General features: G+C 35.7%; 1 protein-coding gene across 25 annotated transcripts; it reads left to right on the plus strand.

The window, feature by feature from the left end:
• Positions 1–7347: 7347 nt before the first annotated feature.
• On the plus strand, positions 7348–57840 carry LOC137041098 (uncharacterized). 25 transcript variants are annotated; one of them, XR_010898044.1, is made up of 36 exons: positions 7373–7773; positions 8232–8451; positions 8848–8969; positions 9295–9442; positions 9687–15540; positions 15999–16103; positions 16218–16378; positions 16476–16516; positions 16604–16701; positions 16889–16980; positions 17170–17257; positions 17447–17536; positions 17727–17816; positions 18006–18095; positions 18286–18375; positions 18562–18651; positions 18842–18929; positions 19111–19200; positions 19391–19478; positions 19672–19761; positions 52070–52161; positions 52351–52438; positions 52628–52717; positions 52908–52997; positions 53187–53276; positions 53467–53556; positions 53743–53832; positions 54023–54110; positions 54292–54381; positions 54572–54659; positions 54853–54942; positions 55135–55224; positions 55381–55467; positions 57023–57103; positions 57204–57296; positions 57397–57840. XR_010898044.1 is itself a non-coding variant. In XM_067417046.1 (3 exons), the coding sequence occupies exons 1-2, from the start codon at positions 7647–7649 to the stop codon at positions 9742–9744; spliced, it is 1854 nt and encodes a 617-aa protein (XP_067273147.1). In that variant the 5' UTR covers positions 7348–7646; the 3' UTR covers positions 9745–9770; positions 10059–10155. The 25 variants fall into 25 exon arrangements, 2 of the variants coding, with proteins under 2 accessions (XP_067273147.1, XP_067273149.1); XR_010898038.1 differs by having other exon boundaries at positions 7369–8451; positions 8848–15540; XR_010898040.1 differs by having other exon boundaries at positions 8232–15540.
• The last annotated feature ends 14249 nt before the right edge of the window (positions 57841–72089 follow it).

The raw sequence follows: 72089 nt of genomic DNA on the forward strand, positions 1-72089 counted from the left end.
AGACACCAGGATTATGATTTTCTGACAAAGCGTTCAGAAGTTATGGGCAAAAATAGCCTTTTTTCATATCTCATGACCCCTAGGTGGCGCTGTTCCCAACTTTGGCATGGACCCTCAGATCATGGGTCTGATGAAGCATACCAATTTTCATTTCGATTGATCAAAGTTTGGCCGAGATACAGCCTCTGAACCAAATTTGGGTCGACCTTGTTAAGTTCATAACATCATAACTTTTGAACAAAGATGAATAAAAAAAATCTGTTTTGTCATTTCTATTTGGATCAGTCCAAAGATCATATCATTCAAATTTGAACAAAATTGGACAAACTTTGAAGGAGGAGTAGAGGAAAAACTAAATACTGTACTTTTCAAAATGGCCGTTACTGTAATGGGCGGAGCCTTAATGTAAGACATAGACTGAGATCAATATAATGAGAGGATTCTATTGTACTAAGTTTCATTTTCCTACTACAAAGGGTTCAAAAGTTATAAGAGTTTCAATGTTGTATTTTTGAACTGGTGGTGGCGCTATGGAGTTGGTTGTAGATACTCCAAATTTGGTCCAATTATTTTTAATGAGCATCTTTACAAGTGTGCTAATTTTCATCATTTTCCTACTTATGGTTCATAGGGCTGCCATAGGAACCCAGTGGGGAGGAAGAATAATAATAATAATAAATATAGCTGCAAGCAGCGATTACGGGGCCAAGCCTAAGATGCGGCAGTAGCCCAATGCAGAGCCAGAAGGAAAAAAATGGCAGAAATAGAATGTACTTGAGTAACAGATAGGTTCAGAAGTATAGTTAGGATGAACTAAAAATGAACAGAAGTTCAGATGAACAAAATGAACAAAAATGCACTTATTTCTAATCCAAGAGGAAGAAAGATAAGTACAACACTTACTCTGATAATAAAGGAATCGAATAAAATTGCCCTCCACGGGATTCGAACCCTATGTCTCTGGGTTCAGAGCCTGTCGCTTATCCTGTTGCGCCACTGGGGAGACACTCTTTAACAAACCTGCCGAAGTTCCTTAGATCAACTGATAATCAACATAAAAATAAGATTTTGCAGTTAAATGCGCTGCATGCTATATTTATCAGCTTCAGATGAGATCATTCTCAATGCCTGGACCAGATGCAACTTGTGCATCACGTCCTGCCACAGTACCTCTTGCGGTCTGGGCATGTGTCACACTGAGTAGAGAACCCATGACGCGATGCATCAGAGTCGTTGGCGTAACACATTGAGCTAATCTCTCAGGCACATTCAACAAGCTGCAGAGGAGAGGTTTCAGTGTGAGAGTGAGGAGACAAAATCATAAGTTAGCATTTTAACTAGATTAGCATGCTAAGCCAATGTAACTTATGGTTAACCTGATAGCTGAAGAGCCACATTAGAAAGAATGGCAACTGGATAGCATGCTCACCAATAAGCATGCTAAGCTAACTAGCATAAAGACAAAAACTCAGGCAAGGTCAACTTCATAGACAACAGTAACAAATAATAAACAAAATTATATTTGTATATAAAATGTAAAGAGTTTTGCATTTAATAGTTTTAGAGGAGATAATTAATATTGTTGCATCACTAAAAAAAAAGTTATGGTACCCCAAAATGCATACAAATTTAACAGAATAGTGAATGGAGTTATGTTTTTTTTTTAAATATATTTCTCTTCATAACATTATTAAACCTTATAACTGGAAAGTACATCTATAACAAGTTTTAGCAGCAGTATAATAAATAAAACAGTTTTGAAAAGGTGCAACATTTTTTTTTATTATTTATTTAAAGTACAACTTAACTTGAACAACTTAAAACACAATACGTGTTGTCATAATTAGTACACTGAATAAAACAAATCTTAAGTATATGCACAAATAAATATTCTGGGGCTAACAAATGAAAAATAAACAACTTAGAAAATACTATGGTTAACTGAAGGTGAAAATAAAATTATATTTGGGGAGATGGGGCATTGTGGGTGGGAGATGGGGCATCGTGGGTGGGAGATGGGGCATCGTGGGTGGGAGATGAGGCAGGTGGTGTGCTTTTGTTTTTGGGGTCAGTGCCGCTGGGAGTGTCATTAAGGAAAAAATCTAGTTCTTCAAAATCATTAGGTGCCAGGGAATCTGATTGGGTATGTGGGGAGAATGATATAAGTGTAGTGGCATGGGGATGGGATTCTGGGAAGGTGAGTTTGGTGATGTAGCTGTTGTGAATTGTGAAGTGCATTGTGGGGAGGTCTAAAAGAGAATCCATAATTGTGTCTGTTGTGGCGGTTTGTGGAATGTCTACTGTTGATCTAATGATATTGTTTTCGATGTGTAGTGTTATGATGTCTTCTGATTGTGTTTTTACTGTAAGTTTGGCAAATGTATGAAGGGAAATTGCATCTGATCTGTAAAACATGTCGCACTTATTGCATAATACCCGGTTTGAAGATAACGGCATGTCTTTCAGTAAATGTTTGAGTGGGCAGATGTAAATGGCAGTGACTTTGGCTCCAATGATGTTTGCTGTAATGTTTTCTGATGCGGTGGGGTCTATGGGAAATGTGATGTCGGTGCAAGGGATTGGTGAAAATGTGGTGTCTTTTGTTGTGGTTAAAAATCCTTTTCCTTGGAAGGTTCGACGAGATAAATTTGTTATATTGTACCATGACTCAATTTTAGGGTCATGTTGGAGTCCCCATACAGTGAGTTCCACCCCCCCAGTGGTATCTGCTATGGTGTAGACCCTTTTTTCCAGGAACGTTCCATCCTGAAGAATGTTGTGGCCTTCACTCTCAAGCTGAATAAATTTTGCCCTGACAGTCACCTGCAGAACAAACAAAGCATTAATTTCATATCGTGTCTTCTATGATCAATTTTGGTTGTGCTACTTTGATAGTCCAGTTTTACAGTCTAGTAACTAAGTAACTTTGGAAGTAGAAAGATCTAGACTGTTAAGTTAGGGTTAGTGTTCATAGAACAGGTTGACCTGTACTTGCAAACTTGTTTGTAGCATGTCAGTTGAAGGATTATTTCAGTAAAGTATTAGCAGATATTGAGCTGATGGTCTACTAATACTATGACAGGTAGCTGATATTAGAATGTTTTATGGTTAGTGGATTTTCAGAAAGATGTGTAAAGATACTAGTCAATATGGATTTTGTATTGTTAACCAATCTACCAAAATTGTCTTTAAATCTTTAGTATGTAGTCAAATATTTTAAAGTTCATCAGTAATAGTACTTACCCTCTGGTATTCCATCTCCATTGCCAGAATTTGGGCAATTGTCATTTCTGGATTGGTTGGTGTAATTGAAGTGTTGTATTTGTAATCCAGAGATGCAAGGCATGACCATTTTGATGTGTGTGTGTACATTATGTCCTTGTCCCCCTCTTTCCGTGATGGCTGTAAAACTACATTTTGGAATTGCACAGGACATCTAAAGCATGAAAAAATATATATGAATACAATAGATAAATTAAAATATAAAATCTTCAGTTTAATTTGACATTTTTTGTTTGCAAACTTTAGAGTATCTAATACATGAAAGTGTTAGTCTGAAAACAATATTAGTCTTTCTACCTTAAATTAAAATTTAGTTGTATGTTACATGATATTGATTTATCAAATGTGCTAGAAAAAGGAACAATCGTTTTGAAAAAAATCTTTAGTACAGGTTCAAAAACATAATACTACAGATTATGAATTAGTAAGAAACAAGTTTAAGATTTTACCTGTCTTTTTCAATGGTAAGAAATTTAGAATGGAGATCCGCTTTGAATACCATCAGTTTAGATATTTTGTGCCGCTGCTGTAGAGTGCCTTCAAAGTATGGACGTTTTAGTCCATGGCGTAAAGGGGTGACATTGTGTAGGTAACCCATCACAGACTGACTAAGATTTTCTTTAGATGTACTTGCCATTTCTACTGAAAAAGATATTATATATAAATATATATATTAGTCCAACTTAACAGTTCTTTTGTACCTTAATAACATATTTTACAAAGAAACTAATTACATGTTTACCGTTTGGTTTTCCTTTTCCTTTTCCTTCAATGGACTTTCCAATTGATTTTTTTTGCACAACATGGATAGGTTTAACCCATGTAAAGTAGCATATTTAAATACTTATCTTAATTGTGGCACTTAATTGTGTTGTAATTTAATTGTTAACAGACTCGTTAGGTTATTGTGTTCAGATGAGTCTGTATATGACTTGTTTATAGCCTTTTATATAGTTATTTTTTAAATGTTTTAATCCTTCCTTTTCAGTAGATTGCTTAGTGATTCATGATTAATAATAAAACAATTAGATAAATAAAACAATATGTAAAATGTAAAAGAAGAGCATGAAATTGAGTGTGAAACAATAATTAATTTCATTTTTATGTAATAAGAAACAGACACCTTTGTTGATTTAATAAATTTCTAAGAAAACAAACATATTTCTGCATCAGTATAGTAAATCATATAGATGTTGGTTGTGAGACAATTCAGAATAAATATTAACATATCAAATATAACAGAAATATAATCATGAAAATTATAGATGTCTTTAATTAATTGTGAAGACTTCATTAATTGTTAAGGTTCAAAGCTGATGATGTTAATAGCGAAGAATTAGATTGATTATTTAGTTTAGTAATTTGTTAAGTAAATAATCAGCACCTGAAATTCATTTTCTGTATATAAGGGAGAGGAAATGGTTGTTCTGCTTCCTGCTTTCTGTCTTCCTGTTACAGGTAAGATTGTGTCTAAGCAGGTTGTACATTGTCTGGTGCATAGTTTCTTTACTTTTTTTCAGTGTAATTGGATGATTCACTATAGCAGTAAGATAAATGTATATGTTGCCAAAGAGTTTGAAACATCTACACTGTAGTGTAAAAGTTTTAGATTGGTACAACATTTCATGTGTATAAGCTGTGTGCTTACCAAGGCTGTAAAAGAGTTAACCTGTTTTTTTATTTGAATACATTTCAAAATTTTATTTATTTCTGTGAATTTTCTGCACCACTCCTCCAGTGTTCCAGTGTCACATGTTTCTTCAGAAATCATTCTAATATGACTTGCTGTTCAAGAAACATTTATCATCACTGTTGAAAATGGTTGTCATGAATGTTTTTAGAGCAGCAAATGATCACATTATAATTTATGAAAGATCACTGGACACTGAAGATTGGAGGAGTGGTGCAGAAAAATTTAATTGATAATTGAAAGTTTAGTAATGCTAGTGGATTGATTGTGTAATGTATATTGTTTATATAATGTATCCATCTCTCTCTATCTCTCTCAATCTTAAATGAAGGTTTATATTAGGTGATATAAATAGGCAAATGGTAATGTATACCTAAACATTCTTTTTTCTTGATTGTGATGGTGAATTTGTAAAAGTTCTAGGTGAGGTAAGTTAATGTTACTTTTGAATATGTTGAAACTGTGGTATGTTGAAAGAAACTGTATGATTTCCTAAAATGTCATATCATTGCTCAATTGGTGTTTGAATCAAGTAAAGTTTAATGGTGTAAATAGGTTTAGCACTATTGAAAGGGTTTGTTTTTGTCTTAGTTACTTGTATATTTTAAGCATTACTGATGTTTACAAGCTTAACTAATAATTAATAATTAAATGTAGAATTAGCTAAGACAAAGACACTTTCAATATAATGTATAAAGTATTAATAGATATGACAAGTTTATAAATACAGCTATAAATGTTTTATTTATTTATAACCATAAATGTGCATATAAAACTTTAAAATTTGTATTTTATGTAACACTTTATAAATGCATGCTATGAATCATTAGTTACGCATTAGTGAATAGTTACTTCACAATTTATAAAGAATTTGTGTACATGTCTTTACATTCTAACATTTTTAAATATACCTGCATGTAATTACATCTGTAATTAAATTCTGAGGTTACATTTGTAATTACACTGTTGACACTTCCCTTACACATAACCCTAGCTTTAAACTTACCCTTATCACCACACCTGTCCCTAAATTGACACATATCGCACTTCAATATCAGCAAAATTGTTTTGCAAAACAATATGAACACAAAAAAGTACATTGTACTTATCTTTATTGGTAACACTTTATTTTATGGTTCAGTTATTAACTATTAACTAGTTGCTTAGTTGCATGCATATTACTAGGATATTGGCTGTTTATTAAAACTAATAAAGCAGATAGTAATGCTTTATTCTTCATGACCTTATTCTACATATCTTAATTCTACCCAATACCTAAACTTAAATGCTACAAAAACTACCATGCTAACTATTAATAAACAGTAAATTAGGGGTTTATAGAGTCATAGTTAATAGTGTATGTGTTCCCCATACTAAAGTGTTACCTTTTTATTCCTATGATGAAAGTACATAGTTAAGACCATCTAATATAAAGTGGTGCCATAAGCAATTTATAGAAAACTGCTTTAAATGATTTATAGGCATATATATAAATGTGTTTAATAATTGTATTTTATGTGTATGCCTCATAAAGCTTTTAAAAAGGAGATTTAAAGGATGAGTTCTTCTAAACACTAAAGGGAAACAAAAAACAACACAGAGTAATACAGAACAGTCAACTTTATTTTAAAATGCAAATTAATTAAACTGTAAAATATACAAAAACATAACTGTATATTAAAACTATAAAATACATAAAGTGCAATGATAAATACATTTCTGTAAAGTGTAACCATTGCTGAATACAAATTTATTAGTGAATTGCACTGGATTACAGGAGTGCCAATATACAACAAATACAAGTTGTATAAAACAATAATATAACAAAATATTTTATAGTATAAAATGTACCTCCATACTAAAACATTACATAACCGAAAAGAAAACTGAGCATTTAAATCTCAGTTGCAAAAGCTTTGAAATAATATATCTAACATATATATCTAAATATGTATAAATGTACATTTAGATAAAGTATTATTTACTTACACTTTCTAAATACTCTTATGAACAACTGTTAACCACTGACAAATTAACTGGTTTGTAAATAATTTAATACTTAATATAGAAATGATAAATTGATCATTAATAAAGTATGAAAATAAAATTATTAAACACATAGATGTGCATATAAATCAAGAATAAAGCATTTATAGTTATATTTATAAACTGCTAATTAATGTTGATTTATGCTTTATAAGCTATGAATGAACTATTTACTAATGTTTTAAACTGTGTTTATTATAAAGTGTTACAAGACATGGTTATCTTGATTTTACATGCTATTTAAATTGATTTTAAATGTACAGTTTTCTTCTTTTTTGTTTCGTGGTGATTTGGTAAAAGAGTGCAAGTTGAGGTAAGTTTATTTATTTATTTATTTTGTAGTGTGTATACTGATTAAATGTTTAAAATTGAAATTTAACCAACAATGGCATGTGTGCTGGTATTTTGGTAAAAGTGTTGAGGTAATTAGTATGTTGTTATAATTATAAAGTACTGAATTCAAGTTAATATTGGGGGTGACTAATATATATTTTTTGACATCAGTATGAGATTACAAATGATAATTTCAAATGATAGTGTTTGAATGCCAAATGCTATCTACTTGTGTTGACTGAAGGTAAAACACAGAAATGTTCTTATATTTATATGTAATGGTGTTTTTGTACAGATGCCCCGACCCAAGAAAAGGTCTACAATAGCGAAGAGGTTATATGCACTGCGATGTGCAACAGAGGCTGCACCGCTTCCTCTTAAAAGAAGTCAAGCAGAGGCTGCACCGCTTCCTCTTAAAATAAGTAAGGCCGAGGTATCGCCACTTCCTCGTAAAACAAAGGTAGACTTGCCAGTGATTTCTGTCAAGTGTCATTGTGCAAAAATCCAGCAGTTTCCACTCCGTCCTGCTATAAAACGGGTAGAGGCTGCACCGCTTCCTCTTAAAACAAGTGAAGCAGAGGTTCCGCCGTATCCTCTTAAAAAACTGGCAGACAATGAACGCCTGTGTTCATTGTCCGAACATTCAAGGTTTTCCAAGGTTTCAAAAAGTTCACTGTCTGTACCAAAAAGTTCACCATCAGTTTCAAAAAGTTCACAATCAGTTTCAAAAAGTTTACCATCAGTTTCTATACAATCTGTGGTCAAAACCTCTCAACTATCTGTCAAAAGTTCCAGAGAATCTGCAGAAAGGTTTGTGATCCCAACAAAATTGAACGAGAATATTTTGAACACTATAACTGTTCATTCTGACTTTCCCCAGAAATCAGTGCTGAAAGGCTCCTTTCATCAAGGTGATGCCCGCTTTGGAGATTTACGCAACAGACAGTGTGGTGCCATCAGTCTGACTGCAGTGTTGACAAGCAAGATGAAGAATGTGCTGTCCTGGACAACACAAGATCTTGATGGTGTCTTGGTGGCAGGAACAAACCTTTATGAATCTCTAAGGAACCAGGGTAACATAAATGACCAGGAAGTCATGGGTAGGCATTACATTGCAGTCCATGAATTACCAAGGAGACATGTACTGGGTAATACTAAATTTTCCATAGAGTATGCAGAGTCTCTTACTGGATTTGTTAATGTTAGTGAGTATGATGAAGCCTTAAGTGGTGTAGTCATGCCACTTGATGTAGCTCTTCAGCAAGCTCTACTGAGTGCTAATGCTTTCCTTTTAACTATTTGTGCTAACACATGTGCAGTTATTAAGGAGGGCTCATGGTATGCATTCGTTGATTCTCATGCTAACAAAACAGATACAAGTTGTGTTGCTTATCATAGCACCATAGAATCGTTGTACAACTATATTAATGAGATTGCACAGTCATTTGGGGAACATGAGCCACAATTTGAGATAACTGGACTGTTGGTTCATGCAGATGCTGAAGTTTCCCACTCACTGGAGGCAGGCTGCAGCAGTTTTCCATGTTCTTCCAGTAAACCACTTTACAGCAAAGTCTTAAAATGCACACCCAAAGTATGCAAATCGGTAACAACTGAGGTAAGGTCATTTGAATTTGAAGTAACTGAAGTTGCAAATACAAGCACTAACCTTCCAATGCTGCAGCCAGTGTGTAATGTGTTGCCAAGTAAAGGAAAAAGGGGAAGAAGAAAAAAGCTGGATGAACAGGTCTCTGGGAAACTGGTAAAAACTTGTCATGTTGAAAATGTTCTAGCAGATGACATAATTATTACTGATGTTTCCATTCCAGAAGTATTTTTTTCTCCTTTGACTCTTAAAGATCAGCAAGCTTTATGTGAAGTTGTGCTTCTGACAAATGATAACAGTGTCTGTGATGTGATAACACACTTTGGTCCCATTGCAGGTCCGTGTCAGACAAAGAGTATCAAAAAAGATGGTAACTGCTTTTTCAGATGTCTGGCATATGCAGTATGTCGAAGTGAGGACAAGCATTTGAAGATTCGCCGTGCAGTTGTCAAACACCTGAAAATGAATGCTTCGATATTTGAGAGGTATGTGAGAAGTGAGTATAATTCAGTAGAGGACTACTTGACACAATCTAGAATCTATTATTCTGGGTCATGGGTCACTGAAATTGACATATTTGCTGCTTCTAATCTGTTTAATACAACCATATTGACTTTTAATGATGGCAGATGGAATGCACACAAACCTACTGGAGAGGTATTTACACCCAATGTGATCTATTTGAAACATTGTAACCATAATCATTATGAAGTTGTGACTTGTGTTAAGCATAGAGATCAAGACATTTGTGCGGGAACTTGTGGAAATGGCGCTTCAAATGAGGTGAGAAAGATGTGTCTGCGGAAAAGGAAGGTAAGTGATGCTGCAGAACCTTCTACAACCAAGAGGGATCAAAAAAGATATAGCACCAACAGTGACTACAGACTGAAAAAAATACATTATTTTAAATCAAAATACTGCAATGACACTGATTATAGGCAGAAAAAACTCAAGAAGCTTTATGAAAAGTATCACAAAAATGGTGATGTTAAGCTCTCCAAGTGTGAACGTTCTGTGATTAAGTATTCAAGGAATATTCTGTTTCAGAAGCTTGTTTGCCAATATTCTCAAATGAAATATAAAAATAATGTCTCATTTCAGGCAAGAGTATGTGAGTATTCGAAGAAGAAATACCTTCAAAACCTGGTCTTTAAAGCAACAGTGCGTGAGTATTCGAAGAAGAAATATCTTCAAAACCTGGCTTTTAAAGCAAGAGTGCGTGAGTATTCCAAGAAGAAATATCTTCAAAACCTGGCTTTTAAAGCAAGAGTGTGTGAGTATTCCAAGAAGAAATATCTTCAAAACCTGGCTTTTAAAGCAAAAGTGTGTGAGTATTCCAAGAAGAAATATGTTCAAAACTTGATCTTTAAAGCAAGAGTGCATGAGTATTTGAAGACACAGTATCACAAAGATGTCAACTTTCGTTTTGGTAAAATACAAAAAGGCTGTGAAATGTATACAAAAAAGAGGGATAAACGCAAAGACATTGATGTTACTATTTCCTATTTTCATCAAGACGTGAGTAGAGGTCCAGAATTTGTATGCTGTGTTTGTCATCGTTTACTTTTCAGGAAGCAAGTTACTGAATGCAGAACAGAATGCTACGAAAAGAAAGGAGAACACATTGCTGCTTTAGGGAGAAGATGCATCACACTGAGGTATTTGCATGTTTGTGATGAAAAATGTAATGATGATTCTGGTTATTCTCCAGGGTGCAAATTATGGATTTGTCCAACATGTCACCGAAAAATTCTTCGCGGAAAATTGCCTGAAGAGAGTGTTGCCAACAATATGCACTTAGTAGACATTCCAAATCAACTGAAGTGTCTTAACTCCTTGGAACAACATCTCATTGCATGTAACATTCCTTTTTTGAAATTACTCTGCCTTCCCCGTGGAAAACAAAATGGCTGCCATGGACCTGTGGTGTGTGTTCCTGTAAATATTGCAGATGTGTCAAATATTCTTCCACGAAATGAATGTGATGACAAGATGATAAGGATCAAACTCAAGCGCAAGATAACCTACAAAGGTCATTATGAGTACAAGTATGTACACACTGATCGTGTTAGAAATGCTCTGACATGTTTGATCAGGTGCAATAAATGGTACAGAGATGTAGAGATTAATGAACAGTGGATCAACTCTTTGAATGAAATGGAGAATGTTGCTGATGAAATTGAGGAACAAGATATAGTTGAAAAGAGTGAAGAGGAAAATGGCCCTGAAGAACCACAAGAGGAAGACTTGACTTACATTAAGGAGCAAAGTGGTCTTTTGTCAGACACCTGTTTACAACCTGTGGATCTTGGTTCAGAAATAATTGATCAGCATTTTCAAGATGTATTAAATGTGGCACCAGCGGAAGGTAACAGTCCTGTTAAATTACTATCTGATAAAACCAATGAAGCAAAATGTTTCCCGGTTCTGTTTCCAACTGGTGGTCCAACATTCCATGATGAGAGGGAGGAAAAAATCACACTGTCACGATACCTAAATGCACGAATTCTCAATGCAGATGGACGTTTTGCAAGGAGCACAGACTTCATTTTCTATGCACAATATATATCGGAGCTGGATCAAATTGTGTCTAACGTATCCATTGCTTTGCGAAAAGGATCAGACAAGAGGTTTTTAAAAAAAGTAACATCAGATATGCTCACAAACCCAGAGTCTTTAGCTAAAATATTGAATTATGATGAAGGATACAAGTTTTTGAGACCAGTCCGTGGAACACCCCCCTATTGGCAAACCACTCAAAAAGACCTTTTTGCACTCATTAGACAACTAGGTATTCCAACTTTCTTTGCATCCTTTAGTTCTGCAGATCTCAGGTGGCCTGAAATGATCAACACCATTCTAAAGCAAGAAGGTAAACATTTAAATGTTGATGAACTTGACTGGTCTGAAAAATGTGGATTGATTAGACGAAACCCAGTGACTGCTGCAAGGATGTTTGATTATAGATGGCATTGTTTTTTAAAAGATGTCATTATGTCACCCGCTCAACCTATTGGAAACATCAAAGACTACTTTTATCGTGTAGAGTTTCAACAGCGTGGATCTCCTCATGTTCATTGTCTGTTTTGGGTTGAAAATGCTCCGAAGTTAAATGACGACAATGAAGGCAATGATGCTTTGGTTGCTGCTTTCATAGATCATTACATCACATGTGAGACCCCAAGAGAGGATGACCCTGAACTGTATGAGACTGTTAACAGTGTTCAAAAGCACAGCAGCAGACATTCTAAGACATGTCGGAAGAAAAAAACAGTTTGTAGATTTAATTTTCCACGACCACCATCTAGCTGCACATTTGTAACGAGAATTATTCGAGATGATTTGAAAGGCAATGATGGAAATGAGACTGCAAGTGCAATTTTAAAGAAAATCAAAACTGCATTAATAGATTCTGAAGTCAATTTTGATTCAACAGATGCATTTTTTCAATCTATTGGAATTAATCAGGCTGTGTTTGAAAAAGCGTACAAGAGATGTTCCAAAAAGAAAAGTATCGTCTTGAAACGAAATCCAAAAGATGTTTGGGTAAACCAATATAACAAACATCTATTGCGTGCATGGCAAGGCAACATGGATATCCAGTATGTCACAGATGCTTACTCAGTAGTGGTTTATATTATTAGTTACATCACAAAATCGGAACAAGAAATGGGATTTTTGTTGCAACATGCACAAAATGAAGCTATGAATGGAAATCTTGAAGCAAGATCAGCATTAAAAATGTTGGGAAGTGTATATCTCCACAACAGAGAAATTTCTGCACAAGAGGCAGTGTACCGACTAACGGGTATGCACTTGAAAGAATGCTCTCGCAAAGTCCAGTTTATTCCAATTGGAACGGATCCTGTGAAGATGAGTTTGCCTTTGCGTGTACTCCAAAACAAAGATGACCATTCTGGTGAAGAAAGTTGTTTTTGGATGAATAGTCTGGTTGACCGGTACAAGCATAGACCAAAAACAGAACATTTTGAGATGTTATGTCTTGCCAGCTTTTGTTCAGAATACAGGATATTGTCAAAATCTGAGATGTCTACACAAAACAAAGAAAGGGTGATCAAGCTTACCAACAATTGTGGTTATATGATACAAAGAACTCGAACTGAACCTGCAGTAGTAAGGTATCCAAGATTTTCTCCAACAAAAGATCCAGAGAAGTACCATCACTCATTGTTACAACTCTTTTTACCACATTACAAAGACTGTCAACTGAAGCCTGGTCATTTTAACACTTATGAGGATTTCTACAACAACGGTGCTGTAAAATGTGGAAGTAATGTGACTGAAGTAAAATGTATTGTTGATGATAATCGGGCACTGTTTGAAAAGGAAAGTGATGAAATAGACAGAGCTCAACAGCTCTTGGAGCAAGGTGTTGATTTGGAAGATGCTTGGGCTGCATTGTGTCCTGAAACTGAAAAGGAACGCCATGAATGTATAGAACTAAGGAAGAATATGCTTTCTGATGAAGATGTTTCTGACACACTTATTCCAGATCTTGTAGCAAACCCTCTAACTGCATTCACAATTGAGACTAGTAATGCTACAATGTCTAGAGATAAAGCACTGTGTTTACTAAGATCATTAAATACTAAACAATCTGCCATATTTTACAAAGTTCGCAAATGGTGTCTACAAAAACTGTTTGGAGAAAATCCTGAACCATTTAACTTGTTTATCACTGGTGGAGCAGGCACAGGAAAAAGTCATTTAATAAAAGCAATATACTATGAATCTTCTAGGCTCTTATCTCAGATGACTGAAAATCCTGATGATAGGAGTGTCATTTTATGTGCATCAACTGGAGTAGCTGCATACAACATTGGTGCTGCAACTATCCACAACACTTTTTCAATTGGGGCTAATGTCAAATTGCCATATCAAGCCCTGAGTGATGACAAAATCAATTCTCTGCGTTCCAAAATGGGATGTTTGCAGATTTTGATTATTGATGAAATATCCATGGTTGACCATCACCTTTTGTCATATGTTCATGGGCGATTGAGACAAATCAAACAAACTGGTGACTACTCGCCCTTTGGAAAAGTCAGTCTCATAGCTGTAGGAGATTTTTATCAGCTGCCGCCTGTCAGAGGAACTCCGCTCTATGCTGATACAAAAGGAGTGAACCTTTGGGACAATAACTTTGAAATTGCTGAATTAACTGAAGTTGTCAGGCAACAAGACATATCTTTTGCTGAAACCTTAAATCGTCTGAGAGTTCGTAAAAAAAAGGAACCTCTATGCTCAAGTGACTTGAACATGTTGAAACAACGTGAAACAGGAGAAGAATGTGGTGATGTCCATATATTTGCTACAAATGAAGAGGTTGATAAATATAATATTAAGAGATTACATGAGGTTTGTCCTCAGGCAATAAGTATTCAAGCTCAAGATTTTGTGAGAAATCCAAAAACTGGAAGGATTGAAGCAAAAGTTGGATTTCATACAAGTGTTTTCAACTCCTGTTTGGCTAAATGTGTTTCATTGGGTGTTGGAGCAAGAATAATGCTAAAGAAAAATGTTGATGTTTCTGATGGACTTGTCAATGGAGCCTTTGGTACAGTTGTCCACATAACCAGCAGTCAAAAACAGCATGAAGATGATGTTGACAATGATTTTCCATCAGCTATTCATGTGGAATTTGATGATCTAAATGTTGGTAAAATTCAGAGATCAAAACAACGACATCGATTTTCCCAAAATTCTACAGTGATTGAAGTGCAAGAAGATCAAATCACAAATGATGGTGGTTTAAGACGTCAATTTCCACTTCGATTGGCATGGGCATGCACTGTTCACAAAGTGCAAGGACTTACAGTAGATAAAGCGGTTATATCACTTGACAAGATTTTTACTTCAGGACAAGCATATGTTGCCTTGAGTCGTGTGAGAACTGTCAATGGATTAATCATTGAAAATTTCAAGGAGTCTGTCATATACTGTAATGATAAAATTGACTTGGCAATGAAAAATATGCCAATATTTCCTTTAGAAAATTGCACTTTCACAAAGACACCTGGTTTATTTAAAATTGCTCTTCATAATGTACAAAGTCTTCAAACTCATGTTCAAGATATTCAAGCTCATGGACAACTTATGAATGCAGATTGTATTTGTCTAACTGAAACATGGCTAAACTTTGGAGACCAAGTACAGATACCAGGATTTATTTTCAAGCATAATCCAAGAGCTAAGTCCTATGACAACAGCACTCCACTTTTCGCAAATTTAAAACAACAGCGAGGAGGTGGAGTTGCAATTTACTGTTGTGAAAACATGCTTTTTAAAGTCATCATTCCAGAACCTTGCAATTTGGAATGTCTGTACTTCTCAGTTCCACATATCAGTTTGAATTGTGCTCTGCTGTACAGACCTAATTCATATCAAATTGGCATGTTTCGACAAAATATGTTGCATGTCATTGCTGAGCTGGAAAAACAACAAGGAAAGAAAGTAATTATGGGAGACTTCAATGAGGACATCATAACATCATCATCAATTGGGTCATTAATGGAAGTCCATGGATACAGTCAACATGTGCAATATCCTACAACTGAAAAGGGTACGTTAATAGACCATGTCTACATTAAAGATGCAGAACATATTACAATTGAAATAGTCTCAACTTATTACAGTTACCATGAAGCAGTACTAGTTTCAGTAAGGTAATATATTGACATTTCTGAGACATATTGAAGACCATGTAACTGCATTTTCTTTTGTGCCCCTACCATGCTACAATTACCCCGAGATTGAGATCCTCAAATTCCTGTACAAGTTTATGAATAGAAACGGTATGTTATTAAACCATTTATATCAGATGCATATTTAACAAATATTAAACAGTTTGTTTAATTTGAGTTAATCTACTAGCATGTTATCAAGAAAAGTCTGCTCAAATAAGATAATTTATCATATTTATTCAACATGTTGTACTGTGAAATTTGTATCACTATTCTGTCTGTTCTGTTTTTGTCCATACCATGTGACACCCATCTTGAGAGTCCAATGTCTACACAGTCCTGTCCATTCCATACCAAGCTCTATCCAAAGATCATCATGCACAAATCTACATCTCCCATAATTCCTCTTCTTTCTGGAGCTCCAAAGCTGCATCCAGCCAAGGTATTTATAGTGTTTAGTTTATTAATTTATTTTATCTTCAATTTGTGTATATCTTTCAGATAAAAACAGGAAACATGTTTTTTTTTAAAATGAAGAATCTAATTTCTGTCATAGCCTAAACCATCCAAACAACACTGAATGCTTCCAAACTGCATGGGAAGCATCCCCAAAGACTGCCTGCATTCTTCCTGTTACCTCTTAAAATTGCAACAAAGTTAATAGGACTGCACAAAAATCTCTAACAAACATATAGAATAGAAAAGCCCACATAAATGGTAAGTAGACATGCTTGTACTTGTTACTTTTAAGAGATTAAAACTTTAACAAAAGATATTTAAGGCACAGCTTCATCAACTGACATTATAATTTCAGATATATAAACTGCTATTCATATGTCCAATGCTGACAAAAAGGTAAGCTAACAGACGTCTACATTTAGTAGCAACATATTTTGTATAAACCCTCTGAAGCAGTTAATGTTCAATGAATGTAATTTCCAGATTACTGAAAACACTGAAATCATTACTTCCTCCACATACCCATCAAAATAAACTCTGCTCCATGAACTCCTATGAAGAACTGCACAACTGATAAAAAGGTAAATCTAAGAGTGTCAATTTCAGTTTGGCCAACACTTATGATTTCCTTCAAGCGCTGGTTAATCTGCTTACAGTACACTTTCCGATTTGTGCAACAATTTAATAATTATTGATATTCTAAAGTCCAAAAACCGCTAAACTGTTAATTTTAAAGTAGTTCATGTTCAATGAATGTAATCTTTACAGATTCCAGAAGTCCAACTTCCTCCACATACCCATCAAAAGATGCTATGCTCCATGAACTCCTATGAAAAACTGCACGACTGATTAAAAAAAAGGTAAATTTAATGGTGTCAATTTCAGTTTGGTCAACACTTATATCCTTTCCTTCAAGCACTGGTCAATCTACTAACAGTAAACGTTCACATTTGTGTAACAACTCAATAATTATTGATATTCTAAAGTCCAAAAACAGCTAAACTGTTCATTTTAAAGTAGTTCATGTTCAATGAATGTAATCTTTACAGATTCCAGAAGTCCAACTTCCTCCACATACCCATCAAAAGATACTATGCTCCATGATCTCCTATAAAGAACTGCAAAACTGATAAAAAGGTAAACTTAATCGTCAATTTTAGTTTTGCCAACACTTATATCCTTTCATTTAAGCACTGGTCAATATACTAACAGTGCAGTTTCAGATTTGTGCAACAAATCAATAACTGTTGATATATTTTAAAATCTAAAAACATCAAAACATTTTATTTTAAAGTAATAAATGTTCAGTGAATGTAATCTTTACAGATTCCTGAAAAGTCTAACTTCCATCACATACCCATGAAAAGATACTCTACTCCATGAACTCCTATAAATAACTGCACAACTGATAAAAAGGTAAAATTAAATGGTGTCATTTTCAGCTTTGCCAACACTTATATGCTTTCCTTCAAGCACTGGTTAATCTGCTAACAGTACACTTTCCGATTTGTGCAGCAACTCAATAATTGTTGATATTATAAAGTCCAAAAACAGCTAAACTGTTGTTTTTAAAGTAGTTCATGTTCAATGAATGTAATCTTTACAGATTTCTGAAAAGTCCAACTTCCTCCACATACCTATCAAAAGATACTCTGCTCCATGATCTCCTATAAAGAACTGCAAAACTGATAAAAAGGTAAACTTAATCGTCCATTTCAGTTTTGCCAACACTTATATCCTTTCATTTAAGCACTGGTCAATATACTAACAGTGCAGTTTCAGATTTGTGCAACAAATCAATAACTGTTGATATATTTTAAAATCTAAAAACATCAAAACATTTTATTTTAAAGTAATAAATGTTCAGTGAATGTAATCTTTACAGATTCCTGAAAAGTCTAACTTCCATCACATACCCATGAAAAGATACTCTACTCCATGAACTCCTATAAATAACTGCACAACTGATAAAAAGGTAAAATTAAATGGTGTCATTTTCAGCTTTGCCAACACTTATATGCTTTCCTTCAAGCACTGGTTAATCTGCTAACAGTACACTTTCCGATTTGTGCAGCAACTCAATAATTGTTGATATTATAAAGTCCAAAAACAGCTAAACTGTTGTTTTTAAAGTAGTTCATGTTCAATGAATGTAATCTTTACAGATTTCTGAAAAGTCCAACTTCCTCCACATACCTATCAAAAGATACTCTGCTCCATGATCTCCTATAAAGAACTGCAAAACTGATAAAAAGGTAAACTTAATCGTCCATTTCAGTTTTGCCAACACTTATATCCTTTCATTTAAGCACTGGTCAATATACTCAGCGCAGTTTCAGATTTGTGCAACAACTCAATAACTGTTGATATATTTTAAAATCTAAAAAAACTAAAAATTTTATTTTAAAGTAATACATGTTCAGTGAATGTAATCTTTACAGATTCCTGAAAAGTCTAACTTTCATCACATACCCATGAAAATATACTCTACTCCATGAACTCCTATAAAGAACTGCACAACTGATAAAAAGGTAAATTTAATGGAGTCAATTTTAATGTTGGTCAACACTTATATCCTTTCCTTCAAGCACTGGTCAATCTACTAACAGTAAACGTTCATATTTGTGTAACAACTCAATAATTATTGATATTCTGAAGTCCAAAAACAGCTAAACTGTTAATTTTAAAGTAGTTCATGTTCAATGAATGTAATCTTTACAGATTCCAGAAGTCCAACTTCCTCCACATACCCATCAAAAGATACTATGCTCCATGGTCTCCTATAAAGAACTGCAAAACTGATAAAAAGGTAAAATTAAGGGTGTCAATTTCAGTTTGGCCAACACTTTATATGCTTTCCTTCAAACACTGGTCAATATACTCAGTGCAGTTTCAGATTTGTGCAACAACTCAATAACTGTTGATATATTTTAAAATCTAATTTTTTTTATTTTAAAGTAATACATGTTCAGTGAATGTAATCTTTACAGATTCCTGAAAAGTCTAACTTTCATCACATACCCATGAAAATATACTCTACTCCATGAACTCCTATAAAGAACTGCACAACTGATAAAAAGGTAAATTTAATGGAGTCAATTTTAATGTTGGTCAACACTTATATCCTTTCCTTCAAGCACTGGTCAATCTACTAACAGTAAACGTTCATATTTGTGTAACAACTCAATAATTATTGATATTCTGAAGTCCAAAAACAGCTAAACTGTTCATTTTAAAGTAGTTCATGTTCAATGAATCTAATCTTTACAGATTCTAGAAGTCCAACTTCCTCCACATACCCATCAAAAGATACTATGCTCCATGGTCTCCTATAAAGAACTGCAAAACTGATAAAAAGGTAAAATTAAGGGTGTCAATTTCAGTTTGGCCAACACTTTATATGCTTTCCTTCAAGCACTGGTTAATCTGCTAACAGTACACTTTCAGATTTGTGCAACAAATCAATAACTGTTGATACATTTTAAAATCCAAAAACATCTAATTTTTTTTATTTTAAAGGAATTCATTTTCAGTGAATGTAATCTTTACAGATTCCTGAAAAGTCTAACTTCCATCACATACCCATGAAAAGATACTCTACTCCATGAACTCCTATAAAGAAATGCACAACTGATAAAAAGGTAAATTTAATGGAGTCAATTTTAATGTTGGCCAACACTTATATCTTTTCCTTCAAGCACTGGTCAATCTACTAACAGTATACTTTCCGATTTGTGCAACAACTCAATTACTGTTGATATTCTAAAGTCCAAAAAACAGCTAAACTGTTCATTTTAAAGTAGTTCATGTTCAATGAATGTAATCTTTTACAGACTCCTGAAAAGTCCAACTTCCTTCACATATCCATCAAAAGATACTCTGCTCCATGAACTCCTATAAAGAACTGCAAAACTGACAAAAAGGCAAGTTTGCATATAAGTGCAAACACTTATATCCTTTCATTCAAGTACTGGGCAATTTACTAACAGTGCACTTTCAGATTTGTGCAACAACTCAATATATAATAGTATATAAATGTAAAGTATAATATAAAAGTTCAATGAATTTTATCTTTACAGATTCCCTAAAAGTCTAACTTTCTCCACATACCTATCAAAAGATAATCTGCTCTACAAACTCTTGTAAAGATCACAACTCATAAAAAGGTAAATTTCATTGATTCTCTTTCAAGTGTGACAGAGCAATACGGATTTCAGACACAAAGACTTGACTACACCCTATGAATGTCACCTAGGGAAATATAACTGATACCTAAAAGATAATTAGGTCACAGGTTCGACTCTTAATAAGGTAGGCAGAAACATGGGTATCTTAAAAAAGTACAAAACTTTATTAATACAAAGTAAAAAAGGTCAATCACATTAAAATGGTATCAATGATACAAGCAACATCTGAAGGCTTTTTAGAAGTGCACAGCTGACAGTTTCCAATCAAAAAAGATGCAAAAACTGAGCTGAGGTTCACCACAGGAGAAGTGTACACACACACACACACACACACACACACACACACACACACACACACACTTCACCTGTGAGACCCCAGCTCCTGAAAGGAAGTCAAAACATAAAAACAAACTTCAAAACAGTTCAATTAAACCACAATTTGGTGTCACAAAACAGCTAATAATAATAATAATATAAAAACAAGACATACAAAAGAATATTCAAACAATACAAATAGACACATTAATTCAATTCGAACAACAGGGGAGACAGTCTTGCACGGCACAAACACGTAGACACATACAAGAGAGAGATTCCTGAGCCAAATACAAACAAAGAAACAAAACCATTACTAAAACACATGCATCACCCGCTATAATTTCCAGCTTATAACAATATGCACCAGGACACTTACCAGAAAAGAACAATGTGCTCTATTATCTCTTCACAGAGACAGGTGCACAGCATTCATATAAACTGCAATTTAACTAGGATACAGGGAACTGCACATTCAAAACATTAGCCAATTCCCAAGAGAAGCTAAACAATCTGCTTTCCACAGAACAGTTAACATACATACCTGAGGTGATCGGTATTAAAATCCACTAATGAAGCAAGCCGAAGGAAACAAAGATGAAACAACAGGCTAGAATGCAACAAGGCAACATTAATACCACCACACAGCAACCAAAACTTAAGCAATACTTAAGCAAAACTGCTACCTGTCATGGGCACATACCTTCAGCTACTGTCAACAACAGAAAGGGGAGGAGCCAGACATAAAACATCATAGCCTATAGCCAACCAGCTCTTAAGTAGGAGGCACTCCTCCCTGATAGGTGCTCACAGCTGTCAATGACCACCACTTCTCATTTATTTGGTTACACAAGCACTGGTTAATCTTCTAACAGTACACTTCCCGATTTTAATATTCTGAAGTCCCCAAACTCCTATATAAATGTCCACTCAAGGTAAAAAAAATAAAAAAATAAAAAAAAGGTAAGCTAACAGATATTTTCTACATCAATTGCAAAACATTTTTTATTGCTGTGTAAACCCTTCACTTTAAAGGTCCTGGTTAATGTAATTTTTGCAGATTTCTGAAATGCACTGAAGACATAACTTTCTCCACATACCCATCAAAAGATATTCTGCTCCATGAACTCCTATAAAGAAGTGTACAACTGATAAAAGGGTAAATGTAAGTCAATTTTAGTTTTGACTTACACTGATAAACTTACTAATACATTTTCAGGTTTGTGCAACAAATCCATAACTACTGCTGCTATTATAAGGTCCACAAACCCCTATACGAATGTCCACTACTGACAAATAGGTAAGCTTACAGGCAATGTCTTTGTTTGTAGAAAACATTTTTGTGATGTAAATCCTTCACATGTGAAGCAATTTATATTCAATAAATGTAATATTTTCAGATTTCTGAAGTGCACTGAAATGATGACTCCTATACAAATCACACGATTCTCTGATACATGAACTCCTCTAAAGTTTACAACTAATTAAAAAAGGTATTGTACAATGAACATATTCAAAGTTATTACTGAAAACATTCTATACTTTTATGATTTTTGTTAACTTTATTTATTGCTTTTCCCCTTCTACTAACAGACAACAGCCTTGTCAAATGTCAATGAATAAAATATCCTGAAAGAACTGTAAATGAATGCAGGCAGTCAATAGTCAATGAAATAATTTTACTAGTGAATTTAAAATCTCCACAACAACAATGTTGAATGGATGGCTTGTATTATATTTGGCCTTTTTAAAGTGACTTTATTATGTGCCAGCCAAAGGAGGATGGCCTGCCCCTGCTGAGTCTGGTTCCTCCCAAGGTTTCTTCCTTTACCACTCTGCTGATTGTGGTCCACTGCTCCATGATGTTTCATCACTATGCCCATAATGTCCACCCTTCTATCTAAGGGAGTTTTTCCTTGCCACTGTTGCCTTTTGGCTTGCTTAGTGGGGTATTAAGGCACAATATTTTTAAATAAAATTGAATAAAGATATATGTAAATGTATGTAAAGAATGTAATAAAAAATTATTCAAATGCACTTTGTCTCTGTAGTCATTCTTCAATTTAGTATACATCAATTTCCTTTTTTATATTGAATAGATAGACACTGTTTAGTATGTTAATTGTTTCGTACACAATAACTTTGTGTCTTTTAGAAAAGGTAGTGGACCTTAGTGGATGGAGCATTTGATTAATTTTCATTTAATTTGTAGTAGAATATTATCTTTTATTTTGAAATGGTACAATTTAAGTGATTATTAAAGGAAACAGCAAAAACATTGACCTAATTGTTCTTGATAGTTTCTTGTATGGAACTAAAAGTGTACTTTACTATATATACTTTGCAATAAACATATAATTGATTTTTTTCAAAATATAAGTTTACTTGGACCACCACCAACATCTAATCACAACCTTTTGATTTCTAGCATATTACTTTACACTCAATGGCAAAAATTCATATGAAGGTCAGAATTAAAACACAATGGCAAAAAAGTATACAGTTATGAATATGAAGAAAATCAACCAATGTATGACACAGCTTGTATTGCAACCAGAATAATTGAAATTTAACCCTCTGGTTTCAGAGACAGTGCTTAGCTTAGATGCACACCCATAATGTTTTTTTTTCTTCTCTTTCTTCCCCTTGGGTTCATTTATAAAGCTATTTAATTGTCCTAATTGTACTAAGGTTTAATCTAAGCCGTGTCTGTGAACCCAGGCCAAAGTCTACTACAACCATCCTATTTGTCACAACCTACTGAGTAGACTTCAGTTGACAATGATGATGAATGTGATCAGCATGGTGAGAGGAATCAGGTGTACCTAATGTTTATTTTTCTAGAACAAATAATTTAAAAGTTATATCCTTTAGAAACGTGAACTTCTTAAATGGTTGTGGTGCTATAGAGTTGGCCCTGGAGACACCTAATCTGGTCCATTTACTATGGTTGAACATGTCTACAAATTTCATAATTTTCTCATGTTCCATCTATAGCAAAACCATGCAACAGCAATGCAGAGTCAGAAGAAAAGAAACAGAACACATTGAAATGATAACATTACACACAATTTCATAAAGTTGCCCAACACATGACTCAAACCCACAATCTCTGGGTATGGTGCCTGCAGTTTATCTTGTTGCACCACTGGGGAGACTAAGTGAAAGTTCCATAAAGTAAGAATAAACTCAAAAGTAAGATTTTTTTAATAAATGCCCTGCATGTTATTTAAGGGGCTATAACTCAATGCAGAGCAAGAAGAGCAAAAATAGCAGAAACAGAATGTACACAAGGAACACATAGGTTCAAAATACAGGTAGGATTAACTAAAAATAAACAGAAGTTCAAATGAACATAAAGTTGCCCCACACTGGACTTGAACCCCCTATCTCTGGCTCAGGAGCCTGTCTCTTGTCTCGTTGTGCCACTGACTCAATGTCTGGAACGGAAGCACATTTTGCAAATAACCATTTGGCATGCTAAGCTAACTAGCATAAAAACAAACACAGGCAGGGTCAAATTCAGTGAGAAAGTTCTCAGGAATGGTAGTAAATATATCCATTCAGTCATTTCTGTGCGGCTCACTCCAAAGATCATCTGAGCCAATTTTGGACAAAATTGGACAATTTGAAGAGTAGCTAAAAACTGAATACTGTACTTTTCAAAATGGCTGCCACTGTAATGGGTGGAGTTTTGATGTAAGATGATGAATGAGATCAGCATGATGTGAGAAATCGGGTGTACTAAGTTTTGTACATCAAATGGTTCAAAAGTTATAACAGTTTCAACGTTGAATTTCTGGACTGGTAGTGGTGTGTCACACTGAGTTTCAAACCCACAACATGATGCATTCAGAATATGTGGCCTAACACATTGAGCTAATTGCTCATGCCCTTTCAATAGTCTGCTGAGCAGATGTTTAAAAAAAAGTTAACCAGATTAGAATGCTAAGCTAAATAGCATAAGATTCGGATCTCATGACTTGTAGATGCTGCAGTTTCAAAATGTTGCATGGACCCTCAGATCATGGGTCAGATGAAGCGTACCAATTTTTGTTTTGATTGATTTAAATTTGGCTTAGATACAGCCTCAAAACCAATTTTGGGTTGACCTCATTAAGTTTGCGACATCATAACTTTTGAACAAAGATAAATAACTAAAAATCTGTTCAGTCATATCTGTTCAACTTGGTCCAATCATCATCTCTGCCAAGTTTTGTGAGAATTTGACAATTTTTGAAGGAGGAGTAGCAAGTAAACTGAATATTGTACCTTTCAAAATGGCTGTTACTGTAATGGGGGGAGTCTTAATGTAAGAAGTTTAATTTGTTTAACATGAGTGGAATCAGCTGTACTAAGTGTCATTTTTCTAACTCAAAGGGTTCAAAAGTTATAACAGTATCAATGTTAAATTTTTGAACTGTTGGTGGTGCTATGGAGTTGGTCCAAGAGACTACAAATTTTGTCCCTTGTGCAAGCAACTGCAGTGCAGAACCAGAAGAAAAGAAACAGAACACATTGAAATGAAATTACAACATTACATACAATTTTATAAAGTTGCCCAACATGGGACTTGAACCCACAATCTCTGGGTCTGGTGCCTAAAGTTTATCTTGTTGCGCCACTGGGCAGACAGGTGCTCCACTTAGAATGGAAGATTTTTTTAAAAAAAATAATGCACTGCATGTAATATTTAAAAAGTTCAGTTTAGCGCAATCTCAGAATGACTTAATGTCTGGAACACAAGCAAATTTTGCAATAATCCAATTGGCATGCTAAGCTAACTAGCATAAAGACACAAACAAGATCAACTTCTGAGAGCAGAGCAACTTTTTAAAGATGCTGTTCCCCTCGGGACTCGAACCCACAACCTCTGGGCGTGGAGTCCATCGCTCATCTCGTTGCGCCACCGGCCAGGCTTGTGTTCAAACACCTGCTGAAGTTCCATAGTCCTAATGAGAGTCAACTCAAAATGAAGATTTTTTTTCAAATAAATGCACAGCTTTTAATATTTAAAAAGTTATGTTTAGATCAATCTCAGAATGACTCAACACCTGGAACAGAAGAACATTTAGCAAATAACCAATTGGCATGCAAAGCTAACTAGCATAAAAACATAAACACAGGCAAGGTCAACTTCAGAGATGGATTTCTCAGGAACTGTAGAGAATATCAACAATCTGTTCAGTCATTTTTGTGTGGCTCAGTCCAAAGATCATCTGAGCCAATTTTGGACAGAATTGGACAGATTTTGAAGGAGGAGTAGCGAAAAAACTGTTTTCCATTAGTTTTAATATGGTGGACAGTCACATGTTTGGAAAATGACAAATGAGACATTGGCGGAATCTGCATAAACCAGGGAACAAAATGACATAAATTGCATCAAATTTGGACAAAGGTTTCAAAAGTTATAAATGTTTTAGCAAAAAATGTTATATCTCTGGAACACTAGGTGGCGCTATTCTGAAACTTCTCAGGTACGTTTGGGACATGCTATCGGTCAAGCATACGAGATTTTGTGCAGATATGTCCAATATTTCAAAAGATATAGCAGTTTATGACAAAATTCAAAATGGCAGTCACGTGGTTCATCCAATCCTGACATATCCGGTATCGCCAGATTCGGCATGACACGGGGAATCCAAAGACACCAGGATTATGATTTTCTGACAAAGCGTTCAGAAGTTATGGGCAAAAATAGTCTTTTTTCATATCTCATGACCCCTAGGTGGCGTTGTTCCCAACTTTGGCATGGACCCTCAGATCATGGGTGTGATGAAGCATACCAATTTTCATTTCGATTGATCAAAGTTTGGCCGAGATACAGCCTCAGAACCAAATTTGGGTCGACCTTGTTAAGTTCATAACATCATAACTTTTGAACAAAGATGAATAAAAAAAATCTGTTTGGTCATTTCTATTTGGATCAGTCCAAAGATCATTTCATTCAAATTTGAACAAAATTGGACAAACTTTGAAGGAGGAGTAGAGGAAAAACTAAATACTGTACTTTTCAAAATGGCCGTTACTGTAATGGGCGGAGCCTTAATGTAAGACATAGAATGAGATCAACATGATGAGAGGATTCTATTGTACTAAGTTTCATTTTCCTACTACAAAGGGTTCAAAAGTTATAAGAGTTTCAATGTTGTATTTTTGAACTGGTGGTGGCGCTATGGAGTTGGTTGTAGATACTCCAAATTTGGTCCAATTATTTTTAATGAGCATCTTTACAAGTGTGCTAATTTTCATCATTTTCCTACTTATTGTTCATAGGGCTGCCATAGGAACCCAGTGGGGAGGAAGAATAATAATAATAATAATAATAAGAAAACTAACAATTACAATAGGGGCTACAGCCCTTCGGGGCTTGGCCCCTAATAATAAGAAAACTAACAATTACAATAGGGGCTACAGCCCTTCGGGCTTGGCCCCTAATAATAATAAGAAAACTAACAATTACAATAGGGGCTACAGCCCTTCGGGGCTTGGCCCCTAATAACTAGACCATAATAGCTGCTAGCAGCTATTTAGGGGCCAAGCCCCTGCGGCTTTTGTCTTAGGCTATTTGGATAATTTGGATGCATGTTTTTTTTTTTTCATCATGAATTTCATTATACAGTTCAAACGGTTTAAAGCTTAATAAACACTGGATTTGACCTGTAATTGGTGCTGTTCCCAACTATGGCATGGATCCTGAAAGTATGGGTCAGCTGAAGCGGACCGAGTTTACTTTCGATTGATCAACGTTTGACTGAGATACAGCCTCAGAACCCATTCTGGCTCAACATCGGTATGGATCCTGAGAGCATGGTTCCACTGAAGCGGACCAAGTTTCAAAGCTTTAGCCGGTTGCTTTAAACAGCATGCCACTCATTCAATGGCTTGTTTAATTTTATAAACGCTTAAGTTTTTAAAGGCAGAACCGCAGCTTTTGCCACTAAATGACACAACTTTATAAAGCCGTCCCCCACGGGGCTCGAACCCATAACCTCACGATCTGGCGTCCGACGCTCATCTCATTGCGCCACATGGAAGACACGTGTTCCTCGGCATGCCGTATGTCCATAGTTTAAATTAGAAATCGACTCAAAATGAAGAATTTTTGATTTAATGAACAACATTATATATTTTTAAAATTTGGTTTAAATCATTCTCAGAAGTAATTCATGTCTGGAATGGAAGAAATTTTTTGCAAATAACCATTTAGAATGCTAAGCTAACTAGCATAAAGACACGAATACAGGCAAGGTCAACTTCAGAGACGGATTTCTCAGAAACGGTAGCGAATATCAAAAATCCGTTCAGTCATTTCTGTGCGGCTCGGTCCGAAGATCGTCTGAGCCAAATTTGGACAAAATTTGACAAAATTTGTAGGAGGAGTAGCGAAAAAACTGTTTTTCACTTGTTTCAATATGGTGGACAGTAACATGTTTGGAAAATGACAAATTATATATCGTCGGAATCTGCATAAGCCAGGGAACAAAATGACATAAATTATATCAAATTTGGACAAAGTGTTCAAAAATTATAAACGTTTTAGCAAAAAATCTTATATCTCTGGAACGCTAGGTGGCGCTGTTCTGAAACTTCTCAGATACGTCCGGGACATGCCGTCGGTCACGCATACCAAATTTTGTACAGATATGTCAAATATTTCAAAAGATATCACATTTTATGACAAAATTCAAAATGGCGGTCACGTGGTTCATCCGATCCTGACATATCTGGTATCCTCGGATTCGGCATGTCACGAGGAATCCATAGATACCAATAATATGATTTTCCGACAAAGCGTTCGGAAGTTATGGGCAAAAATAGCCTTTTTTCATATCTCACGACCCCTAGGTGGCGCTGTTCCCAACTTTGGCACGTACCCTCAAATCATGGGTCTGATGAAGCATACCAATTTTCGTTTTGATTGGTCAAAGTTTGGCCGAGATACAGCCTCTTAACCAAATTTGGGTCGACCTCCTTAAGTTTACGACAGCATAACTTTTGAACAAAGATGAATAAAAAAAATCTGTTCAGTCATTTCTATGCGGCTCTGTCCAAATATTATGTCTACCAAATTTTGTGAGAATTGGACAAATTTTGAAGGAGGAGTAGCAAAAAAACTGAATACTGTACTTTTCAAAATGGCCATTACTGTAATGGGCGGAGCATTAATGTAAGATGCTAAATTTGATCAGCATGATGAGAGGAATCAGATGAACTAAGTTTGATTTCTCTATTCCAAAGGGTTCAAAAGTTATAAACGTTTAAATGTTGAATTTTTGGACTGGTGGTGGCGCTATGGAGTTGGTCTTAGAGACTCCAAATTTGGCATATTGACTATTGATGAACATATCTATGACTATGCCAAATTTCATCATTTTCCTACTTACGGTTCATAGGGCTGCCATTGACTCCCATAGTAATAATAATAATAATAACAAGAACTGCAAGCAGTTGTACGGGGCCAAGCCCCAGAAGGGGCTTTCGCCGAATGCAGAGCCACCTTTATAAGGTTGTCCCCCACGGGACTCGAACCCATAACCTCTGGGCGTGGTGTCCGTTGCTCATCTTGTTGCGCCACCGGCCAGCCTTGTATTCAAACACCTGCTGAAGTTCCATTGTTCTAATGAGAGTCGACTCAAAATGAAGATTTTTTTTCAAAGAAATGCACAGCATTTAATATTTAAAAAGTTCTGTTTAGTTCAATCTCAGAATGACTCAGCATCTGAAACAGAAGCATATTTTGCAAATAACCATTTAGAATGCTAAGCTAACTAGCATAAAGACACGAACACAGGCAAGGTCAACTTCAGAGACGGATTTCTCCGAAACGGTAGCGAATATCAAAAATCTGTTCAGTCATTGCTGTGCGGCTCGGTCCGAAGATCGTCTGAGCCAAATTTGGACAAAATTGGACAAAATTTGTAGGAGGAGTAGCGAAAAAACTGTTTTTCCCTTGTTTCAATATGGCGGACAGTAACATGTTTGGAAAATGACAAATGATATATCGTCGGAATCTGCATAAGCCAGGGAACAAAATGACATAAATTATATTAAATTTGGACAAAGTGTTCAAAAGTTATAAACGTTTTAGCAAAAATTCCTATATCTCGGGAACACTAGGTGGCACTGTTCTGAAACTTCTCAGGTACGTTCGGGACATGCTGACGGTCACGCATACCAAATTTTGTGCAGATATATCAAATATTTCAAAAGATATAGCAATTTATGACAAAATTCAAAATGGCGGTCACGTGGTTCATTCGATCCTAACATATCCGGTATCCACAGATTTGGCATGAAGCGGGGAATCCATAGATACCAAAATTATGATTTTCTGACTAAGCGTTCAGAAGTTATGGGCAAAAATAGCCTTTTTTCATATCTCATGACCCCTAGGTGGCGCTGTTCCCAACTTTGGCATGTACCCTCAGATCATGGTTCTGATGAAGCGTACCAATTTTCGTTTTGATTGATCAAAGTTTGGCCGAGATACAGCCTCAGAACAAAATTTGGGTCGACCGCATTAAGTTCATGACATCATAACTTTTGAACAAAGAAGAATAAAAAAAATCTGTTTAGTCATGTCTATGCGGCTCAGTCCAAAGATTATTTATTTCAAATTTGAACAAAATCGGAAAAACTTTGAAGGAGGAGTAGCAAAAAAACTGAATACTGTACTTTTCAAAATGGCTGTTACTGTAATGGGCGGAGCCTTAATGTAAGGAAATGAATGTGATCCGCATGAGGAGAGGAATCAGGTGTACTAAGTTTCATTTCTCTGTATCAAAGGGATCAAAAGTTATAAATGTTTAAATGTTGAATTTTTGGACTGGTGGTGGCGCTATAGAGTTGGTTGTAGAGACACCAAATTTGGACCAATTACTTTTCATAAGCATCACTACAAGTGTGCCAAATTTCATCATTTTCCTACTTACGGTTCATAGGGCTGCCATAGGAACCCAGTGGGAAGAAAAAGAATAATAATAATAATAATAAAGTATACTAACAATTCCAATAGGGGCTACAGCCCCTTCGGGGGCTTGGCCCCTAATAATAAATATAGCTGCAAGCAGCGATTGCGGGGCCAAGCCTAAGATGCGGCAGTAGCGCAATGCAGAGCCAGAAGGAAAAAAAATGGCAGAAATAGAATGTACTTGAGTAATAGATAGGTTCAGAAGTATAGTTAGGATGAACTAAAAATTAACAGAAGTTCAGATGAACAAAATTATTAAAAACGCACTTATTTCTAATCCAAGAGGAAGAAAGATAAGTACAACACTTACTCTGATAATAAAGGAATCGAAATAACACATTGCACAAAATTTTATAAAATTCCCCTCCATGGGATTCGAACCCTATATCTCTGGGTCCGGAGTCTGTCGCTTATCCTGTTGCGCCACTGGGGAGGCACTCTTTTACAAACCTGCAGAGGTCTGCTAACCAATTAGCATGCTAAGCTAACTAGCATAAAGACAAAAACACAGACAAGGTCAACTTCAGAGACTGATTTCTCAGAAACGGTAGCGAATATCAAAAATCCGTTCAGTCATTTCTGTGCGGCTCGGTCTGAAGATCATCTGAGCCAATTTTGGACAGAATTGGACAGATTTTGAAGGAGGAGTAGCGAAAAAACTGTTTTCCATTAGTTTTAATATGGTGGACAGTCACATGTTTGGAAAATGACAAATGAGACATTGGCGGAATCTGCATAAACCAGGGAACAAAATGACATAAATTGCATCAAATTTGGACAAAGGTTTCAAAAGTTATAAATGTTTTAGCAAAAAATCTTATATCTCTGGAACACTAGGTGGCGCTATTCTGAAACTTCTCAGGTACGTTTGGGACATGCTATCGGTCAAGCATACGAGATTTTGTGCAGATATGTCCAATATTTCAAAAGATATAGCAGTTTATGACAAAATTCAAAATGGCGGTCACGTGGTTCATCCAATCCTGACATATCCGGTATCGCCAGATTCGGCATGACACGGGGAATCCAAAGACACCAGGATTATGATTTTCTGACAAAGCGTTCAGAAGTTATGGGCAAAAATAGCCTTTTTTCATATCTCATGACCCCTAGGTGGCGCTGTTCCCAACTTTGGCATGGACCCTCAGATCATGGGTCTGATGAAGCATACCAATTTTCATTTCGATTGATCAAAGTTTGGCCGAGATACAGCCTCTGAACCAAATTTGGGTCGACCTTGTTAAGTTCATAACATCATAACTTTTGAACAAAGATGAATAAAAAAAATCTGTTTTGTCATTTCTATTTGGATCAGTCCAAAGATCATATCATTCAAATTTGAACAAAATTGGACAAACTTTGAAGGAGGAGTAGAGGAAAAACTAAATACTGTACTTTTCAAAATGGCCGTTACTGTAATGGGCGGAGCCTTAATGTAAGACATAGACTGAGATCAATATAATGAGAGGATTCTATTGTACTAAGTTTCATTTTCCTACTACAAAGGGTTCAAAAGTTATAAGAGTTTCAATGTTGTATTTTTGAACTGGTGGTGGCGCTATGGAGTTGGTTGTAGATACTCCAAATTTGGTCCAATTATTTTTAATGAGCATCTTTACAAGTGTGCTAATTTTCATCATTTTCCTACTTATGGTTCATAGGGCTGCCATAGGAACCCAGTGGGGAGGAAGAATAATAATAATAATAATAATAAGAAAACTAACAATTACAATAGGGGCTACAGCCCTTCGGGCTTGGCCCCTAATAACTAGACCATAATAGCTGCTAGCAGCTATTTAGGGGCCAAGCCCCTGCGGCTTTTGTCTTAGGCTATTTGGATAATTTGGATGCATGTTTTTTTTTTTTCATCATGAATTTCATTATACAGTTCAAACGGTTTAAAGCTTAATAAACACTGGATTTGACCTGTAATTGGTGCTGTTCCCAACTATGGCATGGATCCTGAAAGTATGGGTCAGCTGAAGCGGACCGAGTTTACTTTCGATTGATCAACGTTTGACTGAGATACAGCCTCAGAACCCATTCTGGCTCAACATCGGTATGGATCCTGAGAGCATGGTTTCACTGAAGCGGACCAAGTTTCAAAGCTTTAGCCGGTTGCTTTAAACAGCATGCCACTCATTCAATGGCTTGTTTAATTTTATAAACGCTTAAGTTTTTAAAGGCAGAACCGCAGCTTTTGCCACTAAATGACACAACTTTATAAAGCCGTCCCCCACGGGGCTCGAACCCATAACCTCACGATCTGGCGTCCGACGCTCATCTCATTGCGCCACATGGAAGACACGTGTTCCTCGGCATGCCGTATGTCCATAGTTTAAATTAGAAATCGACTCAAAATGAAGAATTTTTGATTTAATGAACAACATTATATATTTTTAAAATTTGGTTTAAATCATTCTCAGAAGTAATTCATGTCTGGAATGGAAGAAATTTTTTGCAAATAACCATTTAGAATGCTAAGCTAACTAGCATAAAGACACGAATACAGGCAAGGTCAACTTCAGAGACGGATTTCTCAGAAACGGTAGCGAATATCAAAAATCCGTTCAGTCATTTCTGTGCGGCTCGGTCCGAAGATCGTCTGAGCCAAATTTGGACAAAATTTGACAAAATTTGTAGGAGGAGTAGCGAAAAAACTGTTTTTCACTTGTTTCAATATGGTGGACAGTAACATGTTTGGAAAATGACAAATTATATATCGTCGGAATCTGCATAAGCCAGGGAACAAAATGACATAAATTATATCAAATTTGGACAAAGTGTTCAAAAATTATAAACGTTTTAGCAAAAAATCTTATATCTCTGGAACGCTAGGTGGCGCTGTTCTGAAACTTCTCAGATACGTCCGGGACATGCCGTCGGTCACGCATACCAAATTTTGTACAGATATGTCAAATATTTCAAAAGATATCACATTTTATGACAAAATTCAAAATGGCGGTCACGTGGTTCATCCGATCCTGACATATCTGGTATCCTCGGATTCGGCATGTCACGAGGAATCCATAGATACCAATAATATGATTTTCCGACAAAGCGTTCGGAAGTTATGGGCAAAAATAGCCTTTTTTCATATCTCACGACCCCTAGGTGGCGCTGTTCCCAACTTTGGCACGTACCCTCAAATCATGGGTCTGATGAAGCATACCAATTTTCGTTTTGATTGGTCAAAGTTTGGCCGAGATACAGCCTCTTAACCAAATTTGGGTCGACCTCCTTAAGTTTACGACAGCATAACTTTTGAACAAAGATGAATAAAAAAAATCTGTTCAGTCATTTCTATGCGGCTCTGTCCAAATATTATGTCTACCAAATTTTGTGAGAATTGGACAAATTTTGAAGGAGGAGTAGCAAAAAAACTGAATACTGTACTTTTCAAAATGGCCATTACTGTAATGGGCGGAGCATTAATGTAAGATGCTAAATTTGATCAGCATGATGAGAGGAATCAGATGAACTAAGTTTGATTTCTCTATTCCAAAGGGTTCAAAAGTTATAAACGTTTAAATGTTGAATTTTTGGACTGGTGGTGGCGCTATGGAGTTGGTCTTAGAGACTCCAAATTTGGCATATTGACTATTGATGAACATATCTATGACTATGCCAAATTTCATCATTTTCCTACTTACGGTTCATAGGGCTGCCATTGACTCCCATAGTAATAATAATAATAATAATAATAATAACAAGAACTGCAAGCAGTTGTACGGGGCCAAGCCCCAGAAGGGGCTTTCGCCGAATGCAGAGACACCTTTATAAGGCTGTCCCCCACGGGACTCGAACCCATAACCTCCGGGTGCGGCGTCCATCGCTCATCTCGATGCGCCACCGGCCAGGCTTGTGTTCAAACACCTGCTGAAGTTCCATAGTTCTAATGAGAGTCGATTGAAAATGAAGATTTTTTTCAAATACATGCACAGCATTTAATATTTAAAAAGTTCTGTTTAGATCAATCTCAGAATGACTCAGCGTCTGAAACAGAAGCACATTTTGCAAATAACCAATTAGCATGCTAAGCTAACTAGCATAAAAACAAAAACACAGCAAGGGTCAACTTCAGTGACAAATATCTCAGGAACGGTAGCAAATATCAAAAATCCGTTCAGTCATTTCTGTGCGGCTCAGTCCGAAGATCATCTGAGCCAAATTTGGACAAAATTGGACAAAATTTGTAGGAGGAGTAGCAAAAAAACTGTTTTTCACTTGTTTCAATATTGCGGACAATAACATTTTTGGAAAATGACAAAAGAGACATCGTCGGAATCTGCATAAGCCAGGGAACAAGATGACATAAATGACACCAAATTTGGACAAAGTTTTGAAAAGTTATAAATGTTTTAGCAAAAATTCCTATATCTCTGGAACACTAGGTGGCGCTATTCTGAAACTTCTCAGGTACGTTCGGAACATGCTGACGGTCACGCATACCAAATTTTGTGCAGATATCTCAAATATTTCAAAAGATATCACATTTTATGACAAATTTTAAAATTGCGGTCACGTGGTTCATCCGATCCTAACATATCCGGTATCACCAGATTCGGCATGTCACGCGGAATCCATAGATATCAATTACATGATTTTCTGATAAAGCGTTCAGAAGTTATAGGCAAAAATAGCCTTTTTTCTTATCTTATGACCCCTAGGTGGCGCTGTTCCCAACTTTGGCATGTACCCTCAGATCATGGGTTTGATGAAGCGTACCAATTTTCGTTTCGATTGATCAAAGTTTGGCCGAGATACAGCCTCAGAACCAAATTTGGGGCAACCTCATTGAGTTCATGACATCATAACTTTTGAACAAAGAAGAATAAAAAAAATCTGTTAAGTCATGTCTGTGCAGCTCAGTCCAAAGATTATTTTTCTCAAATTTGAACAAAATCGGACAAACTTTGAAGAAGGAGTAGCAAAAAAACTGAATACTGTACTTTTCAAAATGGCCGTTACTGTAATGGGAGGAGCCTTAATGTAAGATAATGAATGTGATCAACATGAGGAGAGAAATCAGGTGTACTAAGTTTCATTTCTCTGTATCAAAGGGTTCAAAAGTTATAACAGTTTAAATGTTGAATATTTGGACTGGTGGTGGCGCTATAGAGTTGGTTGTAGAGACTCCAAATTTGGAGCAATTACTTTTCATAAGCATCACTACAAGTGTGCCAAATTTCATCATTTTCCTACTTACGGTTCATAGGGCTGCCATAGGAACCCAGTGGGAAGAAAAAGAATAATAATAATAAATATAGCTGCAAGCAGCGATTACGGGGCCAAGCCTAAGATGCGGCAGTAGCCCAATGCAGAGCCAGAAGGAAAAAAATGGCAGAAATAGAATGTACTTGAGTAACAGATAGGTTCAGAAGTATAGTTAGGATGAACTAAAAATGAACAGAAGTTCAGATGAACAAAATGAACAAAAATGCACTTATTTCTAATCCAAGAGGAAGAAAGATAAGTACAACACTTACTCTGATAATAAAGGAATCGAATAAAATTGCCCTCCACGGGATTCGAACCCTATGTCTCTGGGTTCAGAGCCTGTCGCTTATCCTGTTGCGCCACTGGGGAGACACTCTTTAACAAACCTGCCGAAGTTCCTTAGATCAACTGATAATCAACATAAAAATAAGATTTTGCAGTTAAATGCGCTGCATGCTATATTTATCAGCTTCAGATGAGATCATTCTCAATGCCTGGACCAGATGCAACTTGTGCATCACGTCCTGCCACAGTACCTCTTGCGGTCTGGGCATGTGTCACACTGAGTAGAGAACCCATGACGCGATGCATCAGAGTCGTTGGCGTAACACATTGAGCTAATCTCTCAGGCACATTCAACAAGCTGCAGAGGAGAGGTTTCAGTGTGAGAGTGAGGAGACAAAATCATAAGTTAGCATTTTAACTAGATTAGCATGCTAAGCCAATGTAACTTATGGTTAACCTGATAGCTGAAGAGCCACATTAGAAAGAATGGCAACTGGATAGCATGCTCACCAATAAGCATGCTAAGCTAACTAGCATAAAGACAAAAACTCAGGCAAGGTCAACTTCATAGACAACAGTAACAAATAATAAACAAAATTATATTTGTATATAAAATGTAAAGAGTTTTGCATTTAATAGTTTTAGAGGAGATAATTAATATTGTTGCATCACTAAAAAAAAAGTTATGGTACCCCAAAATGCATACAAATTTAACAGAATAGTGAATGGAGTTATGTTTTTTTTTTAAATATATTTCTCTTCATAACATTATTAAACCTTATAACTGGAAAGTACATCTATAACAAGTTTTAGCAGCAGTATAATAAATAAAACAGTTTTGAAAAGGTGCAACATTTTTTTTTATTATTTATTTAAAGTACAACTTAACTTGAACAACTTAAAACACAATACGTGTTGTCATAATTAGTACACTGAATAAAACAAATCTTAAGTATATGCACAAATAAATATTCTGGGGCTAACAAATGAAAAATAAACAACTTAGAAAATACTATGGTTAACTGAAGGTGAAAATAAAATTATATTTGGGGAGATGGGGCATTGTGGGTGGGAGATGGGGCATCGTGGGTGGGAGATGGGGCATCGTGGGTGGGAGATGAGGCAGGTGGTGTGCTTTTGTTTTTGGGGTCAGTGCCGCTGGGAGTGTCATTAAGGAAAAAATCTAGTTCTTCAAAATCATTAGGTGCCAGGGAATCTGATTGGGTATGTGGGGAGAATGATATAAGTGTAGTGGCATGGGGATGGGATTCTGGGAAGGTGAGTTTGGTGATGTAGCTGTTGTGAATTGTGAAGTGCATTGTGGGGAGGTCTAAAAGAGAATCCATAATTGTGTCTGTTGTGGCGGTTTGTGGAATGTCTACTGTTGATCTAATGATATTGTTTTCGATGTGTAGTGTTATGATGTCTTCTGATTGTGTTTTTACTGTAAGTTTGGCAAATGTATGAAGGGAAATTGCATCTGATCTGTAAAACATGTCGCACTTATTGCATAATACCCGGTTTGAAGATAACGGCATGTCTTTCAGTAAATGTTTGAGTGGGCAGATGTAAATGGCAGTGACTTTGGCTCCAATGATGTTTGCTGTAATGTTTTCTGATGCGGTGGGGTCTATGGGAAATGTGATGTCGGTGCAAGGGATTGGTGAAAATGTGGTGTCTTTTGTTGTGGTTAAAAATCCTTTTCCTTGGAAGGTTCGACGAGATAAATTTGTTATATTGTACCATGACTCAATTTTAGGGTCATGTTGGAGTCCCCATACAGTGAGTTCCACCCCCCCAGTGGTATCTGCTATGGTGTAGACCCTTTTTTCCAGGAACGTTCCATCCTGAAGAATGTTGTGGCCTTCACTCTCAAGCTGAATAAATTTTGCCCTGACAGTCACCTGCAGAACAAACAAAGCATTAATTTCATATCGTGTCTTCTATGATCAATTTTGGTTGTGCTACTTTGATAGTCCAGTTTTACAGTCTAGTAACTAAGTAACTTTGGAAGTAGAAAGATCTAGACTGTTAAGTTAGGGTTAGTGTTCATAGAACAGGTTGACCTGTACTTGCAAACTTGTTTGTAGCATGTCAGTTGAAGGATTATTTCAGTAAAGTATTAGCAGATATTGAGCTGATGGTCTACTAATACTATGACAGGTAGCTGATATTAGAATGTTTTATGGTTAGTGGATTTTCAGAAAGATGTGTAAAGATACTAGTCAATATGGATTTTGTATTGTTAACCAATCTACCAAAATTGTCTTTAAATCTTTAGTATGTAGTCAAATATTTTAAAGTTCATCAGTAATAGTACTTACCCTCTGGTATTCCATCTCCATTGCCAGAATTTGGGCAATTGTCATTTCTGGATTGGTTGGTGTAATTGAAGTGTTGTATTTGTAATCCAGAGATGCAAGGCATGACCATTTTGATGTGTGTGTGTACATTATGTCCTTGTCCCCCTCTTTCCGTGATGGCTGTAAAACTACATTTTGGAATTGCACAGGACATCTAAAGCATGAAAAAATATATATGAATACAATAGATAAATTAAAATATAAAATCTTCAGTTTAATTTGACATTTTTTGTTTGCAAACTTTAGAGTATCTAATACATGAAAGTGTTAGTCTGAAAACAATATTAGTCTTTCTACCTTAAATTAAAATTTAGTTGTATGTTACATGATATTGATTTATCAAATGTGCTAGAAAAAGGAACAATCGTTTTGAAAAAAATCTTTAGTACAGGTTCAAAAACATAATACTACAGATTATGAATTAGTAAGAAACAAGTTTAAGATTTTACCTGTCTTTTTCAATGGTAAGAAATTTAGAATGGAGATCCGCTTTGAATACCATCAGTTTAGATATTTTGTGCCGCTGCTGTAGAGTGCCTTCAAAGTATGGACGTTTTAGTCCATGGCGTAAAGGGGTGACATTGTGTAGGTAACCCATCACAGACTGACTAAGATTTTCTTTAGATGTACTTGCCATTTCTACTGAAAAAGATATTATATATAAATATATATATTAGTCCAACTTAACAGTTCTTTTGTACCTTAATAACATATTTTACAAAGAAACTAATTACATGTTTACCGTTTGGTTTTCCTTTTCCTTTTCCTTCAATGGACTTTCCAATTGATTTTTTTTGCACAACATGGATAGGTTTAACCCATGTAAAGTAGCATATTTAAATACTTATCTTAATTGTGGCACTTAATTGTGTTGTAATTTAATTGTTAACAGACTCGTTAGGTTATTGTGTTCAGATGAGTCTGTATATGACTTGTTTATAGCCTTTTATATAGTTATTTTTTAAATGTTTTAATCCTTCCTTTTCAGTAGATTGCTTAGTGATTCATGATTAATAATAAAACAATTAGATAAATAAAACAATATGTAAAATGTAAAAGAAGAGCATGAAATTGAGTGTGAAACAATAATTAATTTCATTTTTATGTAATAAGAAACAGACACCTTTGTTGATTTAATAAATTTCTAAGAAAACAAACATATTTCTGCATCAGTATAGTAAATCATATAGATGTTGGTTGTGAGACAATTCAGAATAAATATTAACATATCAAATATAACAGAAATATAATCATGAAAATTATAGATGTCTTTAATTAATTGTGAAGACTTCATTAATTGTTAAGGTTCAAAGCTGATGATGTTAATAGCGAAGAATTAGATTGATTATTTAGTTTAGTAATTTGTTAAGTAAATAATCAGCACCTGAAATTCATTTTCTGTATATAAGGGAGAGGAAATGGTTGTTCTGCTTCCTGCTTTCTGTCTTCCTGTTACAGGTAAGATTGTGTCTAAGCAGGTTGTACATTGTCTGGTGCATAGTTTCTTTACTTTTTTTCAGTGTAATTGGATGATTCACTATAGCAGTAAGATAAATGTATATGTTGCCAAAGAGTTTGAAACATCTACACTGTAGTGTAAAAGTTTTAGATTGGTACAACATTTCATGTGTATAAGCTGTGTGCTTACCAAGGCTGTAAAAGAGTTAACCTGTTTTTTTATTTGAATACATTTCAAAATTTTATTTATTTCTGTGAATTTTCTGCACCACTCCTCCAGTGTTCCAGTGTCACATGTTTCTTCAGAAATCATTCTAATATGACTTGCTGTTCAAGAAACATTTATCATCACTGTTGAAAATGGTTGTCATGAATGTTTTTAGAGCAGCAAATGATCACATTATAATTTATGAAAGATCACTGGACACTGAAGATTGGAGGAGTGGTGCAGAAAAATTTAATTGATAATTGAAAGTTTAGTAATGCTAGTGGATTGATTGTGTAATGTATATTGTTTATATAATGTATCCATCTCTCTCTATCTCTCTCAATCTTAAATGAAGGTTTATATTAGGTGATATAAATAGGCAAATGGTAATGTATACCTAAACATTCTTTTTTCTTGATTGTGATGGTGAATTTGTAAAAGTTCTAGGTGAGGTAAGTTAATGTTACTTTTGAATATGTTGAAACTGTGGTATGTTGAAAGAAACTGTATGATTTCCTAAAATGTCATATCATTGCTCAATTGGTGTTTGAATCAAGTAAAGTTTAATGGTGTAAATAGGTTTAGCACTATTGAAAGGGTTTGTTTTTGTCTTAGTTACTTGTATATTTTAAGCATTACTGATGTTTACAAGCTTAACTAATAATTAATAATTAAATGTAGAATTAGCTAAGACAAAGACACTTTCAATATAATGTATAAAGTATTAATAGATATGACAAGTTTATAAATACAGCTATAAATGTTTTATTTATTTATAACCATAAATGTGCATATAAAACTTTAAAATTTGTATTTTATGTAACACTTTATAAATGCATGCTATGAATCATTAGTTACGCATTAGTGAATAGTTACTTCACAATTTATAAAGAATTTGTGTACATGTCTTTACATTCTAACATTTTTAAATATACCTGCATGTAATTACATCTGTAATTAAATTCTGAGGTTACATTTGTAATTACACTGTTGACACTTCCCTTACACATAACCCTAGCTTTAAACTTACCCTTATCACCACACCTGTCCCTAAATTGACACATATCGCACTTCAATATCAGCAAAATTGTTTTGCAAAACAATATGAACACAAAAAAGTACATTGTACTTATCTTTATTGGTAACACTTTATTTTATGGTTCAGTTATTAACTATTAACTAGTTGCTTAGTTGCATGCATATTACTAGGATATTGGCTGTTTATTAAAACTAATAAAGCAGATAGTAATGCTTTATTCTTCATGACCTTATTCTACATATCTTAATTCTACCCAATACCTAAACTTAAATGCTACAAAAACTACCATGCTAACTATTAATAAACAGTAAATTAGGGGTTTATAGAGTCATAGTTAATAGTGTATGTGTTCCCCATACTAAAGTGTTACCTTTTTATTCCTATGATGAAAGTACATAGTTAAGACCATCTAATATAAAGTGGTGCCATAAGCAATTTATAGAAAACTGCTTTAAATGATTTATAGGCATATATATAAATGTGTTTAATAATTGTATTTTATGTGTATGCCTCATAAAGCTTTTAAAAAGGAGATTTAAAGGATGAGTTCTTCTAAACACTAAAGGGAAACAAAAAACAACACAGAGTAATACAGAACAGTCAACTTTATTTTAAAATGCAAATTAATTAAACTGTAAAATATACAAAAACATAACTGTATATTAAAACTATAAAATACATAAAGTGCAATGATAAATACATTTCTGTAAAGTGTAACCATTGCTGAATACAAATTTATTAGTGAATTGCACTGGATTACAGGAGTGCCAATATACAACAAATACAAGTTGTATAAAACAATAATATAACAAAATATTTTATAGTATAAAATGTACCTCCATACTAAAACATTACATAACCGAAAAGAAAACTGAGCATTTAAATCTCAGTTGCAAAAGCTTTGAAATAATATATCTAACATATATATCTAAATATGTATAAATGTACATTTAGATAAAGTATTATTTACTTACACTTTCTAAATACTCTTATGAACAACTGTTAACCACTGACAAATTAACTGGTTTGTAAATAATTTAATACTTAATATAGAAATGATAAATTGATCATTAATAAAGTATGAAAATAAAATTATTAAACACATAGATGTGCATATAAATCAAGAATAAAGCATTTATAGTTATATTTATAAACTGCTAATTAATGTTGATTTATGCTTTATAAGCTATGAATGAACTATTTACTAATGTTTTAAACTGTGTTTATTATAAAGTGTTACAAGACATGGTTATCTTGATTTTACATGCTATTTAAATTGATTTTAAATGTACAGTTTTCTTCTTTTTTGTTTCGTGGTGATTTGGTAAAAGAGTGCAAGTTGAGGTAAGTTTATTTATTTATTTATTTTGTAGTGTGTATACTGATTAAATGTTTAAAATTGAAATTTAACCAACAATGGCATGTGTGCTGGTATTTTGGTAAAAGTGTTGAGGTAATTAGTATGTTGTTATAATTATAAAGTACTGAATTCAAGTTAATATTGGGGGTGACTAATATATATTTTTTGACATCAGTATGAGATTACAAATGATAATTTCAAATGATAGTGTTTGAATGCCAAATGCTATCTACTTGTGTTGACTGAAGGTAAAACACAGAAATGTTCTTATATTTATATGTAATGGTGTTTTTGTACAGATGCCCCGACCCAAGAAAAGGTCTACAATAGCGAAGAGGTTATATGCACTGCGATGTGCAACAGAGGCTGCACCGCTTCCTCTTAAAAGAAGTCAAGCAGAGGCTGCACCGCTTCCTCTTAAAATAAGTAAGGCCGAGGTATCGCCACTTCCTCGTAAAACAAAGGTAGACTTGCCAGTGATTTCTGTCAAGTGTCATTGTGCAAAAATCCAGCAGTTTCCACTCCGTCCTGCTATAAAACGGGTAGAGGCTGCACCGCTTCCTCTTAAAACAAGTGAAGCAGAGGTTCCGCCGTATCCTCTTAAAAAACTGGCAGACAATGAACGCCTGTGTTCATTGTCCGAACATTCAAGGTTTTCCAAGGTTTCAAAAAGTTCACTGTCTGTACCAAAAAGTTCACCATCAGTTTCAAAAAGTTCACAATCAGTTTCAAAAAGTTTACCATCAGTTTCTATACAATCTGTGGTCAAAACCTCTCAACTATCTGTCAAAAGTTCCAGAGAATCTGCAGAAAGGTTTGTGATCCCAACAAAATTGAACGAGAATATTTTGAACACTATAACTGTTCATTCTGACTTTCCCCAGAAATCAGTGCTGAAAGGCTCCTTTCATCAAGGTGATGCCCGCTTTGGAGATTTACGCAACAGACAGTGTGGTGCCATCAGTCTGACTGCAGTGTTGACAAGCAAGATGAAGAATGTGCTGTCCTGGACAACACAAGATCTTGATGGTGTCTTGGTGGCAGGAACAAACCTTTATGAATCTCTAAGGAACCAGGGTAACATAAATGACCAGGAAGTCATGGGTAGGCATTACATTGCAGTCCATGAATTACCAAGGAGACATGTACTGGGTAATACTAAATTTTCCATAGAGTATGCAGAGTCTCTTACTGGATTTGTTAATGTTAGTGAGTATGATGAAGCCTTAAGTGGTGTAGTCATGCCACTTGATGTAGCTCTTCAGCAAGCTCTACTGAGTGCTAATGCTTTCCTTTTAACTATTTGTGCTAACACATGTGCAGTTATTAAGGAGGGCTCATGGTATGCATTCGTTGATTCTCATGCTAACAAAACAGATACAAGTTGTGTTGCTTATCATAGCACCATAGAATCGTTGTACAACTATATTAATGAGATTGCACAGTCATTTGGGGAACATGAGCCACAATTTGAGATAACTGGACTGTTGGTTCATGCAGATGCTGAAGTTTCCCACTCACTGGAGGCAGGCTGCAGCAGTTTTCCATGTTCTTCCAGTAAACCACTTTACAGCAAAGTCTTAAAATGCACACCCAAAGTATGCAAATCGGTAACAACTGAGGTAAGGTCATTTGAATTTGAAGTAACTGAAGTTGCAAATACAAGCACTAACCTTCCAATGCTGCAGCCAGTGTGTAATGTGTTGCCAAGTAAAGGAAAAAGGGGAAGAAGAAAAAAGCTGGATGAACAGGTCTCTGGGAAACTGGTAAAAACTTGTCATGTTGAAAATGTTCTAGCAGATGACATAATTATTACTGATGTTTCCATTCCAGAAGTATTTTTTTCTCCTTTGACTCTTAAAGATCAGCAAGCTTTATGTGAAGTTGTGCTTCTGACAAATGATAACAGTGTCTGTGATGTGATAACACACTTTGGTCCCATTGCAGGTCCGTGTCAGACAAAGAGTATCAAAAAAGATGGTAACTGCTTTTTCAGATGTCTGGCATATGCAGTATGTCGAAGTGAGGACAAGCATTTGAAGATTCGCCGTGCAGTTGTCAAACACCTGAAAATGAATGCTTCGATATTTGAGAGGTATGTGAGAAGTGAGTATAATTCAGTAGAGGACTACTTGACACAATCTAGAATCTATTATTCTGGGTCATGGGTCACTGAAATTGACATATTTGCTGCTTCTAATCTGTTTAATACAACCATATTGACTTTTAATGATGGCAGATGGAATGCACACAAACCTACTGGAGAGGTATTTACACCCAATGTGATCTATTTGAAACATTGTAACCATAATCATTATGAAGTTGTGACTTGTGTTAAGCATAGAGATCAAGACATTTGTGCGGGAACTTGTGGAAATGGCGCTTCAAATGAGGTGAGAAAGATGTGTCTGCGGAAAAGGAAGGTAAGTGATGCTGCAGAACCTTCTACAACCAAGAGGGATCAAAAAAGATATAGCACCAACAGTGACTACAGACTGAAAAAAATACATTATTTTAAATCAAAATACTGCAATGACACTGATTATAGGCAGAAAAAACTCAAGAAGCTTTATGAAAAGTATCACAAAAATGGTGATGTTAAGCTCTCCAAGTGTGAACGTTCTGTGATTAAGTATTCAAGGAATATTCTGTTTCAGAAGCTTGTTTGCCAATATTCTCAAATGAAATATAAAAATAATGTCTCATTTCAGGCAAGAGTATGTGAGTATTCGAAGAAGAAATACCTTCAAAACCTGGTCTTTAAAGCAACAGTGCGTGAGTATTCGAAGAAGAAATATCTTCAAAACCTGGCTTTTAAAGCAAGAGTGCGTGAGTATTCCAAGAAGAAATATCTTCAAAACCTGGCTTTTAAAGCAAGAGTGTGTGAGTATTCCAAGAAGAAATATCTTCAAAACCTGGCTTTTAAAGCAAAAGTGTGTGAGTATTCCAAGAAGAAATATGTTCAAAACTTGATCTTTAAAGCAAGAGTGCATGAGTATTTGAAGACACAGTATCACAAAGATGTCAACTTTCGTTTTGGTAAAATACAAAAAGGCTGTGAAATGTATACAAAAAAGAGGGATAAACGCAAAGACATTGATGTTACTATTTCCTATTTTCATCAAGACGTGAGTAGAGGTCCAGAATTTGTATGCTGTGTTTGTCATCGTTTACTTTTCAGGAAGCAAGTTACTGAATGCAGAACAGAATGCTACGAAAAGAAAGGAGAACACATTGCTGCTTTAGGGAGAAGATGCATCACACTGAGGTATTTGCATGTTTGTGATGAAAAATGTAATGATGATTCTGGTTATTCTCCAGGGTGCAAATTATGGATTTGTCCAACATGTCACCGAAAAATTCTTCGCGGAAAATTGCCTGAAGAGAGTGTTGCCAACAATATGCACTTAGTAGACATTCCAAATCAACTGAAGTGTCTTAACTCCTTGGAACAACATCTCATTGCATGTAACATTCCTTTTTTGAAATTACTCTGCCTTCCCCGTGGAAAACAAAATGGCTGCCATGGACCTGTGGTGTGTGTTCCTGTAAATATTGCAGATGTGTCAAATATTCTTCCACGAAATGAATGTGATGACAAGATGATAAGGATCAAACTCAAGCGCAAGATAACCTACAAAGGTCATTATGAGTACAAGTATGTACACACTGATCGTGTTAGAAATGCTCTGACATGTTTGATCAGGTGCAATAAATGGTACAGAGATGTAGAGATTAATGAACAGTGGATCAACTCTTTGAATGAAATGGAGAATGTTGCTGATGAAATTGAGGAACAAGATATAGTTGAAAAGAGTGAAGAGGAAAATGGCCCTGAAGAACCACAAGAGGAAGACTTGACTTACATTAAGGAGCAAAGTGGTCTTTTGTCAGACACCTGTTTACAACCTGTGGATCTTGGTTCAGAAATAATTGATCAGCATTTTCAAGATGTATTAAATGTGGCACCAGCGGAAGGTAACAGTCCTGTTAAATTACTATCTGATAAAACCAATGAAGCAAAATGTTTCCCGGTTCTGTTTCCAACTGGTGGTCCAACATTCCATGATGAGAGGGAGGAAAAAATCACACTGTCACGATACCTAAATGCACGAATTCTCAATGCAGATGGACGTTTTGCAAGGAGCACAGACTTCATTTTCTATGCACAATATATATCGGAGCTGGATCAAATTGTGTCTAACGTATCCATTGCTTTGCGAAAAGGATCAGACAAGAGGTTTTTAAAAAAAGTAACATCAGATATGCTCACAAACCCAGAGTCTTTAGCTAAAATATTGAATTATGATGAAGGATACAAGTTTTTGAGACCAGTCCGTGGAACACCCCCCTATTGGCAAACCACTCAAAAAGACCTTTTTGCACTCATTAGACAACTAGGTATTCCAACTTTCTTTGCATCCTTTAGTTCTGCAGATCTCAGGTGGCCTGAAATGATCAACACCATTCTAAAGCAAGAAGGTAAACATTTAAATGTTGATGAACTTGACTGGTCTGAAAAATGTGGATTGATTAGACGAAACCCAGTGACTGCTGCAAGGATGTTTGATTATAGATGGCATTGTTTTTTAAAAGATGTCATTATGTCACCCGCTCAACCTATTGGAAACATCAAAGACTACTTTTATCGTGTAGAGTTTCAACAGCGTGGATCTCCTCATGTTCATTGTCTGTTTTGGGTTGAAAATGCTCCGAAGTTAAATGACGACAATGAAGGCAATGATGCTTTGGTTGCTGCTTTCATAGATCATTACATCACATGTGAGACCCCAAGAGAGGATGACCCTGAACTGTATGAGACTGTTAACAGTGTTCAAAAGCACAGCAGCAGACATTCTAAGACATGTCGGAAGAAAAAAACAGTTTGTAGATTTAATTTTCCACGACCACCATCTAGCTGCACATTTGTAACGAGAATTATTCGAGATGATTTGAAAGGCAATGATGGAAATGAGACTGCAAGTGCAATTTTAAAGAAAATCAAAACTGCATTAATAGATTCTGAAGTCAATTTTGATTCAACAGATGCATTTTTTCAATCTATTGGAATTAATCAGGCTGTGTTTGAAAAAGCGTACAAGAGATGTTCCAAAAAGAAAAGTATCGTCTTGAAACGAAATCCAAAAGATGTTTGGGTAAACCAATATAACAAACATCTATTGCGTGCATGGCAAGGCAACATGGATATCCAGTATGTCACAGATGCTTACTCAGTAGTGGTTTATATTATTAGTTACATCACAAAATCGGAACAAGAAATGGGATTTTTGTTGCAACATGCACAAAATGAAGCTATGAATGGAAATCTTGAAGCAAGATCAGCATTAAAAATGTTGGGAAGTGTATATCTCCACAACAGAGAAATTTCTGCACAAGAGGCAGTGTACCGACTAACGGGTATGCACTTGAAAGAATGCTCTCGCAAAGTCCAGTTTATTCCAATTGGAACGGATCCTGTGAAGATGAGTTTGCCTTTGCGTGTACTCCAAAACAAAGATGACCATTCTGGTGAAGAAAGTTGTTTTTGGATGAATAGTCTGGTTGACCGGTACAAGCATAGACCAAAAACAGAACATTTTGAGATGTTATGTCTTGCCAGCTTTTGTTCAGAATACAGGATATTGTCAAAATCTGAGATGTCTACACAAAACAAAGAAAGGGTGATCAAGCTTACCAACAATTGTGGTTATATGATACAAAGAACTCGAACTGAACCTGCAGTAGTAAGGTATCCAAGATTTTCTCCAACAAAAGATCCAGAGAAGTACCATCACTCATTGTTACAACTCTTTTTACCACATTACAAAGACTGTCAACTGAAGCCTGGTCATTTTAACACTTATGAGGATTTCTACAACAACGGTGCTGTAAAATGTGGAAGTAATGTGACTGAAGTAAAATGTATTGTTGATGATAATCGGGCACTGTTTGAAAAGGAAAGTGATGAAATAGACAGAGCTCAACAGCTCTTGGAGCAAGGTGTTGATTTGGAAGATGCTTGGGCTGCATTGTGTCCTGAAACTGAAAAGGAACGCCATGAATGTATAGAACTAAGGAAGAATATGCTTTCTGATGAAGATGTTTCTGACACACTTATTCCAGATCTTGTAGCAAACCCTCTAACTGCATTCACAATTGAGACTAGTAATGCTACAATGTCTAGAGATAAAGCACTGTGTTTACTAAGATCATTAAATACTAAACAATCTGCCATATTTTACAAAGTTCGCAAATGGTGTCTACAAAAACTGTTTGGAGAAAATCCTGAACCATTTAACTTGTTTATCACTGGTGGAGCAGGCACAGGAAAAAGTCATTTAATAAAAGCAATATACTATGAATCTTCTAGGCTCTTATCTCAGATGACTGAAAATCCTGATGATAGGAGTGTCATTTTATGTGCATCAACTGGAGTAGCTGCATACAACATTGGTGCTGCAACTATCCACAACACTTTTTCAATTGGGGCTAATGTCAAATTGCCATATCAAGCCCTGAGTGATGACAAAATCAATTCTCTGCGTTCCAAAATGGGATGTTTGCAGATTTTGATTATTGATGAAATATCCATGGTTGACCATCACCTTTTGTCATATGTTCATGGGCGATTGAGACAAATCAAACAAACTGGTGACTACTCGCCCTTTGGAAAAGTCAGTCTCATAGCTGTAGGAGATTTTTATCAGCTGCCGCCTGTCAGAGGAACTCCGCTCTATGCTGATACAAAAGGAGTGAACCTTTGGGACAATAACTTTGAAATTGCTGAATTAACTGAAGTTGTCAGGCAACAAGACATATCTTTTGCTGAAACCTTAAATCGTCTGAGAGTTCGTAAAAAAAAGGAACCTCTATGCTCAAGTGACTTGAACATGTTGAAACAACGTGAAACAGGAGAAGAATGTGGTGATGTCCATATATTTGCTACAAATGAAGAGGTTGATAAATATAATATTAAGAGATTACATGAGGTTTGTCCTCAGGCAATAAGTATTCAAGCTCAAGATTTTGTGAGAAATCCAAAAACTGGAAGGATTGAAGCAAAAGTTGGATTTCATACAAGTGTTTTCAACTCCTGTTTGGCTAAATGTGTTTCATTGGGTGTTGGAGCAAGAATAATGCTAAAGAAAAATGTTGATGTTTCTGATGGACTTGTCAATGGAGCCTTTGGTACAGTTGTCCACATAACCAGCAGTCAAAAACAGCATGAAGATGATGTTGACAATGATTTTCCATCAGCTATTCATGTGGAATTTGATGATCTAAATGTTGGTAAAATTCAGAGATCAAAACAACGACATCGATTTTCCCAAAATTCTACAGTGATTGAAGTGCAAGAAGATCAAATCACAAATGATGGTGGTTTAAGACGTCAATTTCCACTTCGATTGGCATGGGCATGCACTGTTCACAAAGTGCAAGGACTTACAGTAGATAAAGCGGTTATATCACTTGACAAGATTTTTACTTCAGGACAAGCATATGTTGCCTTGAGTCGTGTGAGAACTGTCAATGGATTAATCATTGAAAATTTCAAGGAGTCTGTCATATACTGTAATGATAAAATTGACTTGGCAATGAAAAATATGCCAATATTTCCTTTAGAAAATTGCACTTTCACAAAGACACCTGGTTTATTTAAAATTGCTCTTCATAATGTACAAAGTCTTCAAACTCATGTTCAAGATATTCAAGCTCATGGACAACTTATGAATGCAGATTGTATTTGTCTAACTGAAACATGGCTAAACTTTGGAGACCAAGTACAGATACCAGGATTTATTTTCAAGCATAATCCAAGAGCTAAGTCCTATGACAACAGCACTCCACTTTTCGCAAATTTAAAACAACAGCGAGGAGGTGGAGTTGCAATTTACTGTTGTGAAAACATGCTTTTTAAAGTCATCATTCCAGAACCTTGCAATTTGGAATGTCTGTACTTCTCAGTTCCACATATCAGTTTGAATTGTGCTCTGCTGTACAGACCTAATTCATATCAAATTGGCATGTTTCGACAAAATATGTTGCATGTCATTGCTGAGCTGGAAAAACAACAAGGAAAGAAAGTAATTATGGGAGACTTCAATGAGGACATCATAACATCATCATCAATTGGGTCATTAATGGAAGTCCATGGATACAGTCAACATGTGCAATATCCTACAACTGAAAAGGGTACGTTAATAGACCATGTCTACATTAAAGATGCAGAACATATTACAATTGAAATAGTCTCAACTTATTACAGTTACCATGAAGCAGTACTAGTTTCAGTAAGGTAATATATTGACATTTCTGAGACATATTGAAGACCATGTAACTGCATTTTCTTTTGTGCCCCTACCATGCTACAATTACCCCGAGATTGAGATCCTCAAATTCCTGTACAAGTTTATGAATAGAAACGGTATGTTATTAAACCATTTATATCAGATGCATATTTAACAAATATTAAACAGTTTGTTTAATTTGAGTTAATCTACTAGCATGTTATCAAGAAAAGTCTGCTCAAATAAGATAATTTATCATATTTATTCAACATGTTGTACTGTGAAATTTGTATCACTATTCTGTCTGTTCTGTTTTTGTCCATACCATGTGACACCCATCTTGAGAGTCCAATGTCTACACAGTCCTGTCCATTCCATACCAAGCTCTATCCAAAGATCATCATGCACAAATCTACATCTCCCATAATTCCTCTTCTTTCTGGAGCTCCAAAGCTGCATCCAGCCAAGGTATTTATAGTGTTTAGTTTATTAATTTATTTTATCTTCAATTTGTGTATATCTTTCAGATAAAAACAGGAAACATGTTTTTTTTTAAAATGAAGAATCTAATTTCTGTCATAGCCTAAACCATCCAAACAACACTGAATGCTTCCAAACTGCATGGGAAGCATCCCCAAAGACTGCCTGCATTCTTCCTGTTACCTCTTAAAATTGCAACAAAGTTAATAGGACTGCACAAAAATCTCTAACAAACATATAGAATAGAAAAGCCCACATAAATGGTAAGTAGACATGCTTGTACTTGTTACTTTTAAGAGATTAAAACTTTAACAAAAGATATTTAAGGCACAGCTTCATCAACTGACATTATAATTTCAGATATATAAACTGCTATTCATATGTCCAATGCTGACAAAAAGGTAAGCTAACAGACGTCTACATTTAGTAGCAACATATTTTGTATAAACCCTCTGAAGCAGTTAATGTTCAATGAATGTAATTTCCAGATTACTGAAAACACTGAAATCATTACTTCCTCCACATACCCATCAAAATAAACTCTGCTCCATGAACTCCTATGAAGAACTGCACAACTGATAAAAAGGTAAATCTAAGAGTGTCAATTTCAGTTTGGCCAACACTTATGATTTCCTTCAAGCGCTGGTTAATCTGCTTACAGTACACTTTCCGATTTGTGCAACAATTTAATAATTATTGATATTCTAAAGTCCAAAAACCGCTAAACTGTTAATTTTAAAGTAGTTCATGTTCAATGAATGTAATCTTTACAGATTCCAGAAGTCCAACTTCCTCCACATACCCATCAAAAGATGCTATGCTCCATGAACTCCTATGAAAAACTGCACGACTGATTAAAAAAAAGGTAAATTTAATGGTGTCAATTTCAGTTTGGTCAACACTTATATCCTTTCCTTCAAGCACTGGTCAATCTACTAACAGTAAACGTTCACATTTGTGTAACAACTCAATAATTATTGATATTCTAAAGTCCAAAAACAGCTAAACTGTTCATTTTAAAGTAGTTCATGTTCAATGAATGTAATCTTTACAGATTCCAGAAGTCCAACTTCCTCCACATACCCATCAAAAGATACTATGCTCCATGATCTCCTATAAAGAACTGCAAAACTGATAAAAAGGTAAACTTAATCGTCAATTTTAGTTTTGCCAACACTTATATCCTTTCATTTAAGCACTGGTCAATATACTAACAGTGCAGTTTCAGATTTGTGCAACAAATCAATAACTGTTGATATATTTTAAAATCTAAAAACATCAAAACATTTTATTTTAAAGTAATAAATGTTCAGTGAATGTAATCTTTACAGATTCCTGAAAAGTCTAACTTCCATCACATACCCATGAAAAGATACTCTACTCCATGAACTCCTATAAATAACTGCACAACTGATAAAAAGGTAAAATTAAATGGTGTCATTTTCAGCTTTGCCAACACTTATATGCTTTCCTTCAAGCACTGGTTAATCTGCTAACAGTACACTTTCCGATTTGTGCAGCAACTCAATAATTGTTGATATTATAAAGTCCAAAAACAGCTAAACTGTTGTTTTTAAAGTAGTTCATGTTCAATGAATGTAATCTTTACAGATTTCTGAAAAGTCCAACTTCCTCCACATACCTATCAAAAGATACTCTGCTCCATGATCTCCTATAAAGAACTGCAAAACTGATAAAAAGGTAAACTTAATCGTCCATTTCAGTTTTGCCAACACTTATATCCTTTCATTTAAGCACTGGTCAATATACTAACAGTGCAGTTTCAGATTTGTGCAACAAATCAATAACTGTTGATATATTTTAAAATCTAAAAACATCAAAACATTTTATTTTAAAGTAATAAATGTTCAGTGAATGTAATCTTTACAGATTCCTGAAAAGTCTAACTTCCATCACATACCCATGAAAAGATACTCTACTCCATGAACTCCTATAAATAACTGCACAACTGATAAAAAGGTAAAATTAAATGGTGTCATTTTCAGCTTTGCCAACACTTATATGCTTTCCTTCAAGCACTGGTTAATCTGCTAACAGTACACTTTCCGATTTGTGCAGCAACTCAATAATTGTTGATATTATAAAGTCCAAAAACAGCTAAACTGTTGTTTTTAAAGTAGTTCATGTTCAATGAATGTAATCTTTACAGATTTCTGAAAAGTCCAACTTCCTCCACATACCTATCAAAAGATACTCTGCTCCATGATCTCCTATAAAGAACTGCAAAACTGATAAAAAGGTAAACTTAATCGTCCATTTCAGTTTTGCCAACACTTATATCCTTTCATTTAAGCACTGGTCAATATACTCAGCGCAGTTTCAGATTTGTGCAACAACTCAATAACTGTTGATATATTTTAAAATCTAAAAAAACTAAAAATTTTATTTTAAAGTAATACATGTTCAGTGAATGTAATCTTTACAGATTCCTGAAAAGTCTAACTTTCATCACATACCCATGAAAATATACTCTACTCCATGAACTCCTATAAAGAACTGCACAACTGATAAAAAGGTAAATTTAATGGAGTCAATTTTAATGTTGGTCAACACTTATATCCTTTCCTTCAAGCACTGGTCAATCTACTAACAGTAAACGTTCATATTTGTGTAACAACTCAATAATTATTGATATTCTGAAGTCCAAAAACAGCTAAACTGTTAATTTTAAAGTAGTTCATGTTCAATGAATGTAATCTTTACAGATTCCAGAAGTCCAACTTCCTCCACATACCCATCAAAAGATACTATGCTCCATGGTCTCCTATAAAGAACTGCAAAACTGATAAAAAGGTAAAATTAAGGGTGTCAATTTCAGTTTGGCCAACACTTTATATGCTTTCCTTCAAACACTGGTCAATATACTCAGTGCAGTTTCAGATTTGTGCAACAACTCAATAACTGTTGATATATTTTAAAATCTAATTTTTTTTATTTTAAAGTAATACATGTTCAGTGAATGTAATCTTTACAGATTCCTGAAAAGTCTAACTTTCATCACATACCCATGAAAATATACTCTACTCCATGAACTCCTATAAAGAACTGCACAACTGATAAAAAGGTAAATTTAATGGAGTCAATTTTAATGTTGGTCAACACTTATATCCTTTCCTTCAAGCACTGGTCAATCTACTAACAGTAAACGTTCATATTTGTGTAACAACTCAATAATTATTGATATTCTGAAGTCCAAAAACAGCTAAACTGTTCATTTTAAAGTAGTTCATGTTCAATGAATCTAATCTTTACAGATTCTAGAAGTCCAACTTCCTCCACATACCCATCAAAAGATACTATGCTCCATGGTCTCCTATAAAGAACTGCAAAACTGATAAAAAGGTAAAATTAAGGGTGTCAATTTCAGTTTGGCCAACACTTTATATGCTTTCCTTCAAGCACTGGTTAATCTGCTAACAGTACACTTTCAGATTTGTGCAACAAATCAATAACTGTTGATACATTTTAAAATCCAAAAACATCTAATTTTTTTTATTTTAAAGGAATTCATTTTCAGTGAATGTAATCTTTACAGATTCCTGAAAAGTCTAACTTCCATCACATACCCATGAAAAGATACTCTACTCCATGAACTCCTATAAAGAAATGCACAACTGATAAAAAGGTAAATTTAATGGAGTCAATTTTAATGTTGGCCAACACTTATATCTTTTCCTTCAAGCACTGGTCAATCTACTAACAGTATACTTTCCGATTTGTGCAACAACTCAATTACTGTTGATATTCTAAAGTCCAAAAAACAGCTAAACTGTTCATTTTAAAGTAGTTCATGTTCAATGAATGTAATCTTTTACAGACTCCTGAAAAGTCCAACTTCCTTCACATATCCATCAAAAGATACTCTGCTCCATGAACTCCTATAAAGAACTGCAAAACTGACAAAAAGGCAAGTTTGCATATAAGTGCAAACACTTATATCCTTTCATTCAAGTACTGGGCAATTTACTAACAGTGCACTTTCAGATTTGTGCAACAACTCAATATATAATAGTATATAAATGTAAAGTATAATATAAAAGTTCAATGAATTTTATCTTTACAGATTCCCTAAAAGTCTAACTTTCTCCACATACCTATCAAAAGATAATCTGCTCTACAAACTCTTGTAAAGATCACAACTCATAAAAAGGTAAATTTCATTGATTCTCTTTCAAGTGTGACAGAGCAATACGGATTTCAGACACAAAGACTTGACTACACCCTATGAATGTCACCTAGGGAAATATAACTGATACCTAAAAGATAATTAGGTCACAGGTTCGACTCTTAATAAGGTAGGCAGAAACATGGGTATCTTAAAAAAGTACAAAACTTTATTAATACAAAGTAAAAAAGGTCAATCACATTAAAATGGTATCAATGATACAAGCAACATCTGAAGGCTTTTTAGAAGTGCACAGCTGACAGTTTCCAATCAAAAAAGATGCAAAAACTGAGCTGAGGTTCACCACAGGAGAAGTGTACACACACACACACACACACACACACACACACACACACACACACACACTTCACCTGTGAGACCCCAGCTCCTGAAAGGAAGTCAAAACATAAAAACAAACTTCAAAACAGTTCAATTAAACCACAATTTGGTGTCACAAAACAGCTAATAATAATAATAATATAAAAACAAGACATACAAAAGAATATTCAAACAATACAAATAGACACATTAATTCAATTCGAACAACAGGGGAGACAGTCTTGCACGGCACAAACACGTAGACACATACAAGAGAGAGATTCCTGAGCCAAATACAAACAAAGAAACAAAACCATTACTAAAACACATGCATCACCCGCTATAATTTCCAGCTTATAACAATATGCACCAGGACACTTACCAGAAAAGAACAATGTGCTCTATTATCTCTTCACAGAGACAGGTGCACAGCATTCATATAAACTGCAATTTAACTAGGATACAGGGAACTGCACATTCAAAACATTAGCCAATTCCCAAGAGAAGCTAAACAATCTGCTTTCCACAGAACAGTTAACATACATACCTGAGGTGATCGGTATTAAAATCCACTAATGAAGCAAGCCGAAGGAAACAAAGATGAAACAACAGGCTAGAATGCAACAAGGCAACATTAATACCACCACACAGCAACCAAAACTTAAGCAATACTTAAGCAAAACTGCTACCTGTCATGGGCACATACCTTCAGCTACTGTCAACAACAGAAAGGGGAGGAGCCAGACATAAAACATCATAGCCTATAGCCAACCAGCTCTTAAGTAGGAGGCACTCCTCCCTGATAGGTGCTCACAGCTGTCAATGACCACCACTTCTCATTTATTTGGTTACACAAGCACTGGTTAATCTTCTAACAGTACACTTCCCGATTTTAATATTCTGAAGTCCCCAAACTCCTATATAAATGTCCACTCAAGGTAAAAAAAATAAAAAAATAAAAAAAAGGTAAGCTAACAGATATTTTCTACATCAATTGCAAAACATTTTTTATTGCTGTGTAAACCCTTCACTTTAAAGGTCCTGGTTAATGTAATTTTTGCAGATTTCTGAAATGCACTGAAGACATAACTTTCTCCACATACCCATCAAAAGATATTCTGCTCCATGAACTCCTATAAAGAAGTGTACAACTGATAAAAGGGTAAATGTAAGTCAATTTTAGTTTTGACTTACACTGATAAACTTACTAATACATTTTCAGGTTTGTGCAACAAATCCATAACTACTGCTGCTATTATAAGGTCCACAAACCCCTATACGAATGTCCACTACTGACAAATAGGTAAGCTTACAGGCAATGTCTTTGTTTGTAGAAAACATTTTTGTGATGTAAATCCTTCACATGTGAAGCAATTTATATTCAATAAATGTAATATTTTCAGATTTCTGAAGTGCACTGAAATGATGACTCCTATACAAATCACACGATTCTCTGATACATGAACTCCTCTAAAGTTTACAACTAATTAAAAAAGGTATTGTACAATGAACATATTCAAAGTTATTACTGAAAACATTCTATACTTTTATGATTTTTGTTAACTTTATTTATTGCTTTTCCCCTTCTACTAACAGACAACAGCCTTGTCAAATGTCAATGAATAAAATATCCTGAAAGAACTGTAAATGAATGCAGGCAGTCAATAGTCAATGAAATAATTTTACTAGTGAATTTAAAATCTCCACAACAACAATGTTGAATGGATGGCTTGTATTATATTTGGCCTTTTTAAAGTGACTTTATTATGTGCCAGCCAAAGGAGGATGGCCTGCCCCTGCTGAGTCTGGTTCCTCCCAAGGTTTCTTCCTTTACCACTCTGCTGATTGTGGTCCACTGCTCCATGATGTTTCATCACTATGCCCATAATGTCCACCCTTCTATCTAAGGGAGTTTTTCCTTGCCACTGTTGCCTTTTGGCTTGCTTAGTGGGGTATTAAGGCACAATATTTTTAAATAAAATTGAATAAAGATATATGTAAATGTATGTAAAGAATGTAATAAAAAATTATTCAAATGCACTTTGTCTCTGTAGTCATTCTTCAATTTAGTATACATCAATTTCCTTTTTTATATTGAATAGATAGACACTGTTTAGTATGTTAATTGTTTCGTACACAATAACTTTGTGTCTTTTAGAAAAGGTAGTGGACCTTAGTGGATGGAGCATTTGATTAATTTTCATTTAATTTGTAGTAGAATATTATCTTTTATTTTGAAATGGTACAATTTAAGTGATTATTAAAGGAAACAGCAAAAACATTGACCTAATTGTTCTTGATAGTTTCTTGTATGGAACTAAAAGTGTACTTTACTATATATACTTTGCAATAAACATATAATTGATTTTTTTCAAAATATAAGTTTACTTGGACCACCACCAACATCTAATCACAACCTTTTGATTTCTAGCATATTACTTTACACTCAATGGCAAAAATTCATATGAAGGTCAGAATTAAAACACAATGGCAAAAAAGTATACAGTTATGAATATGAAGAAAATCAACCAATGTATGACACAGCTTGTATTGCAACCAGAATAATTGAAATTTAACCCTCTGGTTTCAGAGACAGTGCTTAGCTTAGATGCACACCCATAATGTTTTTTTTTCTTCTCTTTCTTCCCCTTGGGTTCATTTATAAAGCTATTTAATTGTCCTAATTGTACTAAGGTTTAATCTAAGCCGTGTCTGTGAACCCAGGCCAAAGTCTACTACAACCATCCTATTTGTCACAACCTACTGAGTAGACTTCAGTTGACAATGATGATGAATGTGATCAGCATGGTGAGAGGAATCAGGTGTACCTAATGTTTATTTTTCTAGAACAAATAATTTAAAAGTTATATCCTTTAGAAACGTGAACTTCTTAAATGGTTGTGGTGCTATAGAGTTGGCCCTGGAGACACCTAATCTGGTCCATTTACTATGGTTGAACATGTCTACAAATTTCATAATTTTCTCATGTTCCATCTATAGCAAAACCATGCAACAGCAATGCAGAGTCAGAAGAAAAGAAACAGAACACATTGAAATGATAACATTACACACAATTTCATAAAGTTGCCCAACACATGACTCAAACCCACAATCTCTGGGTATGGTGCCTGCAGTTTATCTTGTTGCACCACTGGGGAGACTAAGTGAAAGTTCCATAAAGTAAGAATAAACTCAAAAGTAAGATTTTTTTAATAAATGCCCTGCATGTTATTTAAGGGGCTATAACTCAATGCAGAGCAAGAAGAGCAAAAATAGCAGAAACAGAATGTACACAAGGAACACATAGGTTCAAAATACAGGTAGGATTAACTAAAAATAAACAGAAGTTCAAATGAACATAAAGTTGCCCCACACTGGACTTGAACCCCCTATCTCTGGCTCAGGAGCCTGTCTCTTGTCTCGTTGTGCCACTGACTCAATGTCTGGAACGGAAGCACATTTTGCAAATAACCATTTGGCATGCTAAGCTAACTAGCATAAAAACAAACACAGGCAGGGTCAAATTCAGTGAGAAAGTTCTCAGGAATGGTAGTAAATATATCCATTCAGTCATTTCTGTGCGGCTCACTCCAAAGATCATCTGAGCCAATTTTGGACAAAATTGGACAATTTGAAGAGTAGCTAAAAACTGAATACTGTACTTTTCAAAATGGCTGCCACTGTAATGGGTGGAGTTTTGATGTAAGATGATGAATGAGATCAGCATGATGTGAGAAATCGGGTGTACTAAGTTTTGTACATCAAATGGTTCAAAAGTTATAACAGTTTCAACGTTGAATTTCTGGACTGGTAGTGGTGTGTCACACTGAGTTTCAAACCCACAACATGATGCATTCAGAATATGTGGCCTAACACATTGAGCTAATTGCTCATGCCCTTTCAATAGTCTGCTGAGCAGATGTTTAAAAAAAAGTTAACCAGATTAGAATGCTAAGCTAAATAGCATAAGATTCGGATCTCATGACTTGTAGATGCTGCAGTTTCAAAATGTTGCATGGACCCTCAGATCATGGGTCAGATGAAGCGTACCAATTTTTGTTTTGATTGATTTAAATTTGGCTTAGATACAGCCTCAAAACCAATTTTGGGTTGACCTCATTAAGTTTGCGACATCATAACTTTTGAACAAAGATAAATAACTAAAAATCTGTTCAGTCATATCTGTTCAACTTGGTCCAATCATCATCTCTGCCAAGTTTTGTGAGAATTTGACAATTTTTGAAGGAGGAGTAGCAAGTAAACTGAATATTGTACCTTTCAAAATGGCTGTTACTGTAATGGGGGGAGTCTTAATGTAAGAAGTTTAATTTGTTTAACATGAGTGGAATCAGCTGTACTAAGTGTCATTTTTCTAACTCAAAGGGTTCAAAAGTTATAACAGTATCAATGTTAAATTTTTGAACTGTTGGTGGTGCTATGGAGTTGGTCCAAGAGACTACAAATTTTGTCCCTTGTGCAAGCAACTGCAGTGCAGAACCAGAAGAAAAGAAACAGAACACATTGAAATGAAATTACAACATTACATACAATTTTATAAAGTTGCCCAACATGGGACTTGAACCCACAATCTCTGGGTCTGGTGCCTAAAGTTTATCTTGTTGCGCCACTGGGCAGACAGGTGCTCCACTTAGAATGGAAGATTTTTTTAAAAAAAATAATGCACTGCATGTAATATTTAAAAAGTTCAGTTTAGCGCAATCTCAGAATGACTTAATGTCTGGAACACAAGCAAATTTTGCAATAATCCAATTGGCATGCTAAGCTAACTAGCATAAAGACACAAACAAGATCAACTTCTGAGAGCAGAGCAACTTTTTAAAGATGCTGTTCCCCTCGGGACTCGAACCCACAACCTCTGGGCGTGGAGTCCATCGCTCATCTCGTTGCGCCACCGGCCAGGCTTGTGTTCAAACACCTGCTGAAGTTCCATAGTCCTAATGAGAGTCAACTCAAAATGAAGATTTTTTTTCAAATAAATGCACAGCTTTTAATATTTAAAAAGTTATGTTTAGATCAATCTCAGAATGACTCAACACCTGGAACAGAAGAACATTTAGCAAATAACCAATTGGCATGCAAAGCTAACTAGCATAAAAACATAAACACAGGCAAGGTCAACTTCAGAGATGGATTTCTCAGGAACTGTAGAGAATATCAACAATCTGTTCAGTCATTTTTGTGTGGCTCAGTCCAAAGATCATCTGAGCCAATTTTGGACAGAATTGGACAGATTTTGAAGGAGGAGTAGCGAAAAAACTGTTTTCCATTAGTTTTAATATGGTGGACAGTCACATGTTTGGAAAATGACAAATGAGACATTGGCGGAATCTGCATAAACCAGGGAACAAAATGACATAAATTGCATCAAATTTGGACAAAGGTTTCAAAAGTTATAAATGTTTTAGCAAAAAATGTTATATCTCTGGAACACTAGGTGGCGCTATTCTGAAACTTCTCAGGTACGTTTGGGACATGCTATCGGTCAAGCATACGAGATTTTGTGCAGATATGTCCAATATTTCAAAAGATATAGCAGTTTATGACAAAATTCAAAATGGCAGTCACGTGGTTCATCCAATCCTGACATATCCGGTATCGCCAGATTCGGCATGACACGGGGAATCCAAAGACACCAGGATTATGATTTTCTGACAAAGCGTTCAGAAGTTATGGGCAAAAATAGTCTTTTTTCATATCTCATGACCCCTAGGTGGCGTTGTTCCCAACTTTGGCATGGACCCTCAGATCATGGGTGTGATGAAGCATACCAATTTTCATTTCGATTGATCAAAGTTTGGCCGAGATACAGCCTCAGAACCAAATTTGGGTCGACCTTGTTAAGTTCATAACATCATAACTTTTGAACAAAGATGAATAAAAAAAATCTGTTTGGTCATTTCTATTTGGATCAGTCCAAAGATCATTTCATTCAAATTTGAACAAAATTGGACAAACTTTGAAGGAGGAGTAGAGGAAAAACTAAATACTGTACTTTTCAAAATGGCCGTTACTGTAATGGGCGGAGCCTTAATGTAAGACATAGAATGAGATCAACATGATGAGAGGATTCTATTGTACTAAGTTTCATTTTCCTACTACAAAGGGTTCAAAAGTTATAAGAGTTTCAATGTTGTATTTTTGAACTGGTGGTGGCGCTATGGAGTTGGTTGTAGATACTCCAAATTTGGTCCAATTATTTTTAATGAGCATCTTTACAAGTGTGCTAATTTTCATCATTTTCCTACTTATTGTTCATAGGGCTGCCATAGGAACCCAGTGGGGAGGAAGAATAATAATAATAATAATAATAAGAAAACTAACAATTACAATAGGGGCTACAGCCCTTCGGGGCTTGGCCCCTAATAATAATAAAGTATACTAACAATTCCAATAGGGGCTACAGCCCCTTCGGGGGCTTGGCCCCTAATAATAAAGTATACTAACAATTCCAATAGGGGCTACAGCCCCTTCGGGGGCTTGGCCCCTAATAAAGTATACTAACAATTCCAATAGGGGCTACAGCCCCTTCGGGGGCTTGGCCCCTAATAATAAAGTATACTAACAATTCCAATAGGGGCTACAGCCCCTTCGGGGGCTTGGCCCCTAATAACAAGAACTGCAAGCAGTTGTACGGGGCCAAGCCCCAGAAGGGGCTTTCGCCGAATGCAGAGCGACCTTTAAAAAGCCGCCCCCCACGGGACTCGAACCCATAACCTCCGGGCGCTGGGTCCATCGCTCATCTCGTTGCGCCACCGGCCGGGCTTGTGTTCAAACACCTGCTGAAGTTCCATAGTTCTAATGAGAGTCGACTCAAAATGAAGATTTTTTTCAAATAAATGGACAGCATTTAATGTTTAAAAAGTTCTGTTTAGATCAATCTCAGAATGACTCAACGTATTGAACAGAAGCACATTTTGCAAATAACCAACTGGCATGCTAAGCTAACTAGCATAAAAACACAAACACAGGATGGGTCAACTTCAGTGACAAATATCTCAGGAACGGTAGCGAATATCAAAAATCCGTTCAGTCATTTCTGTGCGGCTCAGTCCAACGATCATCTCAGCCAATTTTGGACAAAATTGGACAAAATTTGAAAGAGGAGTAGCAAAAAAACTGTTTTTCACTTGTTTCAATATTGCGGACAATAACCTTTTTGGAAAATGACAAATGATATATCGTCGCAATCTGCATAAGCCAGGGAACAAAATGACATAAATTACACCAAATTTGGACAAAGTTTTCAAAAGTTATAAACGTTTTAACAAAAATTCCTATATCTCTGGAACACTAGGTGGCGCTATTCTGAAACTTCTCAGGTACGTTTGGGACATGCTGACGGTCACGCATACCAAATTTTGTGCAGATATGTCAAATATTTCAAAAGATATAGCAATTTATGACAAAATTCAAAATGGCGGTCACGTGGTTCATTCGATCCTAACATATCCGAAATCACCGGATTTGGCATGTCACGGGGAATCCATAGATACCAATTATATGATTTTCTGACAAAGCGGTCAGAAGTTATAGGCAAAAATAGCCTTTTTTCATATCTTATGACCCCTAGGTGGCGCTGTCCCCAACTTTGGCATGTACCCTCAGATCATGGGTCTGATGAAGCGTACCAATTTTCGTTTTGATTGATCAAAGTTTGGCCGAGATACAGCCTCAGAACCAAATTTGGGTCAACCTCATTGAGTTTATGACATCATAACTTTTGAACAAAGAAGAATAAAAAAAATTGGTTTAGTCATGTCTGTGCGGCTCAGTCCAAAAAATATTTCATTCAAATTTGAACAAAATCGGACAAACTTTGAAGGAGGAGTAGCAAAAAAACTGAATACTGTACTTTTCAAAATGGCTGTTACTGTAATGGGCGGAGCCTTAATGTAAGATGATGAATGTGATCCGCATGAGGAGAGGAATAAGGTGTACTAAGTTTCATTTCTCTATTCCAAAGGGTTCAAAAGTTATAACAGTTTAAATGTTGCATTTTTGGACTGGTGGTGGCGCTATGGAGTTGGTTGTAGAGACTCCAAATTTGGACCAATTACTTTTCATAAGCATCACTATAAGTGTGCCAAATTTCATCATTTTTCTACTTACGGTTCATAGGGCTGCCATAGGAACCCAGTGGGAAGAAAAAGAATAATAATAATAATAATAATAACAAGAACTGCAAGCAGTTGTACGGGGCCAAGCCCCAGAAGGGGCTTTCGCCGAATGCAGAGCCACCTTTATAAGGTTGTCCCCCACGGGACTCGAACCCATAACCTCTGGGCGTGGTGTCCGTTGCTCATCTTGTTGCGCCACCGGCCAGCCTTGTATTCAAACACCTGCTGAAGTTCCATTGTTCTAATGAGAGTCGACTCAAAATGAAGATTTTTTTTTCAAAGAAATGCACAGCATTTAATATTTAAAAGTTCTGTTTAGTTCAATCTCAGAATGACTCAGCATCTGAAACAGAAGCATATTTTGCAAATAACCATTTAGAATGCTAAGCTAACTAGCATAAAGACACGAACACAGGCAAGGTCAACTTCAGAGACGGATTTCTCAGAAACGGTAGCGAATATCAAAAATCCGTTCAGTCATTGCTGTGCGGCTCGGTCCGAAGATCGTCTGAGCCAAATTTGGACAAAATTGGACAAAATTTGTAGGAGGAGTAGCGAAAAAACTGTTTTTCCCTTGTTTCAATATGGCGGATAGTAACATGTTTGGAAAATGACAAATGATATATCGTCGGAATCTGCATAAGCCAGGGAACAAAATGACATAAATTATATTAAATTTGGACAAAGTGTTCAAAAGTTATAAACGTTTTAGCAAAAATTCCTATATCTCGGGAACACTAGGTGGCGCTGTTCTGAAACTTCTCAGGTACGTTTGGGACATGCTGACGGTCACGCATACCAAATTTTGTGCAGATATATCAAATATTTCAAAAGATATAGCAATTTATGACAAAATTCAAAATGGCGGTCACGTGGTTCATTCGATCCTAACATATCCGGTATCCACAGATTCGGCATGACGCGGGGAATCCATAGATACCCAAATTATGATTTTCTGACAAAGCGTTCAGAAGTTATGGGCAAAAATAGCCTTTTTTCATATCTCATGACCCCTAGGTGGCGCTGTTCCCAACTTTGGCATGTACCCTCAGATCATGGGTCTGATGAAGCGTACCAATTTTCGTTTTGATTGATCAAAGTTTGGCCGAGATACAGCCTCAGAACAAAATTTGGGTCGACCGCATTTAGTTCATGACATCATAACTTTTGAACAAAGAAGAATAAAAAAAATCTGTTTAGTCATGTCTATGCGGCTCAGTCCAAAGATTATTTATTTCAAATTTGAACAAAATCGGAAAAACTTTGAAGGAGGAGTAGCAAAAAAACTGAATACTGTACTTTTCAAAATGGCTGTTACTGTAATGGGCGGAGCCTTAATGTAAGGAAATGAATGTGATCTGCATGAGGAGAGGAATCAGGTGTACTAAGTTTCATTTCTCTGTATCAAAGGGATCAAAAGTTATAAATGTTTAAATGTTGAATTTTTGGACTGGTGGTGGCGCTATAGAGTTGGTTGTAGAGACACCAAATTTGGACCAATTACTTTTCATAAGCATCACTACAAGTGTGCCAAATTTCATCATTTTCCTACTTACGGTTCATAGGGCTGCCATAGGAACCCAGTGGGAAGAAAAAGAATAATAATAATAATAAAGTATACTAACAATTCCAATAGGGGCTACAGCCCCTTCGGGGGCTTGGCCCCTAATAAAGTAAACTAACGATTGCAATAGGGGCTACAGCCCTTTCAGGGCTTGGCCCCTAATAATAATAAAGTAAACTAACGATTGCAATAGGGGCTACAGCCCTTTCAGGGCTTGGCCCCTAATAATAATAATAAAGTAAACTAACGATTGCAATAGGGGCTACAGCCCTTTCAGGGCTTGGCCCCTAACAAGAACTGCAAGCAGTTGTACGGGGCCAAGCCCCAGAAGGGGCTTTCGCCGAATGCAGAGCCACCTTTATAAGGCTGTCCCCCACGGGACTCGAACCCATAACCTCGGGGTGCGGCGTCCATCGCTCATCTCGTTGCGCCACCGGCCGGGCTTGTGTTCAAACACCTGCTGAAGTTCCATAGTTCTAAAGAGAGTCGACTCAAAATGAAGATTTTTTTCAAATAAATGGACAGCATTTAATGTTTAAAAAGTTCTGTTTAGATCAATCTCAGAATGACTCAATGTCTGGAACAGAAGCACATTTTGCAAATAACCAATTGGCATGCTAAACTAACTAGCATAAAAACACAAACACAGAAAGGGTCAACTTCAGTGACAAATATCTCAGGAACGGTAGCAAATATCAAAAATCCCTTCAGTCATTTCTGTGCGGCTTAGTCCGAAGATCATCTCAGCCAAGTTTGGACAAAATTTGACAAAATTTGAAAGAGGAGTAGCAAAAAAACTGTTTTTCACTTGTTTCAATATTGCGGACAATAACATTTTTGGAAAATGACAAATGAGACATCGTCGAAATCTGCATAAGCCAGGGAACAAGATGACATAAATGACACCAAATTTGGACAAAGTTTTCAAAAGTTATAAATGTTTTAGCAAAAATTCCTATATCTCGGGAACACTAGGTGGCGCTATTCTGAAACTTCTCAGGTACGTTCGGAACATGCTGTCGGTCACGCATACCAAATTTTGTGCAGATATGTCAAATATTTCAAAAGATATCACATTTTATGACAAAATTCAAAATTGCGGTCACGTGGTTCATCCGATCCTAACATATCCGGTATCACCAGATTCGGCATGTCACGCGGAATCCATAAATATCAATTATATGATTTTCTGACAAAGCGTTCAGAAGTTATAGGCAAAAATAGCCTTTTTTCATATCTTATGACCCCTAGGTGGCGCTGTTCCCAACTTTGGCATGTACCCTCAGATCATGGGTGTGATGAAGTGTACCAATTTTCGTTTTGATTGATCAAAGTTTGGCCGAGATACAGCCTCAGAACCAAATTTGGGGCAACCTCATTGAGTTCATGACATCATAACTTTTGAACAAAGAAGAATAAAAAAAATCTGTTAAGTCATGTCTGTGCAACTCAGTCCAAAGATTATTTTTCTCAAATTTGAACAAAATCGGACAAACTTTGAAGAAGGAGTAGCAAAAAAACTGAATACTGTACTTTTCAAAATGGCCGTTACTGTAATGGGAGGAGTCTTAATGTAAGATAATGAATGTGATCAACATGAGGAGAGAAATCAGGTGTACTAAGTTTCATTTCTCTGTATCAAAGGGTTCAAAAGTTATAACAGTTTAAATGTTGAATATTTGGACTGGTGGTGGCGCTATAGAGTTGGTTGTAGAGACTCCAAATTTGGAGCAATTACTTTTCATAAGCATCACTACAAGTGTGCCAAATTTCATCATTTTCCTACTTACGGTTCATAGGGCTGCCATAGGAACCCAGTGGGAAGAAAAAGAATAATAATAATAATAATAAATATAGCTGCAAGCAGCGATTGCGGGGCCAAGCCAAAGATGCGGCAGTAGCGCAATGCAGAGCCAGAAGGAAAAAAAATGGCAGAAATAGAATGTACTTGAGTAACAGATAGGTTCAGAAGTATAGTCAGGATGAACTAAAAATGAACAGAAGTTCAGATGAACAAAATTAACAAACACGCACTTATTTCTAATCCAAGAGGAAGAAAGATAAGTACAACACTTACTCTGATAATAAAGGAATCGAAATAACACATTGCACAAAATTTTATAAAATTCCCCTCCACGGGATTCGAATCCTATATCTCTGGGTCCGGAGTCTGTCGCTTATCCTGTTGCGCTACTGGGGAGGCACTCTTTTACAAACCTGCAGAGGTCTGCTAACCAATTAGCATGCTAAGCTAACTAGCATAAAGACAAAAACACAGACAAGGTCAACTTCAGAGACTGATTTCTCAGAAACGCTAGCGAATATCAAAAATCCGTTCAGTCATTTCTGTGCGGCTCGGTCTGAAGATCATCTGAGCCAATTTTGGACAGAATTGGACAGATTTTGAAGGAGGAGTAGCGAAAAAACTGTTTTCCATTAGTTTTAATATGGTGGACAGTCACATGTTTGGAAAATGACAAATGAGACATTGGCGGAATCTGCATAAACCAGGGAACAAAATGACATAAATTACATCAAATTTGGACAAAGGTTTCAAAAGTTATAAATGTTTTAGCAAAAAATCTTATATCTCTGGAACACTAGGTGGCGCTATTCTGAAACTTGTCAGGTACGTTTGGGACATGCTATCGGTCACGCATACCAAATTTTGTGCAGATATGTCCAATATTTCAAAAGATATAGCAATTTATGACAAAATTCAAAATGGTGGTCACGTGGTTCATCCAATCCTGACATATCCGGTATCGCCAGATTCGGCATGACACGGGGAATCCAAAGACACCAGGATTATGATTTTCTGACAATGCGTTCAGAAGTTATGGGCAAAAATAGCCTTTTTTCATATCTCATGACCCCTAGGTGGCGCTGTTCCCAACTTTGGCATGGACCCTCAGATCATGGGTCTGATGAAGCGTACAAATTTTCATTTTGATTGGTCAAAGTTTGGCCGAGATACAGTCTCTGAACCAAATTTGGGTCGACCTTGTTAAGTTCATAACATCATAACTTTTGAACAAAGATGAATAAAAAAAATCTGTTTTGTCATTTCTATTTGGCTCAGTCCAAAGATCATTTCTTTCAAATTTGAACAAAAGTGGACAAACTTTGAAGGAGGAGTAGAGGAAAAACTAAATACTGTACTTTTCAAAATGGCCGTTACTGTAATGGGCGGAGCCTTAATGTAAGACATAGACTGAGATCAAAATAATGAGAGGAATCTATTGTACTAAGTTTCATTTTCCTACTACAAAGGGTTCAAAAGTTATAGCAGTTTCAATGTTGTATTTTTGAACTGGTGGTGGCGCTATGGAGTTGGTGTAGAGACTCCAAATTTGGTCCAATTATTTTTAATGAGCATCTTTACAAGTGTGCTAATTTTCATCATTTTCCTACTTATGGTTCATAGGGCTGCCATAGGAACCCAGTGGGGAGGAAGAATAATAATAATAACAAGAACTGCAAGCAGTTGTACGGGGCCAAGCCCCAGAAGGGGCTTTCGCCGAACGCAGAGCCACCTTTATAAGGCTGTCCCCCACGGGACTCGAACCCATAACCTCCGGGTGCGGCGTCCATTGCTCATCTCATTGCGCCACCGGCCAAACTTGTGTTCAAACACCTGCTGAAGTTCCATAGTTCTAATGAGAGTCGACTCAAAATGAAGATTTTTTTCAAATAAATGCACAGCATTTAATGTTTAAAAAGTTCTGTTTAGATCAATCTCAGAATGACTCAATGTCTGGAACAGAAGCACATTTTGCAAATAACCAATTGGCATGCTAAGCTAACTAGCATAAAAACACAAACACAGGAAGGGTCAACTTCAGTGACAAATATCTCAGGAACGGTAGCAAATATCAAAAATCCGTTCAGTCATTTCTGTGCGGCTCAGTCCGAAGATCATCTCAGCCAAGTTTGGACAAAATTTGACAAAATTTGGAAGAGGAGTAGCAAAAAAACTGTTTTTCACTTGTTTCAATATTGCGGACAATAACATTTTTGGAAAATGACAAATGAGACATCGTCGGAATCTGCATAAGCCAGGGAACAAGATGACATAAATGACACCAAATTTGGACAAAGTTTTCAAAAGTTATAAATGTTTTAGCAAAAATTCCTATATCTCTGGAACACTAGGTGGCGCTATTCTGAAACTTCTCAGGTACGTTCGGAACATGCTGACGGTCACGCATACCAAATTTTGTGCAGATATCTCAAATATTTCAAAAGATATCACATTTTATGACAAATTTCAAAATTGCGGTCACGTGGTTCATCCGATCCTAACATATCCGGTATCACCAGATTCGGCATGTCACGCGGAATCCATAGATATCAATTATATGATTTTCTGATAAAGCGTTCAGAAGTTATAGGCAAAAATAGCCTTTTTTCATATCTTATGACCCCTAGGTGGGGCTGTTCCCAACTTTGGCATGTACCCTCAGATCATGGGTGTGATGAAGTGTACCAATTTTCGTTTTGATTGATCAAAGTTTGGCCGAGATACAGCCTCAGAACCAAATTTGGGGCAACCTCATTGAGTTCATGACATCATAACTTTTGAACAAAGAAGAATAAAAAAAAATCTGTTAAGTCATGTCTGTGCAGCTCAGTCCAAAGATTATTTTTCTCAAATTTGAACAAAATCGGACAAACTTTGAAGAAGGAGTAGCAAAAAAACGGAATACTGTACTTTTCAAAATGGCCGTTACTGTAATGGGAGGAGCCTTAATGTAAGATAATGAATGTGATCAACATGAGGAGAGAAATCAGGTGTACTAAGTTTCATTTCTCTGTATCAAAGGGTTCAAAAGTTATAACAGTTTAAATGTTGAATATTTGGACTGGTGGTGGCGCTATAGAGTTGGTTGTAGAGACTCCAAATTTGGAGCAATTACTTTTCATAAGCATCACTACAAGTGTGCCAAATTTCATCATTTTCCTACTTACGGTTCATAGGGCTGCCATAGGAACCCAGTGGGAAGAAAAAGAATAATAATAATAATAATAATAAAGTATACTAACAATTCCAATAGGGGCTACAGCCCCTTCGGGGGCTTGGCCCCTAAATATAGCTGCTAGCAGCAATTGCGGGGCCAAGCCCATTATGGCTCTTTTTGGCTTTTTTGGACTTTGGATATTTTTAGGAAACTTTTGTACATTGCCCAATTCACATGCTTAAACAACATAACTTAACTTAACTTACTACACATTGAATTTGACCAATCAATCTTCAAAGATTTAGCCTGTTGCTTTAAACAGCAGACCACTCATACTTTGGTTTGTTTAATTTTATAAAGGCTTGAGATTTCGAAGGCAGAACTGCAGCTTTTGCCACTAAATGAGAACATTACACACAATTTTATAAAGCTGTCCCCCATGGGACTCGAACCCATAACCTCACAATCCAGTGTCTGACACTCATCTCATTGCGCCACAGGGAAAACATGTGTTCGTTGACATGCCATAGGTCCATAGTTAAAATTAGAAATTAACTCAAAATTAAGATTTTTGGATTTAATGAACAACATTATATATTTTTTTGAGAAAAATTGCTTGAAATCATTCTTAGAAGTAATTAATGTCTAGAACGGAAGAACATTTTTGCAAATAACCATTTAGAATGCTAAGCTAATTAGCATAAAGACACAAACACAGGCAAGTTCAACTTCAGAGGTGGATTTCTCCGGAACGGTAGCGAATATCAAAAATCTGTTCAGTCATTTCTGTGCGGCTAACTCCATATTTAATGTGAGCCAATTTTGAACAAAATTGGACAACATTTGAAGGAGGAGTAGCGAAAAAACTGTTTTTCACTTGATTCAATATGGCGGACAGTCACATGTTTGGAAAATGACAAATGAGACATCGTCGAAATCTGCAAAATCCAGAGAACAAAATGACATAAATTATATAGAATATAGATAATGTTTTCAAAAGTTATAAACGTTTTAGCAAAAAATCGTATATCTCTGGAACACTAGGTGGCGCTATTCTGAAACTTCTCATGTACATTCGGGACATGATGATGGTCATGCATACCAAATTGTGTGCAGATATGTCAAATATTATAAAAGATATCACATTTTATGACAAAATTCAAAATGGCGGTCACGTGGTTCATCCGATCCTAACATATCTTATATCACCAGATTCAGCATGACACGAGGAATCCATAGACACCAATATTATGATTTTCTGACAAACCGTTCGGATGTTATGGGCAAAAATAGCCTTTTTTCATATCTCATGACCCCTAGGTGGCGCTGTTTCCAACTTTGGCATGGATCCTCAGATCATGGGTCTCATAAAGCATACCAATTTTCGTTTCGATTGGTCAAAGTTTGGCCGAGATACAGCCTCAGAACCAATTTTGGGTCAACCTCGTTAACTTCGAGACATCATAACTTTTTTTTTTTCCAAGGGTCCAAAAAATTCTGTTCAGTCATTTCTGTGCGGCTCAGTCCAAATATTCTCTCTGCCAAGTTTGGACAAAATTAGACAAATTTTGAAGGAGGAGTAGCGAAAAAACTGAATACTGTACTTTTTAAAATGGCCATTACTGT

Source organism: Pseudorasbora parva, chromosome 15 (assembly GCF_024679245.1).
Source record: "Pseudorasbora parva isolate DD20220531a chromosome 15, ASM2467924v1, whole genome shotgun sequence".
NCBI classification, from domain to species: Eukaryota; Metazoa; Chordata; class Actinopteri; order Cypriniformes; family Gobionidae; genus Pseudorasbora; species Pseudorasbora parva.

What these genes read in the sequence shown, in the direction of transcription:
- LOC137041098 (XM_067417046.1), top strand. Translation starts at nt 7,647, where the DNA reads ATGCCCCGACCCAAGAAAAGGTCTACAATAGCGAAGAGGTTATATGCA. An exon ending in AATGCTTCGATATTTGAGAG is followed by an intron (nt 9,443 to 9,686) that starts GTATGTGAGAAG and finishes ACTTGTGTTAAG; the next exon opens with CATAGAGATCAAGACATTTG.